The 56,583-nt window shown below is 53.0% G+C and overlaps 1 protein-coding gene across 1 annotated transcript; it reads left to right on the forward strand.

The window, feature by feature from the left end:
* The first annotated feature begins 1,380 nt into the window (after positions 1-1,380).
* WNT3A (Wnt family member 3A) lies at positions 1,381-55,602 on the forward strand. The gene is made up of 4 exons (XM_055373655.2): positions 1,381-1,636; positions 17,071-17,312; positions 45,104-45,369; positions 53,337-55,602. Exons 1-4 carry the CDS (start codon positions 1,566-1,568, stop codon positions 53,814-53,816), a joined length of 1,059 nt encoding a protein of 352 aa, XP_055229630.1. The 5' UTR covers positions 1,381-1,565; the 3' UTR covers positions 53,817-55,602.
* The last annotated feature ends 981 nt before the right edge of the window (positions 55,603-56,583 follow it).

Genomic DNA, 56,583 nt, shown 5'->3' on the forward strand with positions numbered 1-56,583 from the left:
CTGTGGGAAGCAGCTGCCTCCATCAGCCAGCCAGTGACACACCTGGGGACGTCTCAGCCACCCCCTCCCTGAGAAGCTGCACAGAAGCGGTCACATGCCCATCTCTGCCTCTCCATGCACCTCCCGCCCGCAACTCTGCAGCCGCACAGGAGGCCTAGCCCACAGGCTGGGCAGTGCAGTATCCCCAGAGAACACACCACGGATGAGTCTGGAGTTGCTTGGAGCTCTCAGAAGCTCCCGGAGCCTCCTTCCTCAATTCCAACGCGGTAACCAAGATTCCTGCTGAGCTTAGGTCACAGTGTGACTGCAGGAGGACCAGCCGCGGTGGGAGAGTGCCTCTTAACCATCCCAGTTATCAGGTCCCCCGGGGGAGGCTGGGGACACTTCCCCTCTGCAAATTACAATCTCCCCAGGCGGCTCCCGGGGCAACACATGGATATGCAAATGACTGGGAGCTGGAGAGTTGACTGGTCACTGGGTGACCTTGGGCAAGTCACTTTCCCTCTCAGGTCTTCCCCTCTCCATCAGCAAACTCCTAAACCTTAACTAAACAGTCAGAAATCCCTCTGTCGGAACAGGCTGCATAGCTCTGGGCAGACCTGGAGGTTGGTGGTCCCAGAACCTGGGGGCAGCACTGCGCTTCCCCACCGTCCCATCGCGTCAGGGGCTTCCACTGTTCTCTTCCCTGGTGGAGTGATGGGGAGAAAAATGGAGGGGTCAATCCCTGCGCCACAGAGAGAGTCCCACTCGTCCCCAACTGTGACCCACAGACGCGTGGCTGCACCTTGGAGGTCCACCTGGCCGCTGTCCCCATTGCAGGCTGCACCCATCCCGGACCCTTTCTATCCGCCGAAGGCGCGGGCAGCCCTGGTCTCAGCGGAAGGAGTCCGGCCGCAGGCAGACGGGGCCAAAGGACGTGCACCCGACAACCGTCCGCTCCCTCCCCAAACCCCCGCCCCGAGAAGGTCGATGGATGAAGGGGAGCCCTAGCCCAGCCACCTCGGGGGCAAGAGACGCAGCTCGCCATAGACCAGGAGCGAGAGGGGGACTGCGGGTCCCACCGTGAGCGCAGGGCGCGCGGGGCTGGAAACCCAGGACGCGGCCCGGGAGCTCCAGGAGGGCGCCTGAGGATCGCGCAGCCCCGGGCCGGCCGCCTGCCCATCTGGCGCACCCCAGCGCGCCGCGCACACCTGGGGGCCCGCACACCAGCACGTCCTCAGACACACCGGCACCCACGGCAGCAGGCGGGGGCCAACGCCGCCGCCGCGGTTCGGCCTCCCAGGGCCCCGCCTGCCCCTGCCTGCCCCGCCCGGGCCCGGGCCCCGGCGGGCGCCCCCCGCGGCGCTGCCCCGCCCCCGCCGCCCCGCGCCGCCCCGGGCCTCGGCCCGCAGCCCGGCCGCCGGCCCACCTGGCGCAGCGCCGCCCTCGGAGCCCGCGCACACCCGCGCACCCGCGGCCGCAGGAGGGCCCAGCGACGCCGCCGCGCCAGCTCCCAGGGCCCGGCCCCCGCCGGCGCTCACGCTCTCGGGGCGGACTCCCGGCCCTCCGCGCCCTCTCGCGCGGCGATGGCCCCACTCGGATACTTCTTACTCCTCTGCAGCCTGAAGCAGGCTCTGGGCAGCTACCCGATCTGGTGGTGAGTGAGCCTCCTCGCGTTCGCCCCTGCCCCTGTGCGCCGCGCCCGCAGCAGACGGCCCCCTCGGGCAGGGACCCCGCGGTGGCCCGAGCCCGCGCCCTTCTGCTCCAGCCCCGCGTGCGGGCCGCGGGCGGTTGGTTTTCCTTGACGGCCACTTTGGACCTGTTCAGGCCGCTGGGACGCGTGGGTGGCGGAGCTTCCGGAGACATTGATTCCCGAGCGGGGGAGTAGGGGAGGTTGCGGAGGTCCTAGCTGCCCCTGGCGTCGGACAGGGCGAGCAGTGGGCTGGGGAGAGGCTGAAAGAAGGTCGGCACGCACGGTCACCGAGGGGACAGGCAGCTCGAGGCCAGGGGACAGGCGAGGGAAGAGGGCCAGCGAGAGAGAATTCGCCGGAGACTTTCCTCAAAAACCGTATCTTACACACACACACACACACACACGTTTTAAAACAAAGTCGATGAGACAAGACTGAACAGCTCGGAGCAGCGTGGTTACGTAAAGAAAGCTGGGACCCGGCGGGGAGTGGCGCAGAGCCGGCGGCGGGGCGCACTGGGGGCCGGCCCTGGGCCCCGCGCGCCTCCCCGCCGCAGTCCGGGCACGGGGGTTTCCAGGGGCCCTCTCTGCGAGCCCTCCGCATGGGTCCACCTGGCAATGAGGGGCTGCTGTGGAGAGAGTTAAGGGTGAGTTAAGCACGGGGTGTGAGGGGCTCCAGGACCCTCAATCAGAAAGCGCTGTGCTGCGCCCTCCACACCAGAAAAGGCGCGTTCCGTGAGACCCTCCCCAGCCTGGCGATGGAAGTGCAGATAAACCAAAGGAAGGGTCCCGAAAGGTCTCTCTCAGGCCTCCCACCTCCACTGCACATATCCTGTGGGAGGGGGAACGGTGGCCACACTTTCGCCAGAGCTTGTGGTCCCTCAGAGCCCTCACCAAGCAAGGATCACCCCAGTTCCGAATTAAGGGCGCTCTGAGATGCCCAAGATTGAGGAACACAAGTGGGAGGAATGTGGGCGCGCAGGGCCGGGTGCAGCGCTGGTAGGACCCACAGTTGGAGAGAAGCCTCCCCACAAGCATGCACACTCCCCCCATCCTTCTCCGACGGCAGCCTGGAATTATAATAATTACGCCGAGGGGAAGGGGGGAGACCCAGCGAGCCGAGGTACATCTAATCCGATAATAATTTTTCTCTTCGAGATGGTTCAGGAGCGGGGGCTCCCGCGGTAGGGGCGCCGGGCCAGGAGCAGCGGGGCGGGGAAGGGGCAGCCCTGCGCAGCTGAAGGGCCTGGAAGAGGTCGCGAGGCCGCGGGGACGCGCTTCGGGGACCCCCGCGCGCCCCTACTTCCGCGTGCCCCATTTCCCGTGCGGCACCTGCTGCGCCCAGTGGCCCACTTGAGGGACAGGCTCGGGGCTCGCCTTGGGGCGCGGGGATACTGACGCGCGTCCAGACGGCCGCAGGGAGCCAGGGGCAGCGCGTCCGTCCGAGAGAGCCCCGAGGGCTACCGGCTTACGCACCAGGCTTCTAATTAGAACCCGCCGCCGCGTTCCTGAGCGCAAAAGGAAGCGCCTTCGCCCCCGCGCCCTTCCCATAAATGTCGCCAGCCTCCTGGCAACCCCGCGCCCTAGGATCTTTGTCTTGTCGGCCCTGAGGGTTCCTAGCCTCGGTCCCCATCCACCTCATACGCATGTATACCTCCTTTTCACCTGGGCCCCCTGTGTTCTACCCTGAATGGACCCTGAGACACCCTCGGGGACAGTCAGGCGTTCTGCAGGGGAGCCAGGAGGAGCAGAGAAGTGAAGTCCCTGTACCCTCCGCACCCTCCTATCAAGAGTCCAGGACAGCCCTTTGGCCACACAGGGAAGCGGGGCATAGAACCCCACCTGACACTGACGGGGGTGGGTGGTGAGGACCCCTCCCCCATCCCCACCCCCACTTTGTTCTCAGTAGGGTTCTCACACTTGGGGATTCTCTGCTTCCTGAGAAGCAGCCTCCCCTTGGGGGAGGCTGGCTCCCTGGGGACAAGTCTGCCCCCTTCTTGATCCCCTCTCTGCTCCCAGGCAGGCTGCTCCGGCTGGAGCAAAGACATGGCTTCCCCCAGGCATGAGCAGCACCCCAGCAGCATAGGGAAGAAGACTCACAGAAGGACACAGCGCTGCAGGACCCCTGCCGCTGGCATCCTACAGTTTAATAGACTTAATAGCCGGGGAAGATTCTCTCTCTTTCTCTGGTCTTCTACCCAGCAGAGCATCTCCTCCTTTCTCCTGCCTTCCCGCATCCACCCCAGATTAAGCATCACCAGGGGAGGAGGGGACCTTGGCCCCTGCCAGGTGGGCTCCTGGTGAGCCCCAGTGGAACAGAGCAGGCTGGGGTGGGGGGCCTCTCTGTAACTCCTCACCTGTGCCCCCAGCCCCTCCCTAACATGAAGCCGCTGGCCCCTTGATTCTCCCCCCTCCACCATCACCTGCACGTGAAAGTGAAAGTGAAGGGGAATCTCCTCACCTGGAGAAACAAACCAGGAAACAGCCCAAATCAGGGTAATTAGGCTTTTGAAGTTGGCAGAGGGAGAGGCAAAGGTGTCCCTGTGGCCAGCAGCCTTGTGAGAGTGTGAAGGGCCACCTGCCTCCCCAGGGCTGGGTGGCCCAGAGGTGTCTTATACCCACGCAGCAGATGCCAGTGGTCCCAAGGCTGAGCGGGTCTGAAATGCAGAGAGACGGGCCTAGCCTAACACTGAATGGCCCAGAGCTGCACAGATGTCCAGGGGCATCCATTCTGAGCTCATCCAGTGACAGAGAGGAGACAGGCAGGAGACCAGACCAAAGCATATGCACCTGACCACCTGCGTCCCATGAGGCCACAGACGGCAGGAACCTAGTGGCCCCAGCCTCCCAGCACGCCCCTTCTAAGCTGAGTTCTCAGGAACAAGAATTCTTGGAAGAGCCCACATGGACAGAGGACAGGGCAGCTGCGCTGCAAGGAGACCATGGCTCCATCTGAGAACAATCCCCAGGCACGCCCGCACTCCAGGGCACTCTGAGCACCTCTCCCTTCTTCCCATGTCTGGGTTAACGGAATCTTGTCATCTCCCCAGGGACCCCACCAGGACCCTAGAGGTGGGCCTGTGCCTCCCGCCACCGCCTCCACAGGGTCCAAGCCCACTTTGGGGCTTGCAACTGGATTTTGTTCATCTTTCAAGTCCCTCTGCTGCCTTTACCAGACTGGGCTGTGGCACTCCCGCCACGGCCACCTCCTGCTTCCGTTCTCAGTCCTGGCCCTCCCCTGGGACCCACACCCTCCCAGCCACCTGGAGTTGCTGCCAGGCCTGGCCATAGCCACCGTCGCTGCCTAGTGGAGCACAGCAAGCTCCACCCCTTACCCAGCCCTGCTCTCCCTCTCAGGCCGTTCCTTCTGCCCGGCCGTCACCAGCTCCTGCTGGACTATGGGATCCCAAGCACAGAGGCCTGGCTGCTTGCAGATGGCCACCCCAGTTGTCCCAGTGAAGTGCAGTGTGGGCTGTGTCCAGCCTTTTGCCTGCCCCTGGCCTGCTCCACAGCCTCGCTCATGCTCCCTCCAGGGTCTCCCTCACATCCCTCTGGGCCTCGAGCTTGTCACTATGACAGAAACACATCATGACCTCCATTTTTATAGGGCACTTCACACAGCCCTCAACAGAACATGTAGGCCCTTTCAAGCCCCCACTCTCCTACACACTCATGGGTGCAAACAACCTCCTGGGCACAAGAGCTCAGCCCCTCCTCCTAGCCCTTCATGGGCCGGAGGGCCAGCACACTTGGAGGCCCTGCTCAGCCAGTGTCTGCACTGCACCACCGCCAGGCACTTCGCCCCTGTGTCCTCAGTCCTGGTGGGCCTCACTGTGGTGGGGAGACAGCCTGACTGGAAGAGGGGTCGGGTGAAGAGGCAGCTTAGAGAGGCAGGAGCCAGGAAAGGGTGCGGGAGAGAAGGAGCTCGGCTGGAATGATGGGTCAGGCATACGTCTGTGGTGTGTGGGCAGGTGGCTGCAGCATGGGTGTTTCGGGGACTGAGAGGGGCCAGTCGAGCAGGGCAGGGACATGGCTCAGGGTACCCAGAAGCTCAGATGGGAAGGGCCTTGTGATAGGAGGGATGGTTGCCACTCCCAGAGTCACCCTGCCTCCACATTAGCCTGCCACTGGCGCACTCCGTCTGCAGGCCTGGCCTCACCCTAGCCCCTTCTTCCTTCTCCCTTCGCCCGCATCTGTCTGTGTCTCTCTGTCTCTGTTTTTCTCTTCCCTGCCTCTGTCCCTCCATATCTCCATACCTTTGTCTCTCAGTTTCTCCCTGTCTGTCTCTCTCTCTTCCCTGTATCTGTCTCTGCCCATCTCTGTCTCTATCTCTCTGTGTCTGTCTCTCTCTTTCAGTCTTTGTCCTGTCTCTCTCTGCCTGTTTCTGTCACTCTATCTCTTTTCATCTCTGTCTCTCTGTCTTTTGCAGTCTCTGCCTCTCGTCTCTGCCTCTGGTGCTGAGGACAGCAGTCACTAGCAAATAAAACTCGTGAAACGAGCTGAGTGGAGCCACCAGGCCAGCCCTCCCAGAGCTGTGGGATCTCAGGGCCCTGGGGGTGGCATTGCTTCTCAGAGCTGCCCACACACAAACCCCTCCTGAGGGTGACAGTCAGGAGTGGCCACACGTCAAGTGTCTGCAACCAGACATTGGCCCTGCATGACTGCCAGGATCCGTAGCCGCCTCAGGGACGCACAGCACCGTTCCAGAGTGCAAAGCTCCTCCTGCCTGGTGCTCGCACCTCAGGCACTGGCCAGCTTGGGCCCTTGAGGCCAGCTGCCCCTCTGACTCACGGGGCTTGTTCTAACGATGTTTGCTTCGCATAAGCCTCCTGGAATCTTTTGTAGCAGGGAGAGCAGGATGAGTAGATACAGTCATAGCAGCCCAGTCTTAGGGGTGGTGACTGCCCGGTGGCCACTTCTTCCACTGGGTCCCTTGTGCACATCACCGTACTGTGAGGAGGGAAGCTCCGGTGTCCAGCAGCCCTCCCAAGATACAGGTGACAGGGCTCCCGCCATCTCCATTCAGGGACCCCGTTGGGGCTTCTCAATGTGGGGCCTACCATGCAGAGCCCAAATGTGAATGCTTGGCCACCTGCCATGAAGAAATCAGAACAGAAATGGGAATTTAAAAAGGATTTGGTGACATTGTAGCGGTTTGACGGTGCTGCAACCATTTCTGTGGATTTTGTAATAATGGAAATTTAAAAACAAACCAACCATGTCCCTCTGTTGGGACTCTAGTCTGAGAAAGCCAGCCTGAAGCCACACCTGGAGTAATGGGGGTGGGGGGGGCTCTCTCAATGTGGACCACTGCCTGTAGCCCTCATCCATTGGATTTTTGACCCAAACGTGAGACTTCTAACTTGCCCCCTTTAAGAGTAGTTGAAGGGCTGGTTGCTGTTTCTGTTCAGAAGACCCGCTTCATGTCTCTGAAGGCTATTGGTTGGGGAAGAAGGATTAGACTGTGGCTCAAGGGGCAGGGGCTGGGGCAGAGGTTGCAGGTGCCAAGGAGGCTGGTTCTGGCTCCCAAAGAGAAAAAGCTCCCTAGGGATGAGAGCCTGTGCCCCAAGTGGTACCAGGGAGGTGCTAAGCTGCAGCTACCGAGGCCGAAGAAAAGGAATGTCATTCACAAAGGAGACCTGTACAGCCCCACAGACAGGGTCTTGCTTTGTCACCCAGGCTGGAGTGCAGTGATGTGATCTTGGCTCACTGCAGCCTCGACCCTCATGGGCTCAAGTGATCCTCCCATCTCAGCCTCCTGAGTAGCTGGGACCACAGGCGAGCACCACCACTCCCAGCTAATTTTTGTATATTTGTAGAGATGGGTTTCACCATGTGGCCCAGGCTGGTCTCGACCTCCTGGGCTCCAGCAGTCCTCCCATCTTGGCCTTGTGAGTAGCTGGGATTACAGGCTCGTGCCACTACGCTTGGCTAGTGTTTTTCATTTTTTGTTGAGATGGGGTCTTGCTCCGTGGCCCAGGCTGTGCACTTTAATGTTGGACAATCCCCCACCCCACCCCTCACTGGTTACAGCCCTGAGGCTGGTGAGGGGCACATGGCCTCTTCCTTGGCCTCCCTACTGGCCTCCCCAGGTGACACCCTGGAGGTGTCTCTCACGTTGCTGCTTCCACATTCCTTCCCCGGCAAAACGTGCCGCTGCCGCCCAGGGAAACTGGCAAGTGCGTGGCCGCGGGCACAGGAGCCGCTGTGCCTGCTGGGACTCGTTCAAAGTATGTGTCAGTAATCCCAGCTGGGCCGGCGGGCAGGAGGAGGTGCGGGTTGGGAGAGCTCCAGGCAGGGCCGGGCAGCCTGGACTGGGAAGGGTTGCCGACACCCAGGAGGGACCTGGGGGCCTTAGGTCCTGGGGACCCTGGCCGGCTCACAAGGTGCTTGAGCTGCCGAGAGTGGTCTTCCAGGCAGCTGCGGTTCCACCACTGGGTGTGACAAGAAACCAGAACCTTGGGGGTCTCCCGGGCAGGTGGGTGCCCTTGGGCAGTCTCAGCCTGGGCGAGATGGGAGGTCATCCACCAACAGGGAAACACTTCGAGCCTCAGGTCTGAGGAAGGAAGCCTTATCACCGCCCATGGAGTGGCCCTGATCTTAAGAAGACAAAGATTTGGAACAGGATGTTTGCTCCAGAGGCCCCACAGAGGGGAAGCCCACCTGCCCAAGCAGGACCCTCAATGGCAGAGACACCCACCTGCCCTGGTCCTCCACACCTGCCTGCATTACAGCTGTGCTGGAGCCAGAGGGGTCCCAGGAGGCGACCAGCTGGACTCAGGGCACAAATTGCATCCTGGAGGGGTGGCCCTGGCAGGCCCGCGAGTGGGGTGCACTGGGTCCCTCTCAGGCCAGGAGGAGGCTGAGATGACATCCAGCAGGGCAGCAGGGCCTGAGATCAGTGTCCCCATTCCATGCACTGCTCCCCTCCTCTCTCAGAGCTTCAGGTAGGAGAGGGGTCCATTACCCCATTTGACAGATGGGGAAACTGAGGCCCAGGAGGGGAAAGAGAGAAAGAGCAAACAAACAAGCGAGTAACAGGGCCCGAGTTGGAGCCCATGCCCGCCTTCCAGGCCTGTCCACACGCCTGCGTGGAGCATTACTGTGAGGTCCCCACGCCCCCAGCAAACATGCAAGCACAGAGCCGTGCCCTTGGTACATGGGTGCTCTGAGTTTGCTAAATTTTACTGCTAAAAGACACCAGGCCTGGACTTGAGAAACCTAAGAGCCTGCCAGCCTCAGAAGGACTTGCACAGGAACAGTGGAGGCTGGATATGGTGGCCACTCAGGACCCCCACAGCTGTGTGGCTGCGAGAAGGCCCCCACGCTTTGCCCTGAGCTTCCATCCACAGGGATTAGGTAGCACCTCCAGTGCCGCCACATAAGATGGGAAATTGCACATGGGACCAAACCAAGCCAGGGAGGCCAGCGTGGCCCGGACTGGGCTGGCCTACCGCCCGCCTTGTGGTCCTGGGCCAGCCTCCTTCTTCCCCTGCATGTCACAGCCAGCATCTCTGCCGTACCTCTGGCGAGCTGCCCAGCCTTTCAACAGAAGTGAGGGAGTGGGGAAGAAAAACCATTAGTGCTTGTGGGCTGGAGGCATGGCTGCTGTGACTTTGGCCACAGGCGGAAGCCATGGGTCTAGGGACTGGGGCCATTTTATAAAACTACATTTGTGTGTGTTCTGAGTGAATATGACAGCCTCCCCTTCAAAACAAACGATTATTAGGAAAAAAACAAAACAAAACAAAACAAAACCTAACAGCATTAGTGAAAATCTGGAAGGAAACACAGGTCTGTGATCTTATCAGCTTTTTCAACTTTTTGTTTTTCTAAGGATAGAAACAGTTTGTGTTCTGTTTTTGAAAACTCACTAAGCATCATCTCCATTTCTGGGGCCTTCTGGATGATCACACGATGGTTCCACTAGGCCTTGTGGTGCTGGTACTGTGATCTGCTAGCCCAGCCCTGCCGTTCCCTCCAGAGCTGGGATTCCAGGGAAAGGGGACAGAGCAAGAGAGGCTGGAGATATTGGAAGAGCAGGGTCACATTCCCTTGGGACACCAATTGTGCACGGCCAGAGGGATATCTGGTGTCCCATCCAGTTGGGCAGTTAGAATTCCAGCCACTCAGCTGTGTGGCAGCTGGACGTGGGAAACATGGACTCTTCCTGGGACACTGTGGTGTTGGCAGTGAGAGGGGAGAGGGAATGAATTCCTCATCCGGTGAATCACAGGCTCGGGGTGCAGGGCATGGGGGCAGGGAGGGCAGGCTGGCCTCAGCCTCTCCCCGGGGACTGGGCCCAGCCTTCCTGCCCCTGCTGTTCCCACCACCCTGAGGCAGGGCCCAGACCTCACTGTGATCCAGATCGTTGGCATCCAGGAAGTGAGTAGGGAGTGACGGATGGCAAGACCACCACCCCCGCCTCCCGCCCCACCCCCGCCGCCCAAGTGCTTACCTGTGGTTCCTTGTGTGAGTGATCCTCAGCAAGGACCCTTCGTCCCTGACCAGACACTTGTTTGCATGCCTACAAAGCGTGGGAGAGGTCGAAGGGGAGATTGGAGAATTCATCAGAAGCCCCAGAAGCCCAAGTGGGAGCTCCTGGCCCTGCCTGCTGGGTGGGGCCACGCTTGTCTTAGGGCACCAGGCAGGACAGTGGCCACTCGTGGCTGCTCCGCCTGAGGCCATGAGCAGGCAGGAGCCACGGACTGACAGCCAGTGCTCAGGGTCTGTCTGTGCCCGTCACCTTCTGGGCACCCGATGTTGCCCCTTTCTGTCCCCCGCATGTGCTTTAAGCGCCTGCTACTACCTTGCTCTTTTGGGGATCCTACTGACTAGAGGGTGGAGGTAGGTCCCTGACCCCCCAGGGTGATTATCAGCAAGGCTGACTCCCCAGGGACTCAACCCAAGGGAGCCCCCAAGGACCCTCAGAGTCCTCATGAAGACAGACACGGGCCATGGAGCAAGTTTAGACTCAAGGAAGCCATAGAAGTTTCCCCGTCAGCCTTAGAATGTCCAAGCTAGAGGCAGCCTGGGTGAACCCAGCACACATTCCCCGTGGCACTCACGCTCCTGGGGCCACCCTGGGAGGACCCTGTTCTAAACCACAACCGCCCAGTTCAGCTGGGGAAACTGAGGTTCCAACAGTCCCAAACCTGCAGGTGCAACTGTTAGGGCCACCACCCATGTCCCCCTGGGTGGCCTCCTGGGGTGGAAAGGGGGCTGCATTGGGGACAGGAAGCCCTATGATGTCTTGGGTCATCAGCTGCAAGGAGGCTGTCCAGGGTCTGTGTGACTTGCGCCATTTATCTCTGACTCATTTATAAATGTTATTTCGCAGGGACTGGGGTTTCATACGTGTACTTGTCCATTCTGCATTGCTATAAAGGAATGCCTGAGACTGGAAAGAAAAAAGGTTTAATTGGCTTAGGGTTCTGCAGGCTGTACAAGCATGGCACCGGCATCTGCTGAGGCCTCAGGGAGCTTCCACTCACGGTGGAAGTCAAAGGGGGGGTACGTGTGTCACACGCGAGAGAGGGGGCAGGGGAGGGTGCCAGGCTCCTTCTAACAACCAGCTCCTGCATGAACTCATAGAGGGAGAACTCCCTCATTACCACAGGGAGGGCACTGTGCCATTCACGAGTGATCTGCGTCTGAGACCTAAATGGGTGGGGCCCACTAGGCCCCACCTCCAACACTGGGGGTCGCATTTCAACGTGAGATTTTGAGGGGACACACATCCAAACTATATCAACACATTTGAAAGGCATTGTAGGATCTTAGAAAGCAGTGGCCCCTGGAGGCCAACATGCGGGAAGCCCTGTTCTGCTGTATTAGCTGGTGGCTGTGGCAAAGCTCCATTCCCTGAGCCTTGGCTTCCTGCTCTGGGAGGTCCCAGTGCCACCTATCCAGGTCATGTGGGTTTCAGGGAGCCACATAACTAGAGCCTGTGGGGAGGTCACCAGTGAGCTCTGCCCAGCAGGTGGAGGCCAGGTAAGGGGCTGGGTGGTGGTAGTAAGAGGAGCGATGCTGGGTAGTGGAAGGGAGAAATGACCAGCTTCAGCAAGCCTCCCTTTCAGAGACAAGAGTGCTGGAAAGGTGGAGAGGCCGCAGGAGGAGGGAAGAGGAGGGACTAGCTCTCTAAAGACCACAGTGGCCAGGCGCGGTGGCTCACACCTGTAATCTCAGCATTTCGGAAGGCCGAGGCGGGAGGATGGCTTGAGTCCAGGAGTTCAAGACCAGCCTGGGCAACATAGACAGACACCATCTCTACAAAAAATACAAAAGTTAACCGGGCATCATGGCACATGCCTGTGGTTCCAACTACTTGGGAGGCTGAGGCTAAGATGGGAGGATCCCTGGAGCCCTGTAGGTCAACGCTGCAGTGAGCCCTCAGCCTAGACGACAGAGCAAGACTTCATCTCTAAAAAAGTAAATTAATAAAATTTAACAAATAATAAAGGCCATGGCAATGGGCTGGCGGAGACAGCGGTGGCTCGGGTCCCTGGAGCTTGCATAGCAAGATGCTGGAGGTGGCAGCCTGGCCTTCAGATCCTTCTCCTTCTCTGGGTCTGAGAAGCTTAGGTGTTGGAACTCAGAGGTGGTCAGGAAATGCCAGCATGAGCAGGAAAGTGAGAGGGATTATCTGCTGGCTCCCAGTGCTGCAAGACCCTATCTCTACAAAAAATACAAAGCAAGAGAACAGCACTGGGGCTTTGCCATTGACTGACGCAGACTGACCTCCCCAGTTTGGGCATGAACATCCTTTTCACGTTCCAAGGTGGGATCCGGGAGTCCAGGTTGCATTGTATTTGATGCACCCTGAGAACTTGCGCTGAGAACAGGACCCTGGGGACACTCAATCTCGAAGACAGGGTTCTCATTCACTCTCCATTTGCAGAGCCCCTCACCCACTCACTGCAGCCAATACTCCCTGGCGAGACCCTGAGACAGGCCTGTCTGTCCCTTGTCCCAGGCAAGCCTGGCCCACAGGGTGTGGGAAGAGGAAGTTACAGGTCATAGTTTCCCAAGCACTGATGGATTCCGGGCGTCTGCATTCTCCTTGGATTAGAAATTTGGATCCTAGGAGCTTTTGGGGGCTGGCGTGGGGATAGTGCCTGTGCAATTTAGATTTTTTTTTTTTTTTTTTGAGACAGGGTCTCACTCTGTCACCCAGCCTGGTGTAATCAGAGCTCACTGTGGCCTTGTCCTCCTGGGCTCAAGTGATCCTCCCACCTCAGCCTCCCAAGCAGCGGGGACTACAGGTGTGCGCCACCGCACCCAGCTAACCTTTGTATTTTTTTAGAGATGGGGTCTTGCTCTGTTGCCCAGATTGGTCTTGAACTCCTGGCCTCAAGCAATCCACCTGCCTCAGCCTTCCAAAGTGCTGAGATTACAGGCATGAGCCACCATGCCCAGCCTTATATTTGATTTTCTTTTTAATGACCCAACTGATCCTTCAAGGCCCAGCCAAAATCTGGTGGCCCAGTGAGCCTCCTGGGCCCTCCTCTGCACTGCTCCCTGGCCCCACAGGAGCTCCCCGCTGCCTGCCAGCTTTCCACCCTCCTCAGGCAGGGTCTGTGTGGCCCAGGCCTTCTGGTGGCCTGGTGCTATCAGAAGGAGAAATCTCTCAGGAAGCAACTCAACGAACTGGAGGGGCCCTCTGGTCCACAGGAGGCAGGAGAAGCCCATCCTGACCCCAAATCCACAAGGGCCCGTCAAGGGAGGGGTCCCATCAGGGCTGTTAGAGGCCAGGGATGCTGGAGCCACCTCTGGCCTGGCAGCTGGCCACCTGCACCCTGGCCATACTCAGGAAGGTGGTGGGCCAGGGCCCACCTGGGAGGAGGGTGAGAGGGGCACAGTAACTGGCTGACTCAGCACCCTGAGAATGGAGGCTTCAGACTTGGGAGTCCACCTCTCTGCTTTATCTAGAGACCAGGGACAAGGCCGCCCCTCCCAGCCCCGAGCCTGCGAGCTGAGGTGGTCCCGGCTCCATGCTGGTCATAGTGTTCTGGGGGTGGGCAGAGTGACAGCCCCCAAAATGAATCCAGCATCTAGCCTCGGAGAAGGGATGCGCCTTGGAAATGGCCGCATCCCCCAGGCCAGTCCCTGTTTTGTAAGCAGCAAGCTCTAAGTGGATTCCTTTGTTTCTCCTCATTCGAAGTCTCCAAGTAAAAAGGACATTCAACTACTCTTGCTTTTCCTTCTTTCAGACACCTCTCGCTCACTTCCCTGGCTGTAAGCTAGGCTGGCCCTGGAGCCTGGGTACCCGGCCCTTCTCAGACACACTCCCAGGCCTCAGCCATGACACTCAAATGTTTGTCCTCTACAACATTCCATTAGGAAAATTTTCAAACATCTGGAAAAGATGCAGCCTTTGGACATCAAAGCCTTGTGTGTCCACAGCTCACACTGAAGTCAGCCTGCTTTATCTCACACCCACCACCCTCTCCATTCTCTATCTATCCGTCTTATCTTTTTATGCTTACGTCAGTCTGCTCTGTCCCAAACACTGTAGCAGGCACGTCCTGAACCAGTGCTGGATGTTTTGCAAGTAACATCCCACATGGAGTCACACCATAGAATGGGTGAAGGGGAAGCATCTGGGTTCATGGAATGGAGGCACCTCACCTGGGGCAACCACCTCACCCTGGCTTAAAAATGGAAGCCCCTTGCCTGGGCACGGTGGCTCATGCCTATAATCCCAGCACTTTGGGAGGCCAAGGCAGGTGGATCACCTGAGGTCAGGAGTTTGAGACCAGCCTGGCCAACATGGCAAAACCCCGTCTACTAAAAATACAAACATTAGCCAGGCATGATGGTGCACATCTGTAACCTCAGCTACTCGGGAGGGTGAGGCAGGAGAATCGCTTGAGCCAAGAGGGGGAGGTTGCAGTGAGCCGAGATCACACCACTGCACTCCAGCCTGGGCAACAGAGCGAGACTCCGTCTCAAAACAAACAAAAAAGGAAGCCCCTGCAGTCCTGGGCGAAGCAGACAGTTGGTCTCCCGGCCTCACCCATGGGCACCCCCAGGCCCCTCTGCTGGGGTTCCTGGGTGCTCTGAGGTGCATGGTTTGAAAACCACGAGTCCAGTTCCTACGGTCACCTCCCTGGCCTGGTTCAACCCACCTTCTCCTGTGCAGAGGCCTCTCACCCACAGTCCAGGTCACAGACAGCTGACCTTGGTCACCACCACTTGGCCCTGGGCAGTGGCAGTGCAGACCATACCCCAGGGACCCCGGATGGTCATCCAGTTGCCGGGACTCAAAGGAAAAGAGAGGATGGGGAAGGAGACATGGAAAAAGACTGCCCAGCTACCTACAGCAGGAACACCAACCCAGCCTGCATCAGGGCTGGCCTTCCTGGGAGTGCTGGGATCTACAAAACGGTGGAGGGGGTGTGCAGGGACACCTGGGGCAGGATACCTACGTGTAGTGAATGAATAAAGGAGTGAACAAGGGAGCCGACTGTGCAAGGACAGACTGCAGGGGTGCAGGCTTGGGTGGTGGCCTGGGGATGCCCGTGGGGTCTGGCGCGAGGTTATGCACTCAAATGAGGGACAGACAGGAGGGAGGGTGACTAGGGAGAGGGAGGCCAGATCTCCAGGGGGTAGACATATTAGGGACCCTGAACACTGGGAGTCCGGTCCGGAGGCCAGACTGGTTGGATCCAGTGGACACATCGACAGGTGGTCATAAGCATAAGGAACTCTCTCCCTCCACCCACCTCCACCAGTGCCCAAAAGGACCCGGTGATTTCTTTAAATTGAGGTGTATTTTGTACAGCAAAATGGAAGACCCTAAGTGCATGGCTCAATTCGTTCTGACGTGAAGCACTCACATAACCAACATCGCAGTCAAACGCAGAGCACTTCGGCCAGGCTGGCCTGGCAGAGCTTCCCTGATGACAGGCACATTCCCTATCTAACTGTCCCATTCAGGGTAGCCACGGGCCACACGTGAAGCATGGCTGGTGCCACCGAAGGGCTGAGTTTTACATTTCTTGTATTTTAATTAATTTTAAACTTAATTACATTAATTTAAATGGCACAGGTGTCGAATGCCTTTTGCCAAAAGCAGAGCACAGCCTGGGAGCTGTTGGGACCTGGAAAACGAGGAGTGAGGTTGCCACGGTGCTGACCTCTCCCGTGGATGAGTGTTGCCTGGTCTTGAGCTCAGACTGGGGGATGCGGAGGGCCCCAGGAGCATCTCACAGTTGAGCCCCTCCTCCCCACGTGCTCACGGGAGCCCATGCCTTCGGGTTTCTGAGCAGCCTGGCACCCTAGAGGCAGTCTTCATTTGTTTATTCACTCTCCTATTGACGGATGCTTGGGTGGCGTCCAAGTTCCTGCTCTCAGGCTCAAAGGCCTGGGAAGATTCCTGAACACGTCTCATTGTGGACACGTGTTTACATCTAGGGGTACATAGCCAAAAGTGGGCCTGCGGGCTGGCGGGATGGGTCTGAGTTCCACAGTGATTTCTGTGCTGGGTCACGCCTACAACCCGGAAGCCAGGCCTCCTCTTCCAGTCCCAAAGCCAAGGGCATCCCTCCTCTGGGCAGCCCCCACCTGACCCGGTCCCCAGCCTGAGGTTCTCAGGTTCTAGCCCTGAGTCCCCCACTGGGCTCCAGGTCAACCTGGTGTGAACGGGGCCCATGCAGTTGTGCTGAGCAGGAATGCGGGGCTGCATCATTTCCTGTTACAGATCTGGACAACTTGAATTCTGAGCTGAGTTTTGGGGATAGGGCAGGTCAGGGTCCTGGCCTTGTAAAATGAGACTTCCAGATAAAACATACAGAAAAACACATAGATGATATCAAAACATCTAGAAAAAATTAAATAGCTAGCATTGAGTATTTATTCTGCACACAACATTGTATTAAGCACTTCCTGTATAACATACAGGCTTAAGAGCTGGGCAAGGTGGCTCATGCCTGTAATCCCAGCACTTTGGGAGGCTCTAGCGAGAGGTCACTTGAGGCCAGGAGTTTGGGACCAGCCTGGGCAACATAGCAGGACCTTGTCTCTACAAACTGTAAAAATAAAAATTAGCTGGCTCTGGTGGTGTGTGCCTGTAGTCCCAGCTAATCTGGAGGCTGCAGTGAGCCATGATCATACCACTGCACTCCATCCTGGGCAACACAGTGAGATTCTGTCTCAAAAAAAGAAAAATTAGAAGGCATGGTTTATGAACATTATTTTAGAGGCCATAGAGAATCCTTAATTGGGCTTTTAAGTAAAAATTCTCTTACTTGCAAAATAAAAAATCAGATTTCCTTCATGGTGGAAGCTGCGTCTCGCCCCCGGAATGCACTTGAGGCCCCAGAGCAAAGGGTCTGTAGCCTGCTCATCTGTGTCGCTGTCCCAGCCCCACATTCACCACCGGATCTTGCCCTCTGCAGGTCGCTGGCTGTTGGGCCACAGTATTCCTCCCTGGGCTCGCAGCCCATCCTGTGTGCCAGCATCCCGGGCCTGGTCCCCAAGCAGCTCCGCTTCTGCAGGAACTACGTGGAGATCATGCCGAGCGTGGCCGAGGGCATCAAGATTGGCATCCAGGAGTGCCAGCACCAGTTCCGCGGCCGCCGGTGGAACTGCACCACCATCCACGACAGCCTGGCCATCTTCGGGCCCGTGCTGGACAAAGGTATGGGGCTGGTCTGGGGGAGGGCAGATGAGTCTGGAGTGGGACAGAGTCTCCCGCCTAGCGCTGCCTGACATTCTCATCTGTGCACACGGTGGGAACAGTGCCTCACACGGACGCTGGGGTCCTTCCCGCTTACCTCCAGGAGGACGGTCTGGGGCTGAAGCAGGACTGAGCCCGTGGGGTTATTCGGGTATCCCTCCTCCTCCTGCTCCCTGGAGAGGAAAGCGGGCATTCTAAGGTGACTCCAACCATGGCCAGTGGCGGGGCTGCTCCCAGGAGCCAGGGCACAGGCCAGGCTTGCAGAGGAAATACACAAACTTAAAGACCTGCAAGAAGGGAGAGGTTTGGGGGCACCCTAGAGAAGAAAGAGAGACAGAGAGAAAGACAGAGAGAGACAGAGAGAGAGAGAGAGAGAGACAGACAGAGACACAGAGAGAGACAGAGACACACACAGAGAAAGAGGAACAGTGAGACGGAGAAAGATAGAGACAGAAAGATGCAGAGAGAGACAGAGAAAGACACACAGAGAGAGACAAAGACAGAGAGAGAGACAGAGAGTGTCCCACTGTCCGAGCGACCAAAAGAGAAAGACACAGAGGAATAGAAAGAGACATAAAGATGCACAGAGACAGAGACAGAAATAGAGAGAGACAAAGAGGGACAGAGAGAGACACACAGAGAGAAACTGAGAGACAGAGAGACAGAGACGGAGAGAACATGGACAAGATTAAAACTTTAGCATCTTTTTTTAAAAAGTTGAGGTGAAATTCACATAACCGAAAATCCGCGATTTTGAAGTATTGAATTCAGTAGCATTTGGTATACTCACAGAATTGTGCAACCATCACCTGCCTAGTTCCAAAATATCTTCATCACCCAAAAAGGAAATCTGTGCGCATTAAGCAGCCATTCCCATTCTTCTCCCTTCCATAGCCCCTGGCACCCACCCGCCTGCCTTCTCCCCTGTGATTTAGCTACTCTGCCTGTTTAAGAAACGGCATCACTCAATATTTTGCGTCTGGCTTTTTTTCACTGAGTGTGTTGATTCACCTGCACTGTGGATAGTTTCAGCACTTCATTCCTGTTCATGGGCTGAATAATATTCCATTGCATGGATGGAGCACACTGGTTTATTCATTCTTCAGGTTGATGCATATGAGCGTGGTCTCCACCTTTTGGCTGCTGTGGCCTTTTCTTGGACATGCATGTGTTTGAACGCCGTTTTCACACCTTTTGGTTTCTGTATCTAGGAGTGGAATTGCTGGGTCACAGGGTAACTCTGTTTCGCTTTGCTTGACCTAGGAGGTCAAGGCTGCAATGGGCTGGAACCATCACACTATTTTCCACAGCAGCTGCACCATTTTATATTCCTACTAGTATTGTTTGAGGGTTCCAGATTCATCCTCACTGATACACATTTTCTGGTGTTTGTATTTCTTACTTCTGGCCATCCTAGAGTGTGAAGTAGAACCTACTTCTGATTTCAGTTTGCACTTCTCTGATGACCGATGATGCCAAGCACTATTTCATGGGCTTTGGGGCCATTTGTAGACCTTCTTTGAAATGTTTAGTCAAGTCCTTTGCCCATTTTTAAATTGGATTCTTTGTCTTTTTGTTGTTGAATTGTGAGTGTTCTTTATATATTCTGGATACTGGATGTGCATCAGATGTATGATTGGTGAATATTTCTCTCTCATCGTGTAGGTTTTTTTCATTTTTGTGAGAGTGTCCTTTGATACACAAAATTTTTTAATTTTGGTGAAATCCAGTTTATTTAGATGTCATACCGAAGCAAGAATTAGCTAACCTAAGGTCACAAAGATTCACATCTATGTTTTCTTCAAAGAACCTAATAGTTTATCTTTTACTTTGAAGTATTTAATCTATTTTGAGCTCATCTTTTTATATGGTATGAGGTAGGAATCTAACCACATTTTTTTGCATATGGAAATTCAGTTATTCCAGTACCTTCTATGGAAAAAACTGTTCTTTTTCCCATCAAATGGTCTTGGCACCCTTGTTGAAAATCAATTGGTCATAGATGTATAGGTTTATTTCTGGACCCTCAATTCCAGTCTATTGGTCTGTATGTCTGTCCTGTCACCAATACCACATTATTTTGATTGTTGTAGCTTTGTGGTATGTTTTGAAACTGGGAAGAGTAAGTTTTCCAACTTCGTTCTTTCTTTTCCAGATTGTTTGTGGGGGACAGGAAAAAAGATTGTTTTGGCTATTTGGGGTCCCTTTCAAATATATGTAAATTTTAGGAGCAGTTTTTCCATTTGTGCAAAAAAAATGCTGCTGGGATTTTCATGGGGATTTCACTGATTCTGTAGGTTGCCTTGGGAAGCATTGCCTCCTTAATAATATTAAGTCCTTTAATTCAGGAGCTCAGGGTCTTTCCATTTATTTAGGTCTTCTTCCTTAATTTTTTTTGTTTGTTTGTTTTTGTTTTTGATACAGGGTCTCACTGTTGCTCAGGCTGGAGTGCAGTGGCATGATCACGGCTCATTGCAGCCTTGATCTTCGAGGTTCAAGCGATCCTCCTGCTTCAGCCTCCCAAGTAGCAGGGACCAAGGCATGCGCCACCATGCCCTCCCAGTGTTTGTATTTTTTGTAGAGATGGGATTTTGCTATGTTGCCCAGACTGGTCTCTAACTCCTGGGCTCAAGCGATCCACCTGCCCTGGCCTCCCAAAGTGTTGGGATTACAGGGCATGAGCCACTGTGCCCAGCTTCTGTAATTTCTTTCAGCAATGTTTTGTAGTTTTCAGGGTATGAGTTGTGTACCTCCATGGTTAATGTATTCCTAAGTACTATTTTTCTTTTTGATGCTATTGTCAATGGAATCATTTTTCTTTTCTTCTTTTTGTTTTGAGACAGTGTCTGGCTCTGTCACCTAGGCTGGAGTGCAGTGGCACCATCTCGGCTCATTGCACTTCCATCTCCCAGGCTCAAGTAATTCTCCTGCCTCAGCCTCCTGAGTAGCCAAGCTTGGCTAATTTTTTGTTTTTTTTTTTTTTTGTAGAGATGGAGGTCTCCCTATGTTGCCCAGGCTGGTCTTGAACTTTTGGGCTCAAGCAATCCTCTTGCCTCGGCCTTCCAAAGTGCTGGGGTTACAGGCGTGAGCCACTGTGGCCAGCTTGTAATTGTTTTCTTAATTTTTTTTCAGATTTTCCATTGTTAATATACAGAAATTTAACTTTTTAATCAAGAAATACATTTTTTTTTTTAGTTTTGATCCTCAACTGTAATCCTGCTTAATTTGTTTGTTAGCTTTGAGAGGGTTTTGGTGAATTGTGTAGAATTTTCTACATATAAATTGATGTCATCTGTGGATGGAAACTGCCTCCTTTCTTCCTATTTGAATGTCTTTTATTTCTTTTTCTTTCCTGATTGCTCTGGCTAGGACTTCCAGTGCTATGTTGAACAGAAATGGTAAAAGTAGGCATCCTTCCCTCGCTCCTGATCTTAGGGTGAAAACTTTGAGCTGCCTGCATATATGGTGTTGGCTGCAGGTTTTTCTTTCTTTCTTTTTATTTATTTATTTTTAATTTCTATTTCAATAACTTTTGGGGTACAAGTGTTTTTTTGTTACATGGACAAATTGTTAGTGGTGAACTGAGATTTTAGTGCACCCCTCACCTAAATAATGTACATTATAACCAATATGTAGTGTTTTATCCCTGGCTTCCCCCCGCCGCCTCCCTCTTCTGAGTCTCCGGTGTCCATGATATCACTCTGTATGCCTTTGTGTTCTCATAGCTTAGCTCCCACTTATAAGTGAGAACATAGGATATTGGTTTTCCACTCCTGAGTTACTTCAGTTAGAATAATGGCTTCCAGATCCATCCAAATTGCTGCAAATGACATTATGTAAATCCCGTTAATGTCTGAGTAGTATTCCATGGTGTATATATAACACATTTTCTTTATTTTATTTTATTGAGATAGGGTCTCGCTCTGTCATCCAGCCTGGAGTGCAGCGGTGCGATCTCGGCTCACTGCAGCCTCCACCTCCTGGTTTCAAGCGATTCTCCTGCCTCAGCCTCCCGAGTAGCTGGGACTACAGGCACCAGCCACCAAGCCCCACTAATTTTTGTTTTTTCAGTACAGACGGGGTTTCACCACTTTGGCTGGGCTGGTCCTGACCTCCTGACCTCAGGTGATCCACCCGCCTCAGCCTCCCTAAGTGCGGGGATTACAGGCGTGAGCCACCGTGCCTGGCCTTATACACCACGTTTTCTTTATCCACTTGTGAGGTGATGGGCACTTAGGCTGGTTCCACATGTTTGCAATTGGGAATTGAGCTGCTGTGAACATATGTGTGCAAGTGTCTTTTTCATATAATGACTTCTTTTCCTTTGGGTAGATACCCAGTAGTGGGATTGCTAGATTGAATGATAGAACTACTTTCAGCTCTTTAATGAATCACCATACTGTTTTCCACAGTGGTTGAACTAATTGACATTCCTACCAGCAGTGTATAAGCATCCTCTTTTCCCCACATCCACACCAACATCTATTATTTTTTGATTTTTTAATAATGGCGTCCTTGGAAGAGTAAGGTGGTATCTCGTTGTGGTTTTAATTTGTGTTTCCCTGATGATTAGTGATGTTGAGCATTTTTACCTATGTTTTTTGGCCATTTGTATATCTTATTTTGAGAATGTCTATTCATGTCCCTTACCCACTTTTTAATGGGATTATTTGTTTTTTCTTGCTGATTTGTTTGAGTTCCTTGTCAATTCTGGATATTCGCCTTTGTCAAATGTATGCTTTGTGAATATTTTCTCCCACTCTGTGGGTTGTCTGTTTACTCTGATGATTATTTCTTTTTGTGTGCAGAAGCTTTTTAATTCAATTAGGTCCCATTTATTTATTTTTGTTTTTATTGCATTTGTTTTGGGGCTGTTAGTCATTAATTATTTGCCTAGGTTGATGCCTAGAAGAGTTTTTCCAATGTTGTCTTCTAGAATTTTTATAGTTTCAGGTCTTAGATTTAAGTCTTTGATCCATCTGGAGTTGATTTTTGTATAAGGTGAGAGATGAGCATCCAGTTTCATTCACCTACATGTGGTTTGCCAGTTTCCCCAGCACCAATTATTAAGTAGGGTGACCTTTTTCCAATTTATGTTTTTGTTTTCTTTGTCAAAGATCAGTTGTCTGTACATTTTTGGCTTTATTTATGGGTTCTCTATTCTGTTCCATTGGTCTATGTGCCTACTTTCATACAAGTTCCATGCTGTTTTGGTCACTATAGCCTTGTAGTATAATTTGAAGTTTGCTTCAAATTAGTATAGTAGTATAATTAGTAGTATAATTTGTTTTTGCTTAGGATTGCTTTGGCTATTTGGGATCTTTTTTGGTTACATACAATTTTTTTTTTTTTTTTTGAGATGGAGCCTCACTCTGTTGCCTAGGCTGGAGTACAGTGGAGTGATCTCGGCTCACTGCAACCTCTGCCTCCCAGGTTCAAGCCATCTCCTGGATTCCCTGCCTCAGCCTCCCAAGTAACTGGGATTACAGGCATGTGCCACAACACCTGGCTAATTTTTTTTGTTGTTGTTTTTGTTTTTTGTATTTTTAATAGAGACGGAGTTTTGCCATGTTAGTCAGGCTGGTCTCAAACTCCTGACCTCAAGTGATCCACCCACCTTGGCCTCTCAAAGTGCTGGGATTACAGGCTTAAGCTACCACACCTGGCTAGTTCCGTATAAATTTTAGGATTGTTTTTCCTAATTCTGTGAAAAATGATGTTGGCATTTTGAGGGGAATTGCCTTGAAGCTGTAGATTGCTTTGGGCAGTATTGTCATGTTCACAATATTGATTTTTACTGTCCATGAGCATGGGATGTGTTTCTGTTTGTTTGTGTAGTCTATGATTTTCTTCAGCGGTGTTGGCTGCAGGTTTTTCACAAATGCCCTTTATCCAGTTGCCCCAGGTGGCAGTGGCTTTATTTAACTTTCAAGGTTTTCAAAGACCACCCTTCGATTAGCCACTGCTCTCTCCTGAGACAGTTCTGAGTTAGGCAAAACGAATTTTTTTTTTTTACCCAGACAGGTTAAAACAGACAAACAATTCCTCGAGGAAAAGGTCTGCTCCGCTCCCTCCAGAACTATCCACCCACCCGGGGAACGCCGGCCTTCACTGTCCCAGGCAGGTTTGTGGGCACCACCACATGAAAACACTACCAGGCTCTCCTAGCAAGTCAAGGTCATCATTTCCTCAAGTTGGCATTCAGTGGGTTGCGGTGACCCTTTGACTACTTTCCAGAGAGCTAACAATGTCAGTACTAACCGTTTGTGTCTAATTTTTTGGAGGGCCCTCGGAGCTTCCTTTTGGGTTCCAGGCTGCGTTCTGGGGTACAGGACACAGATCCCACCACTCGATGGAGCATCAGGGTCACCTTGGGAGACCCACATGTAGGGCGGAATGTGCACAGTACCATCCACCCCAGGGTGGCTCAGCACAGTCCTGCCGGCCGAGGCGGGGCCCAGGGGACCACAGCTGTGCTGAGCATGTGGTCAGCAGGCCGAGGAGACTTTGGAGACCATGGTGCCGAAGGAAGGCTACTCAGACAAAGCGAGACAGGTCACGCTGGGAAAGTCCTCCCAGGGACCTTGCAGTCCTGGGGGTCCTGTTGGCAGAATGCCCAAGGCCGGAGTTCATCTCACTTCTCCACAAATCTGCTTCCCCGCTAGCTCCCTCATTTTATAACAGACAACCCCAGTTCTCTGTTGCTCAGGTCAAAAACCCTGGGCCCCTGGCTGCCACCTTACCCTCCTCCCTGTCCTCCCCGCAATAGTATGAATGCTTGTGCCCCACCCCCCCCAATTCCTACATTGAAATCCTCACCCACAGGTGACGGTGTTAGAAGGTGGGGCCTTTGGGAGGTGGTCAGGTCATGAGGATAAAGCCTCATGAGTGGGATCAGTGCCACTGAGGCCGAGGTGGGAGGATTGCTTGAGGCCAGGAGTTCAAGACCAGCCTGGGAAGCATAGCAAGACCCCATCTCTGCAAAAAATAAGTTAACATATATTAGCCAAGCATAGTGCCTTGTAGTCCTAGCTACTCAGGAAGTGTCACTTGAGTCCAGGTTGAGGCTACAATGAGCCATGATGGCACCACTGAGCTCCAGCTTGGGCAACAGAATGAGACCCTGTCTCTAAAAAACAAAAATAAAAATAAATAGGCCAGGTGCGGTGGCTCACGCCTGAAATCCCAGCACTTTGGGAGGCAGAGGCGGGCAGATCACTTGAGGTCAGGAGTTCGAGACCAGCCTGGCTAACATGGTGAAACCCTGCCTCTACTAAAATACAACAAAATTAGCCAAGGGTGGTGGCGGGCATCTGTAATCCCAGCTAGTCGGGAGGCTGAGGCACGAGAATCACTTGAACCTGGGAAGCGGAGGTTTTAGTGAGCCGAGATCGCTTCACTGTACTCCAGCCTGGGCAACAGAGTGAGACTCCATCTCAAAAAAAAAAAAGGAAAAATATAAATAAATAAACAAATAATAAATAAATAAAAAGGAATCTCTCAGTCCTTCCACCATGCATAGCTGACCCAGCAAGAAAAAGAGGTCTGACCCAGTGAGAAAGAGAGGTCTATGAACCAGGATGCGTCCTCGCCGGGCACTGAACCTGCCAGTGCCTTGCCCTTGGACTTGTGCTGTTTATGAGCTGCCTGGCTATGGTGTTTTTTTAGAGCAGCCCGCATGGACTGAGACACTCTCTGTGTCTTCCAGCCCCACTGGCCTCTTGGCTGCTTCTCAAACACTGAGCATGATGCCCCCTCCCTCCCACCTTTGCACCTTGCAGTCCCTCTGCCAGGAACACCCTTTCTCCTGTAGTAATTCCCACAGGCCCTCTCAGGAGTGTCCCCCACGCTTGCTCCTATCCCCTCACCCTGCTTCACAGCCTCTGGTCGGCCCCATGAGCTGATGATTCTGTGGAAGGACAGCATGGCCTTGCTCAGCCCCTGCAGCCAAATGCGAAGGAAGACCACAAGTCCTTTGGAGGGGAGGTGCCTGGCTCTGGGGGGCCTGGCATGTGCCCTGACCAGGAGAGCCCCTGAGTGTGCAGCTGACACTGCCTCCAGGGCTGGTGGGGCCTGGCTGAGGCCATCCATGGGCAGGAGCCCTCCAGCATCCAGTGGCCATGGCCACGCCCCAGCCCTCATCACGGGCCTGTGTTCAGGCGTGGGGAAGGCACCGTGGGGCAGAGAGTGGGGACCCGAGGGTCAGGCTCAGAGTCCGGGCACTGGTCACTGTGGGCCTGGGATGAGGAGGACGTCCCTGAGGGACAAGTCAGGGTCCCTGTAGGAGAAGAAACTGGAGCTTGGGGAGCTCGGATGGTGGCCTTCCCGTGACCTTGAGTGAGAGGCAGCTCACTTCCTGGAGCGTCAGCCTCCCATTTATAAAGTGGAAGAATACTTACAGCTTGTCAGACCTCACAGAGCTGCTGGTTGGGGTAATACACCATGCAGCTCCCCTGGAGATGGCTGCCAGGGTGCACAGGAGTCAGGTCCCAGGGCCGTGCAGCTCATCAAGCGTGTCCAAGGGTGTGTGTGGCGTGTGATGCATTGTGTGTACGTGAGTGTGCACGTGTGTGGGAATGTGGTGTGATGTGTCATGTGTGCACATGCACGTGGTGTGTGGGGTGTGTGCCTGTGCATGTGTGTGCATGTGTATGTGTCAGGTGTAGTGAATGTGTATGTGGTTTGGTGGATACATGTGCCTGTGCATGGGTGTATGTGGATGTGCCTGTGCCGTGTGCATGTGGCTGTGGCATGCATGTGCATGCCTATGTGTGCATGTGATGCAGTTGCTGCCCGCTAGGGTTCCTGGGCTGTGCTGTAGCCAGTGGTGGCATGGAGGGAGGCATGGGCAACATATACACTGCAAAAGGCCAAGAGCACCAGACTGGGCCCTGTGCCATGTGCTTGCTGGCTCCAGAGCCAGGATGGGGTGCTTAGGGCTGCCACTCCCCCTCTGAGAAGGAAGCAGGGATTTTAGGAAGAAAGCAGGAAGCCTGTCCTGCTTGGAGCCATACCAGGTGATGGAGGAAGGCTGTGCTGCATGGGGTCAGAGGGGAACATGCCATTCCCTAAAGCCCTGCTACCCTCGGGAATCTTTAGGATATTTCATTGCCCTCCAGAATGTCAGGGTGTCTCTCACTCGTGGAAGCGGGGAGGACATCTCACTTGCCAAAGCGGAGAGGGCTCCTGCCCATGGACGGCATCAGCTCACTGACTCCCAACCTGGGCATCTGAGCCCAGCTGGAGGCCAGGAGGAAGCTAGCCTCATGAGTCACACCATTCAGGAACCCTTGGGTCTGTCCTCTAAGCTGAGCCTTGGGGAGCCTGTGCCATCGCTGTCTGGATTGGACGATGCCCATGGAAAGGCACGGATCTGCACAGATGGGAATCCCAGCCAGCAGATTGGCTGGGGGGCCAGCCAGCTGAATGCAAAGCCCCAAAGTCGGTGAATAGCACTGGGTCCTAAACCTGATGGCAACTCCAGCTGCTTCAAGGAAAGGCCTATGAACGAGTCCTGCTCTGGAGTCCCCAAATCTATGGTCTAGGAGCCTGGTCATATACCAGAACTTCCTTCCCTTTTATGGCTGAGTAATATTCCATTGTATGGATAGACCATATTTTGTTTATCCATTCACTCACTGATAGGCATTTGGGTTTTTTCAATTTCTTGACTATTATAAATAATGCCTTTTGTGTGAATGTGTATTTTCAATTCTCTCTGGCATATACCTAGGAGCAGAATTGGGTCATAGAGGAACTCCATGCTTAACTTTTTGAGGAACTGTCAAACTATTCCAGAGAGTCTGCACCATTTTACATTCCCATCAGCAGGGTCTGAGAATTCTGATTTCTGCACATCTTCATGAGCACTTGTGATTTTCTGCTTGTTGGTTTTGTTCTAGCCATCCTAGTGGGTGTGAAGCAATGTCTCACTGAGGTTTTCATTTGCATTTCCCTGATATCTAAGGATGTTGAGCATCTTTTCATGTGCTCATTGGCCATTTGCCTCTCTTCCTTGGAGTAATGTTATTCCATTCTTCCACCCACATTTTAATTGGGTTATTTGTCTTTTTGTCGTTGAGTTGTAAGAGTGCTTTATACAGTCTGCATACAAGTCCCTTATCCAATACATGACTTGCAAATATTTTCCCCCATTCTGTGGGTTGTTTTTTCACTTGCTTGATGGTGTCCTTTGATACATGCAAGATTTTAATTTTGATGAATTCCAAGTTATCAGTTTTTTATTTGGTTCCTTGGCTTTTGATGCCATATCTAAGAGACAATTGCCTAACCCAAGCTCACAAAGATCTACTCTTAATTAGGTTTTTTTTTAATAAGAGTTTTAGCGTTTTAGTGCTTACATCTCGGTCTTTATTTTAATTTTCATAGACGATGTGAGGCAGGGATCTAATCACATTCTTTTGCATGTGGAAATCCAGTTATTCCAGCACCAGACTGTTCTTTCCCCTTTGAATAGTCTTGGCAACTTTACTGCAAATCAGTTAGCCCTACATGTATGAATTTATCTCTGTGCTCTTTATTCTATTCCATTGTTCCATATGTCTGTCTTTATGCCAGTGCCACACTGTTTTGATTATTGTAGTTTTGTAGTGTTTTGAAATCAGAACATGTGAGTCCTCCTGCTCGTCTTTCTTTTCAAGGTTATTTTGGCTATTTGGAGACAATTACAGTTCCATGTGAGTTTTAGGATTAGCCCATCAATTTCTGCAAAAAAAGCTTAGATTTTTAGAAATTGTGTTGAATGTGTCGATCAGTTTGGGAAATATTGTTCTACTAATATTATGTCTTCTGGTCCATGAACATAGGATATCTTCCTATTTAGGTCTTTAATTTCTTTCATGACATTTTGTAGTTTTCAGCATACAAATCTTGCACTTATTTTGTTAAATGTATTCCTTAAGTATTTTATTATTTTTGATGCTGTTGTGAATGAAATTGTTTTATTAATCTCATTTTTTAATTATTTGTCACTAGTGTATAGAAACACAAATGAGGCCGGGTGCAGTGGCTTATGCCTGTAATCCCAGCACTTTGGGAGGCCAAGACAGGGAGATCATTTGAGGTCAGGGGTTCAAGACCACCCTGGCCAACATGACAAAACCCTGTCTCTACTAAAAATACAAAAATTAGCCAGGCATGGTGGCACACACCTGTAGTCCCAGCTACTCAGGAAGCTGAGGAACAAGAATCACTTAAGCCCAGGAGGCGGAGGTTGCAATGAGCTGAGATCACACCACTACACTCCAGCCTGGGCAACAGAGTGAGACTCTGTCTCAAAAAAACACACACACATATGCACACACACACACACACACACACACACACACGATTTTTAATATAGATCTTGTACTCTGTAACCTTGCTGGAGTTGTTGATCAGTTCTAATGTATTTTTTAATTTGCAGATTCCTTAGGGCTTTCTACGTATAAGATAGTTTTATTTCTTCCTTCCAATCTGGATGCAGTTTTTTCATTTTTCTTCCTTAATTGCCCTGGCCAGAGCCTCCGGTGCCATGATGAATAGCAGAGTTGAGAGTGGACAAACAGCTTTCAGTCTTTCACCATTGGATAGGATGTTAGCTGCAGGTAGGCCCATCTTGCTTTTAAACTTAGTAGTTCTAGATGTGAGAAAAACTTTGTTCACATAAATAAATAGATAAAAATGGGAGCACTTAGTTATCATGCATCTCTCAATTCTTTGAATTTTTTTAGAGTTATATATGCCAAAAATCACATGGTGGCCTATCATCAAAATGGGAAAAAAGCCTATCAGCACATGACTCAGTTAGGTCCTCCTTAAAGTTTGTGGAAAACAGGGAATTAAAGGTGCCTGATTTTCACAAGTCCCAGTCATTATCAATGGCTCCCACTCTTGCTTTCTGGGAGAAACTCCCTAGGGTATGGCACACTCCAGGAAGATCCAGGAGTCTCCTGGAACAAGAGCTGGGACCCTTGGGGGTCTCCCATGGGTCTGGTGTGTGACAGCATCCCTATAGCATATGCCACACAGGTATACATGTGGCGCAAATGTACGCAGTTGGTCCCCTGGGAAAGCACAGAGATGCACTCTGCCACACAGCATATGCTTAGAAATGATGTATTAAGCCAGTGACCTAAGGACAATGGTGCATGACTTGGGGAATCCCAGGAGGGCTTCCCAGAGGAGGTGACCCCTGGGCTGAATCTTGAAGGATTTTCTTCCTTTAAAACACACACATATCCAGTATTTTCTAGGCACCTTTTAAGTGTTCGACACACCATGGCCAGTTGAATCCTCATGCCCATCTGTTGAGGCCAGCAGTGCGGTGACCCTGTTTTACAAATGAGGAAGCAGAATCACTGTGACAAAGCAGAGACGTGAACCTTGGCAGCCTGGCTCCAAAGTCCCCAGGCAGAGCGGACAGCCCATGCCAAGGTTGGGGCTGACGTGGGGGTGAGCAGAGCCCTCAGGCAGGCCCAGCAGTGACAGAGCCTAGCTGGAGCATACAGTTTAGGAATCACTGGAGGAACCCCGAGCCCACAGGGAGGGCAGGTGCAGCCAGGGAGGAAGCAGAGAAGGTAGGACTCCAGAGGATACCCGGTCCCCATGTGTGCATCCCTCTCCGGGCAGGGCAGGGATGGATCTGAGCGGTCACTGAGAATTTCTCAATGGGGCTCTTGGATTAATGCCGCAGGCTCTCCAGGGGCAAGTGGGCCTCACAGGTGCCCAGGTCCTGCCCTAAGGTGCCAGCGTTGGGTTGGGGTGGGGAGTCCCCATTTCCGGTTGTTTTCCTGCTGCTATGCCGGCCTCTCTGCAAAGGGCTGAGCTCCTGCTGCGCTTCTAGCCTCCCCTCCCATCCCACTTACCTCCTCTGGACCCTCTCCTTCTCCCCTTCTCTGATCCTACTACCCCCTTCTCCTCCCCTTTCTGATAGAGGAACACAGTCTGGAACCCCTCCTACCTCCTCATGGCTTAAATAGGTTTAAGTAAGAAAGGGGAAGTCCCGGCTCCTCCCTCCTGCCTGCCACGGGGACTCAGAAATGCTTGGAGTCCTGGTGGCCTAGGAGGAAGGAGCCCGCCGGGTGCCTCAGAGAGAGGCCTGCTCAGGAGGCCATTGTGGAGGCCCTGGCTGTGCTCTCCATAATCATCTGATTGGATTAGGGTCAGGGCAACCCTAATCATGTCAAAGGTCACCCCAGGCTTTGTGGCAGTGGCCACAGGGTGCCTGGCCACCCCTGCCAAGTTGGCCTTGTTGAACGCAGTTAAAAACCCTCAGTCAGCTGTGAAGAGAGGGGCCCAGCCTCTTGTGTGTGTGTGCACATGTGAGTGTACACCCTAGTGTGTGCATTGTGAGGGGTGCATGTGTGTGCCTATATGTGCACATAAGCCATATATGTGCATGCCTGTGTGTATGCATGTGCATGTGTGTGTGTGTGTGCATGAGTGTGAACATATGAAGGAAGAAGCTTCATATCCTCACACCTCCTGCTTTCAGCCCCATCTGCCGTCCACCTGGCCTGGGGCTGGGGACTGGGGCCACCAGACTGAGGCTGGGAGAAACCATCAGTCCTTGGAACATGGGGCTCTGTCACAGAAGCTGAGCCTGGTCCCTGAAGAGCCCTCTCTTCTGGGGTCCAAAAGGAGCAGGACATTCAACCTGCCTGGGGTAGAAAGCATTTGAGGAATTTTAAGTGCATGGAGACTGGGCACACTGTGCAGCTTCTCTGTCCCCTGCCGCAGGACCCAGGCACCGGGAGGGCTCACTTCCCTGCAGAGCTGGAGACACCTCACTCTTGACCCCTGGCAAGGTAAAGCTGGCAAGGACACAGGTACAGAGAAAGGGCAGGGACGGCTGCAGTGGATGCAGCAGCCCAGGGCCCAGCAGCTGGATCTCAGGCATAACGTGGCTCTGCAGAGAGCCTGGCCTGCTCTAGGCCAGGTGGGGCATGTGCTCCTTAGAGAAGGAGACAGAGGCCAGGAGCGGGCGAGGCCTGGAGCCTAGGGATGCCACCTGTGCCCACATGCTCGGTGCCCTCTAACATGGGCTGGGCCCAGGAGTCCCCCCAGGCCCTGGCACCTGCCAGAGAGGTCGGGGGGAGTGTAGTGGCATGGGGAGGTATGCAATCTCTTGTGCTTCCCAAGTAAGTGTGCTTCCCACAACTCCCGGTGGACACTTCCCAGAGCCCTGGGGTTTGCTTCTTCGTACCCCGTGTGGGTGGGGCCTGCAGCAGTGGCCCTCCCACTCAGCCTTCACACACCACCCCCTCTTCAAGCATTTCCAGTCCCCACCCCCTGCCCTCTTCTGTGAACCTCAGGGTAGCCCCACTCAAAGCACACGGCCAGATTCCTGGTTGGTGCCCCAGGACCCCTCCAGCCCCAAAGGGTGGGGAGAGTAATGAAAGGGTCCTGCGCACCACATGTCAGTAAGCCTTGTTGGGTGCCCCACAAGTCCCCCTTCATCTCTCCAACGTCTTCCCCAGGTAGGAGACAGCCCAGCCTCCTCTCCTCCCCGCTGAGCCCCCAGGAGCCCCTCGGGGGTGGTCCGCCACCTCCCTGTGTGTCCCCTGCCTATGAGGGCCGGCACAGGGGTGGGGCCTGCCTGCTAGGACATGGGGACACAGAGGGCAGCTCTTTAGGGAACCAGCGTCCCCAAAGCCAGGTTGCGACCCCTAACCCCCCCCATCGGAAAGTGTTGCCGTTTAAGATGCGTTGGGGTAGGGGGCTCCCCTGGCTCCAGCGGCCTCTCTGGTATATCATTAACTCTCCCCAGTGGGAGGGGAACCCCGGCCGACTCCCCGCCGCGTCCGGCTGGGAGCACAATATCCCAGCGACGGCGACAAGATTAAGCACAAGGGGAGAGTGCAAATGCGCGGGCGGTTCACACGCCCTTCGCGGTGCTGAATTAAAGCGTCTGAATGGGGATTTCCCCTCGCGCCGGACGGCCTGGCGCGCGGCGCATACTTCCAGGTTGCTATGACTGGCCTGCGCTCGCCTAATCACCGACCAGGGGGAAATTCATATAAAATATCGCCGGCCATTGTGGGCCTAACTCGGCGTGACAGTGGCGCACAAAGCCGGATTCAAGCGCCCCAGCGGGTCAGCACGGCGCCCGGCCGCGCGGGCCGCCCGGCGGTGTCAGGGGCCGTGGCCGCGGTGGGGCGCGGGCCGCATTCCGCTCTCAGGTGGCTCCGGGGCCTTTTGTGCAGGCCATGATTACCAAATGCCACCGCGACACCCCCTCCCGGCCGCCTGGCTCCTCCTGGGGCCGCAGGAATGAGGGAAGGTGGGCAGCCCCCGAGGGGAGGCGCCCGGGCGTCGGCTCCGGCGGGGACCGGGGCGCGGGCTGAGTCCCCCTGTGTGCCCCACAGCAAAGGGTCTTCTCCTTCCCCTGTGTTCAGGCCTCAGTGGGGGAAGAGGGCCCACGCGTTGGCTGCTCTGGAAGCCTGTTGTGGCCTCCCGATGGGCACGAGAAGGACTTTGCTTGTCCTTTTTCAGGGGCGATGTTCCCCAGATGACATGACATTTGGGGCCACAGTGACCTGCAGGCCCCTGGCCAGTCTGGTCAGGTGGTCCTAGCTGGGATCCAAGGTACCCCCCTCACTCAGCCAGCCCCTTCCAGCAGCTGTGGCGTGAGCAGGCAGGAGATGGGGGCAGCACCAGGAGGGAGGGACCCAATGCATTCGGGGTGGCCACTGTCCCCACAACTCTATGGGTCCCAGGTATGTGGTGGGGGTGTGGTAATCATACAGGGTGCAGCGTGCACGGGGGGCTGTGTTCGCTGTGACCCTCCATCCCCCAGGATGCCTGAAGGCCAGTCCCTGGAGTACAGGGAGACTGCTCCTCACTGGTGCATGGAAGGGGCTGGCAGATCAGGCAGGGGGAAGGCCTGTGGGGTGGGGCATTTGCCCTGCACACCTGGGGAGAGAAGCTGGCTGCAGTAGGGTGCACTTGGGGGACAGAGGGCATTTTTTTGTCACAGTGGAGGTGAGAACTTCCCGGTGGAGATTCAGCAGAGTTTTTCTCCTGGGCAGTGGGCAATGTTGGGAGTCTGGGCCCCCAGCACCTGGCTGGACTGGCCACCATGGAGTCCTGCCCTCGGCCAGTGCATCCTTGCCGGAGCTGGGGGTGTCCAGCCAGACAGTCAGCATTGCCAGGGGAAAGAGACGAAGCCACAGGTTTCCAGGGGCTGGGGACAGCATTGGAGGGCCCCAGGAGGCATGGCCAGGTGAGCATGGGTCAACATCAAGAAGCAGACTGGGCAAAGGCGGCATCCCAAGCTCCTAGGAAAGGAGGTGTCAGCTGCCCCAGGATGGGGCCACAGAGGCAGAACCATAGCCCCCTTCCCAGACTAAGCAGCCCAGCCACCAGCTGCCAGCAGCCAGGGCCCTGAATCCCAGAGCCTGTGACCAAGGTACCCACCTCCAGGAAGAAGCCAGGCCAGAGACCCAATGACCACTGTCTACTCATGGGGGGATGGCCATCAGCATATCAGAGACACCCCCCAACCCCCTTCTCCTGGCAGGCTTCTGTTCAGGGTCTTGTCCAGGGTCCCATAGAGCCCTTACAAAGTCATGGCCAAGCTGTCCATAGCCTTCTTTCTGGTCACAGCCCAGAGGAGGGGTCAGCACGGAATGGAATCTGAGCTTGGGAGATCTCATCTCAGTTGATGCATCAGAATCACTGGAGACCCTTTAAGATATAGGTGCCCCCCACCCCAGTTGAACTTGGGTCCCCAGGGCGGCCCTGCAGTGATTCATTGGCCCCCCAGCCATGACCATTGTTGGAAGCCTCCAGTCCTAATTCCCTGTTGGGCTTCCCAGAGGGGCCAGCCTGGGTGAAGCCCTTCAGACTGAGCACTCTGCCTCCCCGAGGAGCTGGATTTCATTGTCCTATGGTCGCATTTAACAACAATCCCCACCCCCTGACCCAGAACTTTCCCTCCTTCAAGTTGTTTGTCCCTCAGAAAAGCCACTCAGGAGTCCCCTCTGGACCAACAGGCATGTCCCAGGAGCCCAGGAGTCCCAGGCTGTCCCTCTCCTCTCGCCCTGTATCAGCCCCCACAGCCTTTCCACAGATAGGCATGTCCCCCTCAGCCATGCAGTGGGGGCCCAGCCAGGCAGGTGGGCTCCCTGCTCCCTTGAGGCTATGGCCATGGAAACACCAGCCATGGGAACACCCATTGGAGCTGCAGGAGCCCATAATGATGAGTTCAGGGACCTCTCTTGGGACCCCTCTGTCTGGGCTCTGCACTCACTGCTGTGCAGCCTGGGGCCCATGGCTGACCCTCTCTGAGCCATCTTCTTGTTGGGGCCACTTCTCTCATTAGTTAATACAAGGATCGGCTTGGACCTGCTTTTCCCACTGTCACCCCCTAACAGGGCAGCCTCCATGCTATGCTCCCTCAGCAGCTACCTTCTGAGCAAACACCTGTCCCTGCCGAAATGCTTCCTGGGTCACCTCCCCATGGTAAGGTCAGCTCTGAGAGGACAGAGGCTGCAGCCTTCTTTGCCATTTAAAAGACAGTCACTGCTTAATAAATAGTGGCAACTGAGCAACTTTAGTGAAATGTGAAAGACAAGGATTTTGGAATGATTTGGGCAAATGTTGTTCAACTTTTAAGAATTTGGAAACATGGCCGGGCGCGGTGGCTCATGCCTGTAATCTCAGCACTTTGGGAGGCCGAGATGGGCGGATCACGAGGTCAGGAGATCAAGACCATCCTGGCTAACACAGTGAAACCCTTTCTCTACTAAAAATACAAAAAAAAAATTACCTGGGCATGGTGGTGGGCACCTGTAGTCCCAGCTACTCGGGAGGCTGAGGCAGGAGAATGGCGTGAACCTGGGACGTGGAGCTTGCAGTGAGCCGAGATCGCGCCACTGCACTCCAGCCTGGGCAACAGAACGAGACTCTATCTCAAAAAAAAAAAAAAAAAAAAAAAAGAATTTGGAAACATATCCTTCCTGTTTGATGTTCAAAGGTCCTTTTCTGAAGTTATGATGGTAGATATTTATATATATATATATAATATCTACTACATATCTACATCTATCTATCTATCTATCTATCATCTATCATCTATCATCTATCTATATATTTTCCTGTCTCAACAAAATAAAAGCACTTGGCAGTCCTCTGTTAGTCCCCAGATGCTCTCTGATACTTGAAAAGCCCATTAAATCCAAACCTAGAAATGAAGGATTTGTTAAGATCCCTCTCGTCCAAAAGTTCTGAGATGCAAGAGACAAAGGAACCATCAAAGCTCATCTCATGACTCCCTGCATCTGACAACTGCACTGCCCTCAGCTGTGATGGAGCCTTGCCTGGCAGCTCTTCTGCCTTTCCCTAAATGCCCACCTCTTACCACCTAGAACTCCCTCACCCTCTCAGACTTTATCCATCCATCCATCATCCATTCATCCATCATGCACAATCCACCATCCATCAATTCATCCATCCATCCATCCACCATCCAACATCCATCAATCTATCCATCTGTCTATCTGCCATCCATCAATCCATCATCCATCGATCCATCAATTCATCCATGCATCCATCCATCCATCCATCCATTCATCCATCATGCACAATCCACCATCCATCAATCCATCATCCATCTATCCATCAATTCATCCATCCATCCATCCATCCATCCATCCATCCATCCACCATCCATCAATTCATCATCATCCATCTATCCACCATCCCTCAATCCATCATCTATCCACCCACCCATCCATCTACCCACTATTCATCACCCTTCCATCCCAGGCCTGCCTCAGAGCTCATGTTGTCAAGCCTTGCTGTGTGTCCTTGTCCTCTCTACTGCCTCCCTTGTGAACTGTAAGCTCCCAAAAGCACATGGTTTAGCACAGTCCCAGGCAAAAAACCTAACACACACACCAGCAAAGCCTCCCACTAGAGATAGGGAAGGCTTCCCCTGGTTCATTCTCCTTACCAAGGCAAGGACTCTCTTCTCCTGAAAGTGGGTCATCCAACCTCTGTTTTATTATCACCAGGACAGGAACTCCTTCAACTTTCAGAAAGCCTAGGTTGTTAGAAATTGTATCATATTGAGCAGCAGTCCACTTTCTGGAGGATTTTTTTTTCTGTTGATGGAGTCTCCCTCTGTTGCCAGGCTGGAGTGCAGTGGTGCGACCTCGGCTCACTGCAACCTCCGCCTCCCAGGTTCAAGCGATTCTCCCACCTCAGCCTCTTGAGTAGCTGGGACTACAGGTGCACACCACCATGCCCCGCTGATTTTTGTATTTTTAGTAGAGACGGGGTTTCACCATGTTGGCCAGGATGGTCTCAATCTCTTGACCTCGTCATCTGCCCACCTCAGCCTCCCAAAGTGCTGGGATTACAGCTGTGAGCCACCGCGCCCAGCCTCTGGAGGATTTTTTTACTGTGGTTATTGAGAGTGGGCACCTTGCTTCTTATTCATCTCATATTCCTCATTCAGCCCAGTGCCTGGCTCATTAGGGACTTTCAGATCCTGGATGGATGGATGGATGATGGATGGATGGTGGGTGGTGGATAGATGGATGAATGGATGATGGGTGGATGATGGATGAATGGTGATGGATGAATGGTGATGGATGGATTAGAGATGGACAGATCATGGGCAATAGATAGATGATGAATGGACAGATGATGAAGGGGATGATGGATGGATGATGGTTGAATGGTGGATGGGTGATGAATTGATGATGGATGCATGATGAATGGATAATGGGTGAATGGATGGATGAGTGGTGGTAGATGGTGGATGATGGGTAATGGATGGACAATGGATGGATTGTGGATGGATGGTGGATGATGGATGATAGATGTATGGATAAGGTATGGATATGGATGATGAATGGATGAATGGTGGATGATGGATGATAGATGGATGATGGATAGATGTGGATGATGGATGGATGGATAATGGATGATGGATGGATGTGGATGACAGATGATGGGTGATGGGTAGATGGATAGATGGGTGGTGGATGGTGGATGATTGTACATGATGGATAGTAGATATATGGATGATGGATGGATGGATGGTGAATGGATAGATGAATTGATAGGTGGATACATGGTAGGTGGTGGTAGAGGATGGATGATAGGTAATGGATAGATGGATGGATGGATGGATGGATGATGCACGATAGATGAATGGATAGATGGATAGATGTGGATGATGGATGGATGAATGAACGAAAGGAAGGAAAGATGGATAATTGATACTTTGGATGAATTCAGTAAATAACTGCTAAATGAGACCACAACAAGTTTCTGGGAAAGATGGTTTTCCCAGGTGGAAGATACTTCCCTTACAGAACAATTTTGTTATGCAGTTTCCTTTCTTCTTCCTTTCTCCAACAACTGATTGCTGTGTTAGAATAAAAGTCTTGGGCCTGAATGGGGCAGGCCTTAGGTGGCTCAAAAAGTTCAGCCAGGCTCCTTCCCAGGTGACTTGGCCAAATTGGCAGCATTTGTGTCTAAGCACCCTGCCTCCCAGTAGCCTGTGTCCCATTCCAGTGGGAACTCCGATAGTCCACTCTAATGAAGGCATTTTCCTGCTGACTGGGATGATTTCCTGGTCTTCTGGGATGGCTGGCACTTCCCACGGGCAAGATGCCTCCATTTCACCCCCATAGCTGACTCTGTTGTGTCAACAAAAGCAGAAACCCCTGACAAAGGTGTTTGTGGCAGAGAACTTGGTTTCCGTGGAGGCTGGCTGCCAGAACTCCAGAGCCTGGACGTGAGTCCTGGCCTCAGGGGAGCCCTGAGTCAGCTCCTCTGTAAACAGAGGTGACTCTGGGCAGTGGTTCATAGCCTGCGTGCTTCAAACACCTGTGGAAATCTGATCAAAGCAATGAATTCTCTCTCCAGAAAGACGCCCGTGCTCCCAGACATACCCCATCGTTTGTGCTATTTTGGGAGGGTAGTGAACCTGCTGCAGCTTCCCTCTAGAACCTTGGGTGGAATCCATCCCATAGGCTCAAATCTCCTGCCGCTGTGGCTGCCACTTGGACATTCTGGGGGGGTCTTCCTTCTGCACGGTTTCAGGACATTTTTTAACTTTTTATTTATTTTATTTTATTATTTTTAGATTAGAGATGAGGTCTCATTCTGCCTCCCAGGCTGGAGTACAATGGTGTGAACACGGCTCACTGCAGCCTTGAAGTCCTGGGCTCAAGCAATCCTCCTGCCTCAGCGTCCCAAGTAGCTAGGACTACAGATGCACACCACCATGCCCAGCTCATTTATGTTTGTTTGTTTTTTAAGAAAGGGGGTCTTGCTATGTTGCCCAGGTTTAACTTTTTATTTTGAAATAATTTCAGACTTACATAAACATCGCAGGAGTGGCACTGAGAGTCCTGGGTCCCCTCGTCCAACCCAGTGGTGCATAACTATGCCAATTGTTCAAAACTAAATGTGTTCTATTCACCACACTCTGGACGTCACTCAGCTTTCCTTCGTTTTTCTATCAAGATCCCTTTTCTGTCCCAGAACCCCCTCCTGGGTCCCTTGTTACTTTTGGTGATGCCATGCCTCTGGCTTCTCCACTCTTCCCTGTCCCTCACGCCCCTGAGACCTCTGAGAAGCACAATTAGGCATTTTGCAGAACAGCCATCAATTTGGGTTGGTCTGATGTCTCCCGACAATTAGATGCAGGCTGTGCATTTTGGGCGAGAATACCTCAAAGGCTATATGTGGCCTTCATGCATCATCCCTGGAGCCACAAGGTATTGTGTGTCCCATTTCAGGCAAGGTTAACTCAGTCCCCAGAATAAGGTGGCGTCTGCCAGGCTTCTCCAGTGCACAGTTAAGGTTTTTCCCATTGTGCTTGATAAACACTGTGAGCAGTTGCGGAACCGCTTAGAGACCTTGTGGCTTCAACTTTAATGCAGGCTGTCTTTGCCAGAACATAGGTCTCACACTTTTCTGGCCTGTGGTCTTGCAGCCTGCAGCTTCTACTTCAGCCTCGGATGGGGGTGTCTGTCCTGGGATCTGAGCCTCTCTGCAGAGACTTCTTGTCTTCAGTCTTCATGAGTGAATTGAAGGCCTGCTCCAGGGTTTTCTCAGCCTGGCGGGGAGCTCCACCTCCACATGTGATGGAAGAGAAAATCAAGGTTCAGCCAGCTGGTGACCAAACTGAGCAAGAATGAGCTCTTTTCTGTCCAAGTGGAAGCCCTCAGCACCACCCACCCTTGCCCTTGAGTGTGTCTGGCTATTGAGGCTGTTTGCCTGAGTTTTGATAAGCAGGGATCTCGAGGCCCTTGTTATGGGCAGGGCATGAGTGAGGCACAGAGAGCCCTAGCCTCAGGCTCTGGTTCTCCTCTTACCAGAAGCTCAGGAGCAAGAGGGAGGGGCTGGCCTTGGAGACAGACTCTTGTAGTAGCCAGGCCGTGAGGTGGGAAGGCAGACTCAGCTGGGGTGGGGTATTCAGGGTGTGGGATGCCCAGGCCATTTGGGAGTGAGAAGGTCCGGCCAGGAGGGCAGGTGGGGCTGTGTGCCATGCGTGAGCTCCAGGAGCACCCAGGACACTCCTCAACTCTGCCTCTCAAGCTGCCCTAGAAGGGAAGCAGGGCAGATGGCAGGGGAAGGGGTGCTGACTAGGGAGGGGACGACCTGAGCCCTTTAAAGACAAGAACAGGCGCTCAGGCCTGGAGGCTTAGAGAGGAAGTGCTCTGCATCCAGCCACACGTGTATTCACTCAGGGGCAGTGGGTTCAGCAAAGGCCCCTCCAGGCCTGTCTGTGAACTGATCAGTTGTGTTAGGGAAGTAACATGGGGTCAGGGGTGAGGGCTTTAAGTTTCCTGGAGAGGTGCGGAGGAGGTGGCTGCCTAGCTGCTCCCTGGGAAAGGAAACAGCGGAGGTTGCATGATGGGCCTGGTTGCCTTAGAGGGGCAAGGGTGGGCCTGCTCTGGGTAGGCTCAGACCCTCCTCATTCCTTGACTCAGCCCAGGGCTCCTGCCCTTCATTCTGGCCCCAGGAAATATCTATGGGCTGGGCCTTGTGCTCCAGATTGCAAATAAAAGGTGAGCCAAACAGTCCCTGCCCCTAGGCAGCCGGGGCTAGGGAGGGAGTCAGTGGGCAAATCTTCCTGGTTGGGGAGGGGCAGCCAGGTGTAGAGGACACCCGATCCCTGGCCGCTCCCCTCAGAGCAGGCAGGGGCACAGCAGGTCCAGCCTGAGCCAAGGAAGGAACCGGAAAGAGCCCGAGGGGAAGACAAAGGGCTGAGTGCGGCCTGAGGCCAGGGAGCGGCATTGAGGTCAGGAGAGGAGATAGATCCAGAGGGGGCCTGGCATGGCCAAATTGGCATTGGGCGAAGACCTCAGCCTGCAGATAGTGTGTTGCGAGGGAGAAGTGTGCATGTGTGTGCATGCATGTGTTTGCATGTGTGTGGTGCCCATGTGGAGGGGTGTGTGTGTGTGCATCTGTGTGTATGCATGTGTTTGTGTGTGGTGGGTTGTGAATGCATATGTGCATCCGTGGGAGGTGTGCATGTGTGTGGTGTGTATGGTGTGCATGCATGCATATGTATATGTGTGTGCATGTGTCTGTGTGTGCATGTGCACGGGGCGTGCATGTGGGGGTTGTGTGTGCATGTATGTGTATGGTATTCATGTATGTGTATGTGTTGTGTGGTGTGTGTGTATTTGTGTGTGTGCATGTGCATGGGGTGGGGTGTGTATATGTGGGGTGTGTGCATGCATGTGTGTGCATGTGTATGGTATGTGTGGTATGCCTGCATGGTGTGCATGTGTGGGGGGATGAGCATGTATGTGAGTGCATGTGTATGCTGTGCTTTCATGCATGTGTATATGTGTTCATGTATGTAGTGGGGTGTGTGTGTGCTTGTGTGTGGTGGGGTGTGCATGTGTGTGATGTGTGCATGTGTGTGGTGTGCATGCCTATATGTGTGTGTTTGCATGTGTGTGTGCATGTGCATCAGGTGGGGTGTGCATGTGTGTGTGGTATGCATGTGTCTGTGTGTGCACGCATGTGCGCATGTGGCTGTGCATGCATGTGGTGGAAGGAGGAAGCTGGAGGCTGGGGCCTCCTAGGGGCCTCTTCATGGTAAGGTGGGAGATGGACCCACAGATAAGAACCAGGAGGGGCAAATTGGCTGAGAGGCCCCAGGGCCAACTGGGAAGGCCAGAGCAGCCTGGGCGGCTGGGGCTGTTTCAGGACTGGACAGTCTCCAGCCAGCAAGCAGAGCCCTTCCTGAGCTGGTGGTGGGAAGTGGATACAGAAGAAATGGACAGTTTTCTTCTGGGCTTGTGGCTGGATGCAGTGGGTGTCCAGGCCTGACTTGGACAGGGCCCTAGGGAGGGACGGGGCTGCTGGGACCCGCCATCAGGGGGCTGTTGGCCAATCCACAGAAAAGTCAACCAAAGCGGGCCCGAGGGGCTCAGGGGGCTTTGTCAGCAGCCAGGGGGATGCCACTGCAAAGCCATAGCCTCAAATACCTTCCACTTTGTATGTTCTTGTTATGGGAGCAATGTGCGTTCTTCTGTGCTGGCTGTGTGTGGATGTGTTTTGGGCCGTGTGGGAGCGTCTGAGTGTGTGCACACTCACTCATGCCTTTCTGTCCCAGCTGGCCTGGGCTCAAGGGCATCACGAGCCCCAGGGGCTGCTCTCTCGGTCTCCTCCTAAGCAGCCTGCAACTACATGCCTGTGTCCCTGAGTTAGGCCATTCTTGCATTGCTATAAAGAAACACTTGAGGCTGGTAATTTATAAGAAAAGATGTTTAATTGGCTCACGGTTCTGCAGGCTGCACAGGAAGTGTGGCTCTTGCTTCTGCTTCTAGGGAGGCTAGGAAGCTTCCAATCATGGCGGAAGGCAAAGGGGGAGCAGGCATGTCATGTGGCGAGAGCAGGAGTGGGATAAAGAGTGGGGGAAGAGGTGCCACACACTTTTAAACAACCAGATCTTGCAAGAACTCACTCATAATCTCGAGGACAGCACCAAGCCATGGGACCCACCCCCCATGACCCAGTCACCTCTACCAGGCCCCACCCCAGCCCTGGAGATCAAGTTCAACATGAGATCTGGGCAGGGTTAAATATCCAGACTACATCAGCCCCATCCACCCGAGGATGAAAGCTCCCTGGATGTCCAGGTGGCAGAGGAGGTCACAGCCCCCTATGATGACTCTGTTGTGACCATAAGGGGTCCATTGCATGCCTCTGCCAAGGAGGAGCAGGGGACACAGTGGGACATAGCCCTGTATCCCCGCCTTGTCCCATGGGAGGACCCTGGCTCCAGGAGAACCTCAGGCCTCCTTCTATCCCCATAGAGAGGGCCCATCGGAGCTCCCTTCTCCCTCCTGCTCTCCCAGGGCCTCGAGGAGAGAGAGAAGGTCAGAGCCAAGGAAAGGTGGGGGCTCAGGACCCTCCCACAACAGAAGCAGAGACATGGAGGAACCTGCCCCAGGGCACACCCAGCCCCCAGAGGCCAAGCCGAGGCTCAGGGAGCTCCAAAGCCCAGGTGTCTTCTTGCTAGGTCTGTAAGATCCCTGCCCAGCAGCAGGTCGTGCTCTTTCCTGGTTGGCTCCCTGCTAGTTCCCCAGCTCAGACTGCAATGCTTGGCAAACAGCAGGCACTCTGTTCCTCACCTGTGTCAGAGGGTGGGTCCAAAGTGAGTGCCTGTCTCTTTTTATTTTGTTTTTTTGAGACAGGTTCTCACTCTGTTGCCCAGGCTGGAGTGCAGTGGTGTAATCATACCTCACTGCAGCCTCGAACTCCTGAACTCAAGTGATCTTCCTGCCTCAGCCTCCTGAGTAGCTGGGACTATAGGCCCCCAGCCCTGAGTGCCTTTTATCAATGGAAGCAGGGCCTGGCCAGGCCCACCCCCTCTCCTCATGCCCTTGCAGAAGTGTCTGCATACACCCACCCCCAAGACACGGCTCATTCTTTCAACCTGTCTGGGGAAGCCTGGCTGGGGGCCTGGCCTCTGCAAAGCCCACACCACTGCTCATTCCCATCCCTCTGATCCTAGCCTAAAGAGCTTTCTCCTAAATTCCAGCCCTCCCCTACCACCCTTCTGCACAAGCAATGCCACTTCCCCAACTTGGCCTCTATTTCCCCATTTGGGGAAGAAGGAAGCTGTGTACAAGGACCCAGGCAGCTCCAATGTCAGCAGCGGCAGACACCCTGCAGCCTTCCAAGCTGGAGGCAGGGGCATTTGGGGCACTGGGGCTGGCCCTGGGGAGGCGGGCACTGGAAGTCACTGGTGTTGAGAAGGTTCCAGAAGAGGCAGCTGTACCGCTGAGCCATGCAAGTGTCGGTGCTTGGGGTGGAGGAAGGCAATGGCAAGTGGCACAGCAGAGGTGGGCGGTGTGCGAGGTGGAGCCACACTCTGGGGTCTGCGCCCCAGGCTATCTGGGCAGCAGAAGGAATTAGCTCTTGTCTGGTTTTACCTGCCTTCGTTCAGTTGTATGATTATTTTGAGATCCTTTGTGCTATTTTTCTTGTTATTCCTAAATTAAATGCTGTTACAGACTTGCCACTGCTTTTTAACCATCCCTGTTGATGGACATTGGGGTACTTCCAGTTTGTGGCTTGTGTGAACATTTGCTTACAAGTCTTTGCACAGACACGGGTTTCCTCTGGGGCAAACCTAACGGCTGGTGTACGTTTACCCTTGAAGACACTGCCAAAGTGCCTCCCAAGGGGACTGCACCTTTCCCCTCCATCCAGCTGTGAACAAGGGTCAGGGTCTGATTTCTCCACATCCTTGCCAACACTTGCTACTCTTTGACTCTTTGATTGCAGCCATCCCTGTAGGTGTGAGGCGGCCCCTTATTGGGTTTTTTGATTTGCACATCCCCAGGATGGGTGATGTCGACCATCTTTCCAGGTGCATGCTGGCCTTCCTTGTGCCTTTTTTTTAAAGACAGGGTCTTGCTCTATCACCCATGCTGGAGTGTGACTATAGCTCACTGCAGCCTCAAACTCCTGGGCTCTAGCAATCCTCCCACCTCCGCTTCCTGAATAGCTGGGACTACATGCACACACCACTGCACCTTGCTAATTTTAAAATTTTTTTGTAGAGATGGGGTCTTGCTACATTGCCAAGGCTGGTCTCAAACTCCTGGGCTCAAGCAATCCTCCCACCTCTGCCTCCCAAAGGGCTGGGATTACAGATGTAAGCCACCTTGCCAGCTGTATGTTTTTTAAGACAGGGCTGGAGTGCAGTGGTGCTATCCTGGCTCACTGCAGCCTCCACTTCCTGGGCTCAAGTGATCCTCCCGCCTCAGCCTCCCAAGTAGCTGCGGCCACACCCAGTTAATATTTTTAGTTTTTGTAGAGATGGGGTCTTGCTATGTTGAAAAGGCTGTCCTGGTCTCAAGCAGTCCTCCTACTGTGCCTCTCAAAGTGCTGGGATTACAGGCATGAGCCACTGTACTTAGCCAAAGTTGCTTGTTAAAAAGAGCCTGGTACCAACCTCCCCTCTCTCACTTCTGTCACCATGTAATTTCTTGCACACACTGGTTCCCCTTTACCCCCCCCTTTCCCTTCTGCCACAAGTGGAAACAGCCCGAGGCCCTTGCCAGAGGCAGTTGCTGGAGCCATGCTTCTGTGTAGCCTGTAGATCCGTGAACCAAGTAAGCCTCTTTGCCTTATATACCACCCAACCTCACCAGTTCCTTTATAACAATGCAAATGGGCTAAGACCCCTGACCTGCCCAAGGCGGTCCTTTGAGCTGAGCCCTGTTAACCCTGCATCTCTCCTCTCTCTACAGCTACCAGGGAGTCGGCCTTTGTCCACGCCATTGCCTCAGCCGGTGTGGCCTTTGCGGTGACACGCTCATGTGCAGAAGGCACGGCCGCCATCTGTGGCTGCAGCAGCCGCCACCAGGGCTCACCAGGCAAGGGCTGGAAGTGGGGTGGCTGTAGCGAGGACATCGAGTTTGGTGGGATGGTGTCTCGGGAGTTCGCCGATGCCCGGGAGAACCGGCCAGATGCCCGCTCAGCCATGAACCGCCACAACAACGAGGCTGGGCGCCAGGTAGGTTCGCCGCCCGCAAGGGTGCTTGGGAAAAAGGAGCCTCCTCAGCAGGGTGTGTGCCCTGGTTCCTTGGGGCATATGGCCCGGTGAGGCAGGATGGTGGCCAGGCTGAGGGTCTTCTCGACCCCTGCCCGGGGTGTGCGAAGCTTAGCACCATCCAGCTACACCACAGCATCCAGTGCGCTCCTGGGGATGGCGAGCCCACCTGTGGACTGGGGTAGCCAAGGAGTGATGAGGCAAAGGCCTGGTCAACAGGAGCCCCGGCAGAGCCCAGGGAGGGAGACAGCCAGGCAGCCACAGAGACGGGGAGGAATTCTGCAATGAGGAAATGCAGGCACACAAGGTGACCCGATGTCAAGGACAGCTGGCTGTCCTTGGGGAGACACAAGGGGGAGGGAGGCTGGGAGAGCCTCCCAGGCAGCCTGGAGGTGAAAGACAACAAGCGACTTGGTGGGCAGAGTACAGAGTGTAATGGAACAAAGAGCATCTTGATGTGGAGAGGCCAACCCAGACCAAGCCGTGTAAAGCTTCGTGAGCCTGTGTCTTATTCTGTCTGTGCTGCTACAACAAAATACCTTAGACTGGATAATTTATAAACGATGGGAGTTTAGTACTCACAGTTCTGGAGACTGGAAGTCCAAGGTCATGGTACTAGTAGATTCCTTGTCTGGTGAGGGCCTGCTCCTCATGGATGATGCCTTCTGTGTCCTCACCCAGGGTGTGGATCTCTCTGGGGTTACTTTTATAAGGGCATTGTTTTAGGCCATTCTTGCATTGCTACCCGAGACTGGGTAATTTATGAAGAAAAGAGGTTTAATTGGCTCACGGATCTGCAGGCTGCACAAGCTTGGTAACAGCATCTGCTCAGCTTCTTGGGAGGCCTCAGGGAGATTTTACACATGGCAGAAGTGGAGGGTAGCAGGCACGTCACATGGGCCAGAGCAGGAGCAAGGAAGACAGAGTGGGGGAGAGGTCGCCACACACAGATCTTGTGTGAACTCACTCATTATCATGAGGACAGCACAAGCCATTCATGAGGGATCTGCCCGCATAACCCAAACACCTCCTACCAGGTCCCACGCCCAACACTGGGGATTACACTTCAACATGAAATTTGGAGGGGACACAGATCCAAACCGTATCAGGCACGAATCCCATTCACGATGCTCCACCCTCATGACTTGACTTGATCACCTTCTAAAGGCCCTACCTCTTAATGCTGTCACCTTGAGGGTAAAGATTTCTTTCTGGGGGGGTGGGGACACAGAGTCTTGCTGGATACAGTGGCACCATCTCAGCTCACTGCAGCCTCCACGTCCCGGGTTCCAGCGATTCTCCTGCCTCAGCCTTCTGAGTAGCTGGGACTATAGGCACATGACACCACACCTGGCTAATTTTTGTATTTTTAGTGGAGATAGGGTTTCACCATGTTGGCCAGGCTGGTCTTGAGCTTTTGGCCTCAAGTGATCCACCCACCTCGGCCTCCCAAAGTGCTGTGATTACAGGTGTGAGCCACCATGCCCAGCCGAGGGTAAAGATTTTAACCCATGAATTTTTGAGGAACACAAACATTCAGACCACAGCAGCTTGCTAGAAAGGACGTGGTCAGAAGATCAGTGGATGGCCAAGGGAGGAAAGATGGCTGATGGGCAGTGACGGGTGTAAGGACCAAGTGGCGTCCACGGGATTTAACAACATGAAGATGGCAGCTGACCTTGGCTGTAGAATCAGGGGACCACAGAGGGGTGAAGAGTGAACAGGGGATATTCACCTTTTAACAATGAGGAACTAGATAACTCAGACTAATCTTCCTGCAGAAGACAACTTCAGATGCAGGATGAACTATAAAAAGCACCCTGTTAAAAGTGTGGAGTCCCCATAATTACCCAATTCATGATAGATGAGGCAGTGCAGTGCCATGGGAGAAATGGGCTTTTCAATAAATGGTGCTCAGTCAACCAGGTGGTGCTATGGTCTGAATGTGTCTCCCAAAATTCTTATGTTGTAAGCTTGATCCCCAGTGCAACAGTCTGGAGAGGTGGGACCTAATAAGAGGTGTTTAGGTGATGAGGGCCTTGCCCTCATGAAGGGACCAATGCTGCTGTAAAAGGGCTTGCAGAAGAGGGTCTCTCTCTCTCTCTATTACTTTCCTGCCATATGAGGACATGATGTTCCTCCCTTCTGGAGGACGTGGCATTCATTCAGGGTGCCCTCTTGGAAGCAGATAAACCAAGCCCTAACCTGTCAGCAACTTGATCTTAGATTTCCCAGCCTCCCAAACCATGAAAGAATACATTTATGAATTACTCAGTCTCAGGTGTTACGTTGTAGCAATACAGCATTGACTAAGACAGATAGCAATATGGAAAAAAAATAACCCTGGCTTGCTACCTCACACCATCTGTAAAAATCAATTACAAATCCCAGTGGGACAGGTAAAACAATAAAACTTTTACAAGAAAATATAGAATATCTTTGTGACCTTAGAGTAGGCAAAGGTGTCTTAAACAGTCCAAAAAAGCACTCACATTGAAAGAGAAGTGGAATAACATAGACTATATTCAAATTAAGAACTTTCATCCATAAAAAGACACCACTATGGGACTGAAAAGGCAACCCATAGAGGACACATTCACATACATACATCCACACTCACATATGCAGCAAACGTAAAGAAGCTACAGTAGGAAAAGAACTCTGCAGACTAAGAAAAAAAAGATAGACAAACCAATGGGAAAATTGGCCAAAAAATTAAAAGCCATGTTATGAAAGAAAATATAGAAATTCCAATACCTATACAAAAGGTGCTCAATGTTATGACTCATCAAGAAAATGCTGTGAGAACCTATGTCCTGGAAAGAGAGAGAGGAGGATGAGGGTGTCTGAGACACTGGTGTTCTGGGGCAGGTAATTTGTAAAATTTTGTATATTTTGCACTTATGACACATACACTTTTTTGTATGTCTATTATACTTCCATAAAATGATTTTTAAGTGTCAAATAACTGACCATCTAGTGAGGAATTAGGTTGCACTGCATTTCCAGCAGACTCACAGAGCTAAGGGGCCCACCAAGGGTGCCATCTCTGTAAATCCTTCCTCAGTGTAGGCTGTGACCCTGAAGAGCAAAGCCAAGCCAGAAGTAGTCTTGTTCTGTTCACATGGGCAGACTAGAAATCTCTCAAAACCTGAACTTGGATTAAGGTAATCCCAAATTGCTGGTACTCCCATACACCTGGAAAAAGCAGACAAAATCCTCTTTGGAGAAGGATGATATCCCTCCTCTAAGCCTATAAATGTTTCTATAATAATTTTTTAGAAAACACAACGTTGGCTGGGCGTGGTGGCTCACACCTATAATCCCAGCACTTTGGGAGGCCGAGGTGGGCGGATCATGAGGTCAGGAGATTGAAACCATCCTGGCTAACATGGTGAAACCCCGTCTCTACTAAAAAATAACAAAAAAAATTAGCCAGGCATGGTGGCAGGTGCCTGTAGTCCCAGCTACTTGGGAGGCTGAGGCAGGAGAATGGCGTGAACCCAGGAGGCGGAGCTTGCAGTGAGCCAAGATCGCACCACTGCACTCCAGCCTGGGTGACAGAGTGAGACTCCGTCTCAAAAAAAAAAAAAAGAAAAAGAAAACACAATGTCCAGCACACAATCAAAGATAATCTATCACATGATCTGATGACACAGTGAGTTAAATCAGAAAAAAAAAAAAAACACAAACAAGTACACAGGGAATTCAGACACTGGAATTATTAGACACAGACTTTGAGGGGAAAAATGCTTACTTAGGTTCACAAAGCTAAAACACAAGTGTGAACATTGCATCAGGAAACTAGAAACTATAAAAATAATATAATAGGCTGGGCACGGTGGCTCGCACCTGTGATCCCAGCACTTTGGGAGGCCGAGGCGGGTGGACCACCTGAGGTCAAGAGTTCGAGACTAGCCTGACCAACATGGAGAATTCCCGTCTCTACTAAAAATACAAAATTAGCCGGGCGTGGTAGTGCACGCCTGTAATCCCAGCTACTTGGGAGACTGAGCCAGGAGAATCACTTGAATCCAGGAGGCGGAGGTTGCGGTGAGCCGAGAGTGTACCATTACACTCCAGCCTGGGCAGTTTTTTTTTGGAAACTGGGAGTTTTTTTTGGAAACTCCGTCCCAAAAAAAAAAATATATATATATATGTATATACACAACAGATTTGGAAAATAATTACATAGAAATTGCAGAACTGAAGAACAAATAAGGACTTCCAGTTAAAGATGAGAAGCTGAACACTTCCGTCTGCACTCTCCTGGAACCCACTAAAATAACAATAAATTAATTTTAAAATAAATAGATATGTAGAGATAAATATAAATAAAATATAAATAGATATAAGTAGGGACAGGTAATAGTAGATATAGATGATAGATATAAATGGATATAAATAGTGCATAGAGATTATACATAGATATAGATGCTAATATAGATAGGATGGATGGATAAATAGATTAGATAGATGGATGAATAGATAGAGATGGATACTCATGAGAATACAGAAAATAAAGAGGAAACAATGGTAACAAAACTTTGAAAGCTAAAAGCAGATAGATGAATACTCAAGCAGACTCAAGAAAACTGAGTCTTAAGCCAGTAGAGAAGAAATTTGAGAACCAGTCTAGGAATTCCTAGTGTCTAATATCTTGAGAAGTTGAGATAAATATGGGGCTGAAAACAGGAAGATTGGGTGAAAGATGACTTTCAGGGTACTTTATAGCCCACTCACTCCACTACCCAACTCTTTGTAGCCAGGCAGCAGCCTCTCCTTTCCCTGTTGCTGAAGCCTGGAGGTTTGTTTTCTGCAAAGCACAGGTCTCTGATCTGAGGGACGCCAAGCACATCTCAGAGTGAACCTTCCAAAGTGAAAATTTTCTCTCTACATATGGAAGTTCATGCCTTTCTCTCTCCTCCTGATTTCCTAATCCTAGCTGTGAACCCTAGTTATCCTCCAGGCAAGAGGATGGAAGATTCTGCTCTGGGGACTCTGACCAACTCAAAAGAGGAGACTTCAAGATAGTTACCTGTGGAAGGTCCCAATAAAGCGATGCAGCTAGATCACTCTATAGAGAAGACCAAAGTTGACAAGTCTCTCCCATGTACAGGAACTTCCAATAAGATTTTTAGTGTCCCATTTTTAAATACGAGCAGACAGCCAAGGATCATCAGATCTCTGAGGAAGGACTCTAACAACAATAATGGCAAAGTCCAAAACAAACAAACTCAAACAAAATTTATGGGAAAGAGACATTGTAAAGAGAGATGAAACTTCGAAAGATGATCATTAATATCCCCAAAAGATAAAACACTATATCCATGAAATTGGAACAGGATGGTAATTTTAAACATTCAGGTTACAAAAGAGCTCTTAGAAATTAAAAATATGATAACAGAAGCAAAATCCTCAAATTGAAAGATAGTTGAGACACCCTCCCACAAGACAGAAAGAAAAAAAAAAGACAAAGAGATTAAAAATAAGAGCAAGGAGAAGATTTGGAGGATCTGTCCAAGAAAGACAATGACAAACAAAAAGAGGAGGCAGTCAGCAAAGAAACAAGGCAGGAAGCTTCCTCAGAACTGTGGAGCACAGGTTGCAGACCAAACAGGCCACTAAGTGACGAGAACAACAGAAGAAAAAGATCTACTTCAAGACACACTGTTGTGAAGCTCAGAGCCTACTGCACAGAACAGCCCTCCAAGCTGCCAAGGAGAATGTTTGGGCTTCAGGATCAGAAATCAAAATAGTACCAGACTTTTCGGGAGCAATAATGAAAGCTAGAAGAAAACAGCAATAATACTTTTTGAACTCCAAGCTGTAAAAATGATTTTAAGCCAAGAATTCACTTCCCAGCAAAACTATCAATTAAATGAGATAGTAGAAAAGATTGTTTTTAGACATGGACATTTCAAAAAATTTACAAGGCCTTTTCTCGGAAAAAAAAATCTGCAAGAAAATGAAATTGATAGAATAGCTGATGTGTTTGGACATCTTGAAGAGAATATGTAGATAAGTAAGGGAGAATTTGAGGCTGAATCAGTTACAGGTACATTGATAACACCAACTACAAAAAGTCATTTAAGAAAAGAAAAGTCATCATAATATATGACACTTAAAGTAGTCCCAATAACACCAGCAGTGAATATTGATGTGAAATTAAGCTAGTTTTTAGGGCAGGAAGGGTTGGTGCTTGGGAAGTGTGCATCAGTGTGGTGGAGTAAGGAGAGAAAACTAACTGCCACCCACCATGGCCAGAGGCCAATAAATAATGCCTAATGCTGAAAAATCAAGAGGTGTCAAGACAAGTGTGTTAATAGAGTTGTAGACATTGCAAGCGGCTGCATGTAGGACCAGAATTCCTGTTTATCTAAACAGGTCTTGGAAACTGTTGGACTCTTCAAAGTAAGCACCTATATAACTTTGATCCAATATAAAACTAAAACAAAAGAGGAAATAAAATGGATATTAGATAAACTAGACTGGGCAGGGCGAGGGATATGTTACTCTACAGATGCCCATAGGAAACAGTCAATATCAGAGGGAGGAGTTCAAGAAAGAGCCAGAAGGGGACGAGGAGGAGGCAGGACTGGGACCCAGAGCCCAGTTGAAGCCTTAGATTAGAACTGTCCAGTAGAAATAGAATGGGAGCCACAAATGGCTCATAGATTATTATAATTTGTCCCACAAATGACACAAAGATCATTATAAATTTTCTAGTAGCCACATTTAAAGAGTAAACAGGTAAAACAAGTTTTTTTGGTTTTGATTTGGTTTGGTTTGGTTTGGTTTGAGACAGACTCTCGCCCTGTAGCCCCGGCTGGATGGAGTGCAGTGGCGCAATCTCCGCTCACTGCTACCTCCCCCTCCTGGCTCAAGCAATTCTGCCTCTGCCTCCCAAGTAGCTGGGATCACAGGTTCCCGCCACCACGCCTAATTTTTGTATTTTTAATAGACACGGGGCTTTGCCTCAAGTGAGCCACCCGCCTTGGCCTCCCAAAGTGCTGGGATTACAGGCATGAGCCACCATGCCCGGCCAGAAACAAATTTTAATACCAAATTTGATTTAACTCAGGATAGCCAACATGCTATCATTTCAATAATGTAGTCAGTATTAAAATTATGAATGAGCTGTTTCTCATCCTTTTTTTACACTAAGTCTTGGGAATCCAGCATGCAGTTGGCACTTATAGCATTTCTGAATTCGCACTGCCATGCCTCATGGGCTCCTGTCTGTCCAGTGGCTGCCACAGTGCAGTGCCACCTAGACTGTTCTGATGTTCACGTGCCCCTTCACGCTCACCCCTACCCCTTCCCCAAAGAAAGAAGGGAAAAGAAGCTGAGTTCTCCACTGCCCATAGGGGAAACTGTTCGCTCCTCAACGAGGTCCTGCCCGGTCCCCCAACAGCCTTATGTCCCAACATTGCCTTCCTCTTCCTCTGCAGTCCCCATACAGTGACCAGCTTCCTGGGCCACTCTCTTTACTCATGCTCAGGACTCCTGCCTTTCCACCCAGCCGTATACACCTCTGGGCAGCGTGCCTGGGTCCTCAGGGTCAGAAGGAACGCCTATCCCCCTGCATCCCTGCACTCTGACTGCTGTGGCTCTTCGTGTATGGCATCCCACGCTGCAGCTCTGTCCTTCATTCTCTCCACCCTAGACAGTGTAGAAGTACTCAGCTAGGAGACGGGGAGAGGGGAGCCCCCCAAGCCCTGACCTGGGAAGGCTTGGGTCTGGCAAAGGAGCAGGCACCAGTATCTGCACCATAGGAAGGGGGTGGCCCTGGGGCCCTGTCTGGGAGTCTGCCCCCTCTGCCCGGGGCTTTATGGAGCAGGTAGGCTGCAGGCGACATGTAATGCTGTTTCCTCGGGGAGACGCACCAGGGGGCCGCTCTGACGCTGGCTCCTGCGCGTGCCCCGCAGGCCATCGCCAGCCACATGCACCTCAAGTGCAAGTGCCACGGGCTGTCTGGCAGCTGCGAGGTGAAGACATGCTGGTGGTCGCAACCCGACTTCCGCGCCATCGGTGACTTCCTCAAGGACAAGTACGACAGCGCCTCGGAGATGGTGGTGGAGAAGCACCGGGAGTCCCGCGGCTGGGTGGAGACCCTACGGCCGCGCTACACCTACTTCAAGGTGCCCACGGAGCGCGACCTGGTCTACTACGAGGCCTCGCCCAACTTCTGCGAGCCCAACCCCGAGACGGGCTCCTTCGGCACGCGCGACCGCACCTGCAACGTCAGCTCGCACGGCATCGACGGCTGCGACCTGCTGTGCTGCGGCCGCGGCCACAACGCGCGAGCGGAGCGGCGCCGGGAGAAGTGCCGCTGCGTGTTCCACTGGTGCTGCTACGTCAGCTGCCAGGAGTGCACGCGCGTCTACGACGTGCACACCTGCAAGTAGGCACCGGCCGCGGCTCCCCCTGGACGGGGCGGGCCCTGCCTGAGGGTGGGCTTTACCCTGGGTGGAGCAGGACTCCCACCTAAACGGGGCAGTACTCCTCCCTGGGGGTGGGGCTCCTACCTGGGGGCAGAACTCCTACCTGAAGGCAGGGCTCCTCCCTGGAGCCAGTGTCTCCTCTCTGGCGGCTGGGCTGCTCCTGAATGAGGCGGAGCTCCAGGATGGGGAGGGGCTCTGCGTAGGCTTCTCCCTGGGGACGGGGCTCCCCTGGACAGAGGCGGGGCTACAGATTGGGCGGGGCTTCTCCTGGGTGGGAGAGGGCTTCTCCTGCGGGGGCGAGGCCCCTCCCAGTAAGGGCGTGGCTCTGGGTGGGCGGGGCACTAGGTAGGCTTCTACCTGCAGGCGGGGCTCCTCCTGAAGGAGGCGGGGCTCTAGGATGGGGCAGGGCTCTGGGGTAGGCTCCTCCCTGAGGGCGGAGCGCCTCCTTAGGAGTGGGGTTTCATGGTGGATGAGGCTTCTTCCTGGATTGGGCAGAGCTTCTCCTGACCAGGGCAAGGCCCCTTCCACGGGGGCTGTGGCTCTGGGTGGGCGTGGCCTGCATAGGCTCCTTCCTGTGGGTGGGGCTTCTCTGGGAGCAGGCTCCAATGGGGCGGGGCTTCTCTCCACGGGTGGGACTCTTTCCTGGGAACCGCCCTCCTGGTTAAGGCGTGGCTTCTGCAGGAATCCCGGCTCCAGAGCAGGGAATTCAGCCCACCAGCCCCCTCATCCCCAACCCCCTGTAAGGTTCCATCCACCCCTGTGTCGAGCTGGGAAGGTTCCATGAAGCGAGTCGGGTCCCCAACCCGTGCCCCTGGGATCCGAGGGCCCCTCTCCAAGCGCCTGGCTTTGGAATGCTCCAGGCGCGCCGACGCCTGTGCCACCCCTTCCTCAGCCTAGGGTTTGACCACCCACCTGACCAGGGGCCCTACTTGGGGAAAGCCTGAAGGGCCTCCCAGCCCCCAACCCCAAGACCAAGTTTAGTCCTGGGAGAGGACAGGGACTTGGCGGAGGCAAGCGACCGAGGCCCTCCCAAAGAGGCCCGCCCTGCCCGGGCTCCCACACCGTCAGGTACTCCTCCCAGGGAACTGGCCTGCTGCGCCCCAGGCCCCGCCCGTCTCTGCGCTGCTCAGCTGCGCCCCCTTCTTTGCAGCTGCCCAGCCCCTCCTCCCTGCCCTCGGGTCTCCCCACCTGCACTCCATCCAGCTACAGGAGAGATAGAAGCCTCTCGTCCCGTCCCTCCCTTTCCTCCGCCTGTCCACAGCCCCTTAAGGGAAAGGTAGGAAGAGGGGTCCAGCCCCCCAGGCTGCCCAGAGCTGCTGGTCTCATTTGGGGGCTATTCGAGAGGTTTGGGGGGCATCAACCCCCCGACTGTGCTGCTCGCGAAGGTCCCACAGCGGTGAGATGGGCCGGCCCCCTTCCTGGCCCCTCATGGCGGGACTGGAGAAAAGGTCCGCTTTCCTGGAGCCAATGGCCCGGCCCCTCCTGACTCATCCGCCTGGCCCGGGAATGAATGGGGAGGCCGCTGAACCCACCCGGCCCATATCCCTGGTTACCCCATGGCCAGCGCCCCTCAGCCTCTGCCACTGTGAACCGGCTCCCACCCTCAAGGTGCGGGGAGGAGAAGCGGCCAGGCGGGGCGCCCCAAGAGCCCAAAAGAGGGCACACTGCCATCCTCTGCCTCAAATTCTGCGTTTTTTGGTTTTAATGTTATATCTGATGCTGCTATATCCACTGTCCAACGGAGTTAGACGAATAGATGTGTTGTGGTTTTTTTTCCTTTTCTTTCTATGAAAGAAATTGTTTTAGTCATAGCTTGTGAGTTTCAAACAATGGGAAAAGTGAAAAAAGAGAAACAAGCCATCAAGGCTGTGGTCTGGGCTGGATGTTTGGTGGTGGGTCAGCACGGTGTTGAAAGAGTAGAGAAGATGCCCACTCAGGGGCTCAGGGCCTGGGTCCGGGGGCAGGGGGTGCCCCAGGGCCGTGATGGGCAGGGGACCTCCAGAGCTGGAATTCCATGGGGAAGGAATAAGGATAGCCAAGCTGAGGAAATGAGGGAACAGCCGCTGGCACCAAGGCCTGGAGCAGGGTAGAGCCTCTGACAGGGAGAGAGCAGCAGGCACCTGGAGGCCCCAGGTAGGCAGCCCTAAGGTAAGGGGGTTGGCCGAGCCCCCAACAAGTCAGTAGAGCAGCAAGACGCCCACCACCTCCCCTCCCGCAGAGCCTGTACTCACTCAGCTGATACCTTAGCACCAGCTATGGATGTGCCCCCTCTCTAGGTTTGGGGACAGTGGCCTGGTTGTATAGGATCAGCTGGATCCCAGCAGGACCTTGGGATGGGGCTGGCCATCAGGAGTTCCTCTGGAATCCTCACCTCGTGGGGCTGTGCAAAGGGGTGCCCCCTGTGCAAGCCCCCATCTCCTTTCCCCAGCCAAGGAAGGCAGGGAGAGCCCCTGGAACAGGTGAGCCATCCTGCCGACAGGAGCCCTCATGAGGCCTTACTAGGGGTGCTGGGTGTGCCTCTGGAAACAGGCAGCAGGAGCCCAAGGGCTGTCTCAAGGCCATGCCTTCCCCGTCCCAGCCCCACCAAGGATCTCTGCTCCACTCTCTGCCCTCCCATGCCTGTCCGGTCCCCGTGCCCATCTCTGGGCCCTGACTGGATGCTCAGCCAGACCTTCAGGGCAGCGAATGCCGAGGGAAGAAGCTATGGAGATGGGGCAGCCAGGAGCAGCCA

Source organism: Gorilla gorilla, chromosome 1 (assembly GCF_029281585.2).
Source record: "Gorilla gorilla gorilla isolate KB3781 chromosome 1, NHGRI_mGorGor1-v2.1_pri, whole genome shotgun sequence".
Lineage (NCBI taxonomy): Eukaryota > Metazoa > Chordata > Mammalia > Primates > Hominidae > Gorilla > Gorilla gorilla.

Coding starts and splice junctions, on each gene's coding strand:
- WNT3A (XM_055373655.2), top strand. CDS start 1,566: ATGGCCCCACTCGGATACTTCTTACTCCTCTGCAGCCTGAAGCAGGCT. Junction 17,313..45,103: donor CGGGCCCGTGCTGGACAAAG/GTATGGGGCTGG, acceptor CTCTCTCTACAG/CTACCAGGGAGTCGGCCTTT. Junction 45,370..53,336: donor ACAACGAGGCTGGGCGCCAG/GTAGGTTCGCCG, acceptor CGTGCCCCGCAG/GCCATCGCCAGCCACATGCA.